Raw genomic sequence first — 69,447 nt, 5'->3', positions numbered from 1 at the left:
TATATATAGCAAATACTCCAATTGGAAAAATAAGAGTGTCACACTGGACAAAAACCAAAATCCAATTGTATTCTGCTTATAAGAGATGCAGCTTAAGTATAGGAACACATAAATAAACAAATGGAAACAAATACACTATACAAATTCTAACCAAAAGAAAGACAAGAGGAGTTACTTGGGATGGAGGAGATAATTTTATAGTGATAAAGAGGTCAATCAACCAAGGAGATACAACAGTTCTAAATTTTGATGTAACTATAACATAGATTCAAATACATGAAGCAAAATGGATAGACTTAAAGGTGAAATAGACCAATTCACAATCATAGAGGATTTAATATATTTAGCTCAGTAATTGATGGAGCAAGCAGATAAATTTATCCAAATATTTAAAGAAGAAATCATATTAATTTTATAGAAACTCTTCCAAAGAAAAGAAAAAGAAACAATCAGAATTCTCCACAGAACAAAATCAATAGGAGGTAGATATAGATATATAGATATGGATATGGATACATATATAGATGAAATAAAGATATACAGAGAAAAAGAGAGAAAGATTTTGTTCTAAGGAATTGGCTCACACAATTGTGGAAGGTGCCAAATCTAAAATCGTGCCAAATCTAAAATCTATAGTGTGGACCAGAAGGCTAGAAAGAGACTCAGGAAAGAGTTGATGTCCCAGCTTGAGTCTGAAGACAATCTGGAAACAGAATTCCCTCTTCCTCAAAAGACCTCAGTCATTTTCTCTCAAGGCCTGCAACTCATTGGACTAGGCCCACTCACATGATAGAGAATGATCTGCTTTATTCAAAGTCTACTGATTTAAACAATAATCTTAGCTAAAAAATAATTTCACAGCAACATCCAGACTAGTGTTTGGCCAAATATTTGGGTACTGTGGCCTAGCCAAGTTGACACATAAAATTACTTATCACACTACCCACCTTGTCTTATGATCCAAACACAAATATATGATACCAAACATGAAAAGAATATTATAAAAAATATGGGTGCCTGAGTGGCTCAGTCGGTTAAGCATCTATTTCTGGCTCGGGTCATGATCTCAGGGTCCTGGGATTGAGCCCCGCATTGAGCTCCCTGTCTGGCAGGGTGTCTGCTTCTCCCTCTCCCTTTGCCCTTTCCCCCACCCCCTCCACTCGTGTGCACACACACTCTCTCTCTCAAATAAATAAAATCTTTTTTAAAAAAAGAATATTACAAAAAATAAAATCACAGGTGAATCCCTCTTATGAGCATAGATGCAAACAATTCAAACCAAGTAAGAGCAAACCAAATTGAATGATATACAAAACAGATAATACATAATAATCAAGTTGAGTTTCTTCTCAAAATGCAAGCTTAAATTCACATTTAAAAATCAATCAATGTAGGGGCTCCCTGATGGTTCAGTCAGTTAAGCATCCAACTCTTGATTTTGGCTCAGGTCATGATCTTGGGGTTATGAGATGAAGCCCCACATGGGGCTCCGCTCTTGGCATGGAGCCTGCTTAAGATTCTCTCTTTCCGGGGTGCCTGGGTGGCACAGTGGTTGGGCGTCTGCCTTTGGCTCAGGGTGTGATCCCGGCGTTATGAGATCGAGCCCCACATCGGGCTCCTTCGCTATGAGCCTGCTTCTTCCTCTCCCACTCCCCCTGCTTGTGTTCCCTCTCTCGCTGGCTGTCTCTATCTCTGTCGAATAAATAAATAAAATCTTTAAAAAAAAAAAAAGATGCTCTCTTTCCCTCTGCCCCTCCATTTCCCCCACCAGCACAATCTCTCTCTTAAAAAAATAAAATAAAAATCCGTTTTAAAAAAAATCACTCTATGTAATTTGACACATTATTGTAATTAGAGGGAAAAACTTACCTAAACATTTCCATGGATGCAGAAGAGGCATTTGATAAAATTCAACCCCCATTCATTATTTGAAACTCTCAGAAAACCAGGAATAAAAGAGAATTCTATAATTTGATAAATATTATCTACAAAAACAAACATCATAGTTAATACTGAAATACTGAGAGCTTTCCACCTGAGATTAGTTAACAAGAAAAAGATGGCCACTATTACCACTTTCATTCATCATCATACTGGGGATGTTAGACAGTACAATAAGGGAAGAAAAAAATAAATAAAAGGAATAATAATTGAAAAAAAAGATAATCATAATTCACATACAAAATGATTGCATATGTAGAAAATCCAAAAGAATCTATAAACTACAAAAATTAATAAATGATTTCAACAAGTCCACTCAACACAATGTCAATGTACTTTAAAAAAATTTTTTTATTTAAATTCAATTAGCCAACGTATAGTACATCATTAGTTTTTGATATAATGTTCAATGATTCATTAATTGCGTATAACAATCAGTGCTCATCACATCACGTGCCCTCATTGCCCATCACTTAGTTACCCCATCCCCCCACCCACCTCCCTTTCCACTACCCTCAGTTTGTTTCCCAAAGTCAAAAGTCTCATATGATTTGTCTCCCTCTCTTCTTTCTTCCCCTTCAGTTTTCCCTCCCTTCCCCTATGATCCTCTGCACTATTCCTTATGTTCCACGTATGAGTGAAACTATATGATAATTGTCTTTCTCTGCTTGACTTATTTCACTTAGCATAACACCCTCCAGTTCCATCCATGTCAGTGTAAATGGTAGATATTCATCTTTTCTGATGGCTGAGTAATATTCCATTGTATATATGGACCACATCTTCTTTATCCATTCATCTGTTGAAGGGCATCTCAGCTCCTTCCACAATTTGGCTAATGTAGACATCGCTGCTATGAACATTGGTGTGCATGTGCTCCTTCAGATCACTACATCTGTATCTTCTGGGTAAATAACCAGTAGCAAATATACTTTTTAAAATCAGCTCTCCTCCTATATATCAACAGGGAACAGTTAGAAAATGAATATTTTAAAATGAAGCCATATAAAATAGCATGAAAGACCATCATATCTTAGGAGTCATTCTAATAAACTGTGTGCAAATCTGAACTAATATGAGTGTAAATTGGCAAGCTTATTTCAAAAGTCAATATGGAAAGGCAAAGCACCAAGAATAACCAAGACAATTCTGAAAAAGAACAATAAAGAGGATTCATACTACAAAATATTAAGATGTATTATAAATCTATAGTAATTATGACAGGATTCCAGGACATTGGTGCAAGAATAAACAAATAGACCAATAGACAGAATAGCAAGTACAGAGACAGACCCATAAATACATGGCAACAATTTATCACAAATGTGACACTGTAGTATAGTGAAGAAAGAGTGATCTTCTCAAGAAATGGGGAAAAAATGGAATCTTGACCCTTACTTCACACTATATACAAAAATAAATTCCAGGCGAACTGTTGATCTAAATGAGGCAATGCAAAACAACAAAACTTCTAGAAGATAATCTTCATGACCTTACAGTATGGGAGAATTTCTTTAAAAAGAAGAAAATAAAATGAAGGAAAATATTGATAATTTTTTCTTCATGAAGATACTATTTTGTAAATGAAAAATAAGCCACACAATTTTAATATCAAAATTTGATGATATATGAATGGACCTAGAAGGTAATTATGCTAAGTGAAGAAAAGTATTATGAAGTTATTATGCTAAGATAGAAAAAGACAAATACCATATGATTTCACTTATATGTGAAATCTGAAACAAAACAAATGAACCAGCAAAAAAGCAGAAACCATAAACACAGAGAACAAACTGGTGTTTGCCAGAGGGAGAGGTGGGGGATGGGCAAAATTGGTGAAGAGGAGTGGGAGGTACTAGCTTCCAGTTACAAAATGAAGAAGTCATGGGGATGAAATATACAACATCGGAATAATGGTCAATGGTATCGTAATAGCATTGTATGGTGACAAATGGTAGCTACACTTGTGATGAGCATAACATAACATATAGAGATATTGAATCACTATGTTGTACCCCTGAAACTAATGTAACATTGTGTGTCAATCATATTTCAACTTAAGAAAACTTGGTGATATAAAAATAAAACTATGGCTTAATCCCACCAATGATGCATATGCAAAAATTCTATATATAAAAATAATAAATACAATCCAGAAGTATGGCAAAGAAATACTGGAGAACGCCTGGGTGGCTCAGTCGGTTAAGCATCTGCCTTCAATTCAGGTCCTGATGGGATCCAGTGCCAGTCCCGCATTGCATCGGGCTCCTTGCTCAGCAGGGAGCATGCTTCTCTCTGCCTACCACTCTCTCTGCTTGTTCTCTCTCTGTCTCTCTCTCTCTCTCTCTCTCCTATCTGACAAATAAATAAATAAAATCTTAAAAAAAAAAGAAATACTACACCATGACAAATCAATCCTACAGTAAGAACTTAAAGAATTGTCTCAGTCCCAATGTCCTTCTTATACTTACTTCATTTTATCCTAATATTATTTTCTCTATTTGTACTGAAAACTTGTTTAAAGTTATATCTGCATTTTACCCACCTTGTCAAATGGGATGCCACTCCCCCCTTGCAGGTGTTGGCAAAGATATCTTGATCGGTACTGCTCATGTGTTTAAGATCTAATAGCATGTTTTGTCCTTGGTTGCAAGGCAAGATGACAATATGTAATAACTTCAACAACAGAATTAGGCAGCAGTTTGAAAATGTTTAAATGCACCGATTAAGTCATTCAGTGTCATATATTCTGAGACAGAAGACATTATGAGTACTTCACCTGCTGACTCAGAATTTTTGGTCCAGACCACTTTTTCAAATTGTAGAATTTGCATAGCCCAAAGTCTATTGTATCCTACCCCCATGGTGCTTTAGCATCCTTCATAATGGACTCATAACACAATTGTTAGTATCACATTTCCCAATTCAATGTATGTACCATCAAAGTACCACTTGGTCCATCTGCCTCCCCTCGCCATTCCTGGGCCCTGCCAACTGCCTTGCTTGAAATCCAGGGGAAATACAGCAATGACCCACAGCTGTTTCTGCCACTGCCATTGCCACTGTTGTTCAAGTCACAGTGTGAGGAATGACCTAACATAGCGTCACCTAACAAGAAGAGACTATTGCTGCGGCAAACTAGCCAAACTACACACAGGAAACACAGTGGAGCTAATGCTCCAAGGGCTCAACTTTGACAAACGGAGACTAGCTATCCTCCCTTGATAATGGCTTTTCTAAGAATGATTATGACTATTTTCAATGTTATCTTTGTACATTCGTTTTACATCACATCCCAGGCTGAAGGTTTTCTCTGGTTTCTGTATTTGAACTGTGGCTCTTCCTTGCCTTTAAACAAGAACTATCTTGCTGCCATCTTGGGGTGCAGAAAACTAGGATAATGGCCCCTGGTCTGCCCTGTCCTGAGGTGTGGTATTAAGCGGGATAACAGATATTTCTATTTCAGAATGCTGTACTTCCACACCTGCCCCTGCCCCTTGGGTCCCCCTGAGGCCTTGTGTTAAGGGTTTGGACAATGTGTGTGTTTGGGGATAGGCCTGGGGGAGAAGGGAGGGGGGAGAGCAGGAAGCCCTGTCGGAGGGGTAACTTTATCCTTACAGCTTCATGCACATGTAATTCAGTCCACCATTGAGACTGGGCTTAGTGCAACTCTCTGGCCCTGCTGACCATCGGAAGGGTAGGCGTAATAATACAAGATCTTTGTTTGGGCGTAGAGTCCCCTGTTTATTGAGTGTTTCTAAGTTTGCAGAGGAAAGAACGTTATCATCAAGTGGGGTAGAATTTCTTTTTGAAAATAAAAAAGAGTGGTAATTTCTGTTACTATGAGAAAAATAATTACCAAGTAGACCAGATTCTTAGTGTTTGCTACTCAGAACATTCTCTCCCTAACATCAATCTGTATCAGAAGCCAAATTATTATCAGACAATTATTTAGTGCACAGGGAGTCAGGCAAGCTGACTCAGCTAGATGTTGATGCTGTCAAAGCAGGTGGATATCTAATTCATTTAGTGTTGCTCATGTTTTTCCCCGTATACAGATGATCAACTATAGGTAATCTAATCTTTCATATTTTCCCTTTATGGCTTCTAGATATTTGATCATGCTGAGGAAGGTCTTTCCCACCTCTCTCTTGGTCCTAAAAACAGACTCTCTGTTCCCTTTACGCTTTTTATAAACACATTTTAATGTTTTCCTTTTAAATTTTTCTGTTATATACAGTTGTGTGTATTGCGAAGTAGGTGTCTACTCTTAAAGCTTACCTCTTTCTGACAGCATATGTTGTGGAAGGACTTTTCATATTCTGCTAGTTTTTGGTTACCTCCAAAATGTTAATTTTCTCCATAATTAGAAACATTATTTTTATGTTTGCTACTTTTGAGGCATGTGCACTGAGCTACTGTTGATAAAGTCTTATACTACGGAACTCATTTTCTTAAAAATAGAAGGAACAGTTTGGGTGGTTTCTTAGCTCAAGGTTAGAAAACAGGGCCTGGGGCAACAGTTTACCTTGATACGTATAAGGAAACAAGTGTGAGGGGAAAAGGGAAGCAAGGCAAGGAAAGAGGGAAAGCAGATGGGAGGGGGTGGTGGTAAGTTATCCATCTGGACAGAACTTTTCAACAAAAACACAGCTGATTACTTCTTCAGTAAGAACACATAAAATTACTGTTTCTAAACACAGTCTATGTAAGTGGAAAAGATGGAAAAGAATTTATCTGTCAGCTCTCCTGTGTATTCTCCATTGCTCAAAGCCCACCCCACAGGGTGAGCTTGGCAGAGAAATTAACCAAAAAAGAGGTATAAACACAAAATTTGCTGAACCACATCAATTTGCTAAACCTACACTTGCGATGTTTATTGAGACAAAGCAAGTGAAACACGAATTTCAAAAAAGAAAGCCGATTTTCCGAGCCTTGAAATATTATGCTTTGGGTGACAATTTATAAAAGAATTAAACTCCATTTTTGTAAAATTACCTCTGAACACATTTGACTGGGGTAGACCCACTTAAAGTCCTAAAACCTTCAGATGAGAACAAAACCAAAATATCCTCCCAGTTTCTAATTTCCTCGGTTTCCCGGGAGCTGCCATCATCTCTAAAGAGAGCACACTGCCTCCTCCCCACCCCTATGGTCTGCCACAATCATGGCCACAATCCTAGAGCTGTACCCTTCCCAAAATGATCGAGAGTGGCAACCTCCAATGTGAAAACATCAGGACATCAGCAAGTGGCTTGGCCAGCCATGGGGCCTGCCTGCACCAGGCTGTCACACATCTGTCTCACATGGTACTTCCCAAAGTCCAGGCGATTTGGTTCCAAGTAATACCAGGCACGGGACATCCCAAGTACATGCGGTGCACCCAGGGCTGTGCCACGCTCAGACTAGTTCCCTCTCGGTCTCTGTTCAACAAGACTTCCAGAAAACGTCTGGCAGCCAGTCACGCCCTGGGTCGCCACATTACCACAGCAATGACAATTATTATTCTGTATTAAATGCCCACTGGTGCGTGACCTGGTGTCATGGGGATTAAATGGTCACAGAAGCACAAAGAGACCACAGCCAGTGATCCCCCAGAAGGAGGAAATAAAGATAGAAGTGGGAGGCAGGGAGAGGGCAAAAGCGTGGGGAGGAAGGAGAGGAGGAGAAATCTGCCAAGAGCAGATGGATGCTGGTCAGGCCTGGGCCCCTGCCACATGGTGGCTTTTTACTACTTAACCTCATTTTTACCCACATTCAAAATGAGGTTAAGTAAAAAAAAGTCACTCAGCACCCCAAATTCAACATGGCTTGATGTGAATATTTTCTAAGGATTTTTAAAAATTCATTTGAGAGAGGGAGAGAGGGTGTGTACGAGCAGGGGGAGGGGCAGAGGGAGAGGGAGAAGCAGACTCCCCGCTGAGCAGGGAGCCCTACTGGGGCTGGATTCTAGGACCCTGGGATCATGACCTGAGCCGAAGGCAGATGCTTAAGGGACCGAGCCACCCAGGCGCCCTGTGAATATTTTTTTAGATGTCCAAGCTACACATCTGAGTTAGAAAACAAGTCTTATTGTCCCTATTTTCTCAAGTATCTCCAATGAATGTTTTTTAGAAGAAAATCAGAAAACTTTTAAATCAGCCTCCGAAAATCTAGTCACAGTATCATCTGATTTTACGTGTAGAATATATAGAAATACGGATAGGAAAAGTGTCTGAAAGGGTACACACTCAGTTTCAGTTCTGTGCTTCTCTCCCCAGCTGCCACAGTTCCTTACACTCTTACACTCCGTACCTCCTCTCCGGGAATCACATCCACTCCCATGTCCTCAATTACCATTCATCCTCTGGTGGCTCCCAAAGCTTTTTTTTTTTCCCCCTCTGAGTACCAGCTGAATACATTCAAATGACAATAGGCTGTCCCCATCTGGATATCACATAGATTCCTCAAATTCAATTTATTTTAAGTGGATTAGCCTTTCCCTCCCCAATCTTTTTCTTCGACCTAATAATAGAGCAAGAAAAACGTTAGCTGCCTTTTCCCGCACCCACCTGTAAAACTAGTGTCAAATGAGTCTCCACTTGTATGTGATTCGACAGGGTCACCATATGCAACAACTTGAAGCCAACCGGTTCCTGACCCTCTTATCTAATATAGACAACATTAAGGTAAGTATATGGAAGCCTGGGGCTGGAAGCAGATGGTAACTGAACAGAGGATTTTACCCTTTCCTGATCTCACTAGGAATATGTTGTGGAGGGTGGTGAGATCCTGTCTGAGGAAACAAAGTTATGGACTCGACATAAAGAATATCATCTTCATCTGTGTCTTCATCAAGCAGAGTTTTGTGTCGAGTATCTAATAGAGGCATTATACAGACATTTGGTTCCATACAAAGCGATTTTAAAGCAATCAATTTGCTCAAGTTTGGAAGGCTAGTGGCTCTACCTCTTACTAAGAGTGATCTTGGGAAACTTACCTAACTTCTCCAAGTCTCATTGCTTCTGCAATAAAAATATAATACTTACTTGACAGGATCATTGAGGAGACTCAGTGGAGGGGGTAGGAGTCATATAAAATGCCAGTAAGTGTCTGACAAGTATTAGGCACCACCCACTTTTTTCTTCTATAATATACGTCTTGTCCATAAATGTGTTGCTTATCAAATTTGAGTAACACTGTTCTTTAAAAACGAGAAAACTCAAGGGCTTCTAGTTTTGTCTGAAATTATCACTATAATCAAGAGAAAAGCATACAAATTTATTTAACGTAAGTTTTATGTGACATAGGAGCCCTCCTAGGGGAATGAAGATCGAAACGAGTGGCAAAATCTAAGCGCTTACACAGTAGGTTGAAGGCAGGCAGCCAATTGTGTAAAAGTAACTAAATATGGGGAGACTAAAGGACGACAAAATTTATTTAACAAGATCTGTTTGTACAGAATTCTCTCAGCCTCAACTCCCCATCTCTGGTGAGAAGAACGTGTCTTTCCTCCTGGTATAGGGAAGACAATGTTCACATGGGATTTGTATCTCCTGCCTTTAGGAAGAAAAGGGCAGGTCGGAGTGCCTTTCTGGTACCTGCTACTTGCCAAATGCTTTTAGCTCCTTATGCCAGAGGGGCATATTTTGGAGCGGCATAGTCTACCGACCTTTACTGTCATATAAAGTTTAAAACAAAAAAAAAACTCACAAGTTAAAAATAACTCAAGCCATAAAACTTAAAAATTAAATCAACATGAATCTAATGAGATTGATTAAATGTTGCTTTGTTGGTTCTAAATCACAATCTGCGATATGAGTAGAGTAGTGATACAACAGCAGGTCCCCTTGACTTAACATTCCTTCAGCAGGGGGAGCTTGATGACTCCCCCTCAGCCCTCTGCCAGTTTCCTTAGTTCAAACTACTGCAAAACCTCTATCGGTCCAAAACGACGTACTTATTACGGAGCAAATACACCTTTTAAGTATTAAATGCATTTTTACATTTTTCTCATTGACTAGAAACAGAATTTCACTGATCTAAGATGCCTTTGATTTTTAGATGCATCCTTACTTTACATACCGCTACGAAAGGAAAACTATACTTCTAATCCAAGTATGGGACAATGCTAAGGTGCCATCAACTGTAAGATGCGTCGTAACTTCAGAGATACCGAAGTATGGGGGAAAGAAGTCTATCTAATACCAGTAAACACAGTAGTGCTACTTTGTGCCATGACAGTATTTAACATAACACAGAATCTGTCTCCCAAGTCACCATCTGACCTCCAAACATCCCCATTTTTAGGCTATCCTTCAAGCCCAACTTACCTAAGTGTCCCCCTCCTCTGTACAACTTTGCCTGAGCACGACTGCCTGCAGAAGTTTCTACACAGATGGGAAGGGTTTGGCCATGATCAGAGCCTTGTTAGTATAGTTTTGTTCCCACACACCTTAACTTTCCAAATAGATCATAAACTCAAGGACGTGGTCAGGTTTTTTTGTTGTTGTTTTTTGCTGGTTAAAACATACGATTTTATTGATGAAACACAAGTCTAAGATTAACAAATGTAAACCAATACAAAAGTGTAGCTTATTTATGATTAGTCTGCTGTCAGTTTAGGTAGAGGAAAGAGTAAAAAATATCTCAATCTAGGTAGCAAGATGGAATCAATAAATGCTTTCTTTATACAAGCTCTAGTATTCATTAAATCATTAAAATGGTCCAGACTAAAACCAGCCACCACAAGTAACATCACTGTTGATGACCCTTGATTCATTATTCCAAAGTAGGAGCTGAAAGGATCTTTGCCATGTAAGCACAGTGGAAAACAAAGAATTTACAAAATGCATTGTTCCCAGTGCACACTAAAAATTATCTCGATATTGTTTCAGACATACTCCCAGTTAGAGTTTGGTCAATACTTTTAGGACTTTTACTTTCACCACCAGATCATTGTGATTTGCTAATGCCTTGATTTTCTTAACACACACTCCAGATTCTTTGAATAAGAAAAAAAGGGAACTTCTGCTGAATTCCTTCTTAGATGATGCAAGCCCTTCACTTTTTATGTTGTCATTTATATTCTCAAATAGAGTAAGGATATTGAGAAGAATCTCTCTGTCCCATTCTTTATTAAAGAGGGAAATCAATTCTGAGGGTACTTTACAACTGACCAGCTCTCTCGTCATGGCTGGATTTTCAGTAAAGTTTATAATCAGTTTCATAATCTGAATCTTGGTGAAGTAATTTCCCAGGAATAACAAAGCAAAAAAGTCTGGAAAAGAATAGGAAAGCAAATGTTGGTAATGATTAGTCACGGTCATGTTGGTTAACAGTCTTAGTCCAGCCATCTGCACAGCTGAGTCCAAGCGACAGATCATGGTATCATCACACACTTGACTGATATATGTCTTAATCTTTCCCTGATTTTCAGCATTCACACTCAAGTTATTAAGGGCATTGTAAGCTTTTTCCCTAATAATAGGATCTTTCGTTTTTATCAGTTTTGCAATAATTGGAAGACCGCCCAACTCACGAATGGCATTTTGGTTAAAAGAATATGCTGCATTGTTACCCAGAGTGACCAAGGCTATTTCTTGAATAAAAGGATCATTTGATCTTTCCAGGATGTTAAGAACCTTTTGAAGGTCAGAAGCACCCAGAATATCATCAATTTTATAGGGAAAGTTGAACTTGCCCCTGCGAACAGGCCATGCTGTGGCTGGAGTCCTGGTGCTTTTACCTCTGGTTTTTCCCTTGGTTTTTCCACTTGCCCTACCTCCAGCCCTAGCCCCACTCCTGGTGGGGTGGCAGCCTCCACCCCTGACTCCTGGGCAGGGTAAACTGGGTGCAAGGGTCCTGTTCCCAGAGATAGTGCCCAACCTGGCTCCTCTGCCCGCCTTTGCACTTGCCTGTTCCTTCAGAGTGCTGAAAAGGGCTTTGGCTTTGGCCTCTAGGCCACCTCCACTCTGGGCCCCCACATGGGCCTCTGCCTTTACATCTGAACCACTTTGGAGTTCCAGGCCCACCTCAGCTTTGACCTTTGATTCACCCTGAAGTCTAGCTCCAGCCCCCACCCCAGCATTAGTATTAGTCCCCTTCCCAGTCTCCGCCCCAGCCTCGACAATATCACTAGCTTCTTCCTCATCGTCTTCCTCATCGTCGTCCCAGATTTTCTCACTCTCATCTCTTCCCCAGGTCAGTCTGTACACGCAGTAGCAGGCGCCAGCCCCGATCACCACACCAGCGGCCACGCAGCCAGCTTCCCGAGTACGGCCCATGCTGGCCGGGCTGGATGTCTGAACCAAATTCTTAATCAGGGTAGAGTGGGATTGCTCTGGCCCAGAGGAGTGCTCCTGTGTTGGGGGCGGAGTCTTCAGCTACAGCCCACAGGCCCGGTTGCAGCTTGCAGATACACCAGAACCTAGGAATGAATTAAAGATTTAAGGCATCAGTCTCCCCATTTTGTGCCTTTGCATGCAGACAGAATGAACTGCGGACGAACAAATGGATGAGGACGTAAGAGGGACTCAGGGCTGGATCACTAATGCCTTTCCTCCACGGAGAAGGTAATTTTGAAATCTCTCCCCTTCCCCCCCACCCCGCCCCGATTCTCCAACCTCATGTTCAACCATCCCCCCCAGCACCTTACATGTAAGGTATCTAATCAGTTCCCTACCTCCCCTACCCCTCCAGATGTCCTGGGGGTAGTGGCACCCCCACATACACCCGCACAGGTCCAGGCAGTTTCTTCTCTTCCTTGCCTGGAAGTCCACTGCAGTCTTGCAAACCTGCATACAAAGGGGTGGGGAGGAGGATGCTGAACGCTCAAGGGACAGAAGGACCTCACCCTGGATGGGACACACTTCCCTCTCCGGAATCTCTGGCCCCAGTTCTGCGTAGCCCTACCCTCCACTCCTCTGTGACAGAGCTGCGGCTTTGAAATTCTTCATCTCCCTTCCCCATCTCCTTTATCTCTTTCAATCCTCCCCCCATCCCACCCCACTCCGGTCAGTCACTTCCTTCATAAGTGACGCCACAGCCCTTTCCCTGTAACAAAATGGATGGTGGTGGAGAGAGCGCTGAAGACAGACGGAAAAATGCACAAAGGTTTCGAACTCGCCCTTGCTTCCGCCACCCCCACCATCTCAGAGGTACAGGACACTCCTCCCTCCACCCATTATACCAACTTCCACTGCTCCGGAGCAATTTCCTTCCTCCCTTACCGCAGTTTCCGCCTCCTCCACTAAACCTAGGGACTGATAACTCTGGGACTGAATGCTTGACCCACGGAGCAAACCCTGGACGCTGTACTCCAAAGAGTAACTTGAAGCAAGATCCTCCCCACCCCCACTTCAGGATTCTCGTGACACTCCGCCCCCAGCCACTTCCTTCTTTGTGGGCTACCTGCACAGCACTTTGTTTTGAAAGCTCCGAAATGGAATAAAGAGGAGGAAAGGAGGGGGGTGCGGAGGAAGTCCATGGGTCCACTCTGGTTTGCCGTCTTCGCCATTCTCCACCCCAGGGGTCCCCAAATAGTGCCACCACCCTCACTCTGACCTACTTTTTCTGGGCAATTTTCCTCTTCTTCCTGCTTTCTAGGGTTGAATTGGCCCTAAAGTGCAAGATTCACAGGCACAAACAAGCGACAGGGCAGAGACAGTTGGGCGGACAGAACAGCCCTTCAGAGAGTCCCAAATACCAGCTTTTCCAAATTCAGGATCCTGGTTGTCAAGCGGCTTTCATCTTTTGGCCTCTCACCCCTGGTCTTTCACCCCTACTCCCACTTCTCAGGACTCCGCTGACATCAGCCCTCTTCCTGCCCGGCATCCATTCACCCACTCCCGCAGCCCCCACCCTCAGCAGCCGGCCATTTTCCCAGCGAAAACCACACCCCTTTCGAACAACTGGAAACGGAGGAGGCGGGGCGAGGGAGGAGGGAAAACCTGAGGAGCAAAAGAAGAGCCCCCTCCCCGAGGCATTTCCACCCCCAACGACTGCCATTTTCCCTGTAGGCACTGTCACATCCTTTTTAACAGGAAGACAGCTGGAGTCAGAAATGGGCCCAAGTTAAGTCAAGGACCTCAGCCACCCCCACCCCTCCGGGGACTGCGGGGCAAGCCCACCTTTACACAGACCTGCAGGGATTCGGAGCAGATTCGTTACTCTCTTGCTCTGAGTGTTACAGCGCCCTACTGAAAGACATGGGCAATGACAAACGCACAGCCCAAGATTCTGACTTGGTAGATGGGCCAGCACACAGGGCCAGAATCTTAGTATCTGCCCTTCCCGATTCAAGGCCCTGGGTGCCAAAGTTTTCAGATTTCCTCCCTCCTGGTCTGGGTTCTTCCCTGAAATCCGGACCCCAACGTCCACCATTTTTGTTCTTGGAAGGGCCAGGGCTAGTGCAAGGCTGTGGAGAAAGCAGGGCCTTGTCCCTCTTTGGTCTCCACCCTCCGCCACCCGCACCGCACGGATCCCCCAGGCAGCGCCCATCCACACACACAGACCTGCTGGGATGCGGGCAGTTACCTCCTCCTGCTTCCCTGGCTACAGGCCCGCCCGCCCTCGGGGCAATAAGGAGCTGGTAACCGGACCAAACCAGGACTAGGATTAGAAGGACGTCTGCAAACGCCGCTCCTGCTCACGTGAGGGCCACGTCACCGGTGAGTTCAAGACCCCAATTACCACTCCCACCAGCAGTGCGGCAGGAGCCGACCCACCCCTTTTCTTCCTGGCTACATCAGGCCCTGCCACTCATTTTCTTCTGCCAATCCCAGAGACTGAGGAGAGCTGCTCCTTGTGGCTGGAATTTGCCTTTCTCCGGTTAACAGGGGGAAACTGCATCTGTTCCCTTATCTGTTGCTCTTTGCTTCCTCTTTGAGGGATCGTTTTTTTCCCTTCTCTACTCCCTGTCCGATTGCTTCTCCCCTTCTCTTACTTTCCCCCACACCCAGCCATGAAGGGCTAGCATTTTCCCTGCACCCTTATATGAAATGGGAGGAAAGATCCCAGAAAAGAATGTACGTAGTGGGAGTGTCTTACTTAAACTTTCCAGTTCATTTTTTAAAATCAGTAATGCATTCCTTTTATATTGAGAAAATAAAATGATGCTATTTGCATTTGAGTGGAGGATTTAAGTGGGAAGGAAAACCGAAAAGGCCTCATTAATTACGTTATATGTATTTATAATACAAGAAAAATGTTTTACTGCTTATAACCCAGTGGCAGCTTTCAAAACATACTAACCGGTTTTAAAATTAAAAACAAATTTTTCATCCGATCTATGAATTAGTCCACAAAGAGATCTAATCTTTAGTCGTATAATTTTGGCCAGTTAATGTAAATGATCTACTAGTTTTTCTACTTAGAGATCAACTTACAATTTGATAAAAACAAAAGCAACACAATCCTGTCTTGTTTGATTAAAGAAAGACACGTATTTAAAGTCCCAAAGTCTTGGCGGAATGCTGCACGAACCTGTTGTGATTTGATGGCTGTTCTGAACACCTGCCCCTAGATTAGATTCCAGCCCACTACCGCGAGGCAGCTGAGGGTGTGAGGAATGTAGAAACGGTCTGATCTCTCAGCTTTGTCAAAAAGGGAGGGAGGAAGGTGCTGCCCTCCTGCCTCTCCTGTATTCCAAAGCCTCTCCTCCGTGCAGTCAGCCACTTGACTCTGTCGCTCGCTCTAGAAGTACACAAGGACAGGTGAGCAAGATGGTAAATGCCACCTTTACTCAGGGGACCAACTTGAGTAACTGTCTTTGGCTTCTTCGCTTTCTCCCTCCCTCCCCCGAATTCGCACAGATGTAACTCAGGGATACATAGAAGGGACTGCTGTTGCCACAGAGCCCTGCAGCTGTGGGTTTCCGCGAAGAAAAAGTGATTGCTGGCGGGGGAAGCGCCCAGGTCGGCCCGCTCTGCCCTCATTCCTCATTCATGGCGCCTGAGTTAACCTTGCTCAACGCTGTCTGCTGCTGCTACCACCTGACCTGGGCGGTGCAGCCAGCTGGGCCTCTTACCTCTGGCCTCCTTGCCACGGGGCACCCAGGGAGAACCTAGCCTTGCTGCAGGGTCGCTGCCTGCAGCCCACACCCGCTTTGCTGCCCCCTAAGCCAAATGTATGCCAGGGGCCCAGGGAGTCTCCCCACTGACCATACTGATGAACCTAGAGTAGGCTTTCTCAACCTGCCGCCTCTGTGCGGTACCTGAACTTGTGTCCAAGTTATGCACATACGTATGTTTATTTTACTGGGGAGAGGGGTCACAGCTTTCATCAGATTCTATGACTTAAAAAAAAATGAAGAACTACTTGCCTAGGAGAAAAGATATATCCCCTGAGTAGAAATCAGTCTCTTCCTTTCTCTCTCTGCCTCTCTCTTATTATATACATTTCTTATTTTTTTTAATGTGGAAACAATGCAGAAATGTATAAGGTAGAATGTGAAAGTGCCCTGCAATTCCTGTTCCACCACCAACCACTTTTGACAATTTCCACCTTTCTTTATGCAAATACAAAAAGTATATGTATGCATGTGTCAAGTTCCAAGTTGAACAATACACAGAACGAAATGGTTGACGTTTAGTGACATAAAGTGCAATGAATCTGCACTTTAATTTGAGAACTGACATCATCTTTAAAAACTGAGTCTATCTATGTTGACTTTTATGATCTTCAACAAATTTTATGTTTCTTCAGGTAGGTTATACTCATTACTTGCTAAGTTTATTCCTAGGTATTTTATTGTTTTGTTGTCTTGGGGGATGGCATTCCTTTTACGATTATGTTTTCTACCAGGTTATTGCCTATCTAAGGAAAAACGATTATGATATATTTATTTTTAGTGACCTTTCTTAGTATTTCTGATAGTTTTTCAGTTGATACATTTGGTTTTTCTGGGTATGCATACATAATCATCTGCTAATGATGGTTTTTTAATTTCCTCTTTTCCAATATTTATATCTCTTATTCTTTCATTTTCTGGATGTACTGCATTGACCAGAACCTCCAGAACTATGTTGAATAATGGTGATTGAGGACCTCCCAACCTTGTTCCTGAAGTAAATGGGAATGCCCCTAATATTTCACCATTTAGTGTGAGTTTGCTGTTTGTTTCTGATGTGTTCTCCTTCTGGTTTTGTGTGCGTGGGGGGTGAGGTCTAAAAGCCGCACTTTTAGGGCACTGGGGTGGCTTAGTCAGTTAAGCATTTGAGTTCAGCTCAGGTCATGATCTCAGGGTCCTGGGATCCAGCCCCCCAACCCCTGCCTGAATTGGGCTCCCTGCTCAGCGGGAAGTCTGCTTGTCCCTCTGCCCCTCCCCCTGCTCATGCCCTCTCCCTGCCCCCCTCAAATAAATAAAATCTTTAAAAATAAATAAAAGCTGCACTTACATAACCCTTTATATAAGACTGAGAAAAATTCAATTGTCCACATCATAATATTGGGAGGAAGAGGGGACCAGGGAGAATTGCCATAAATCCTGTGCTTATTGTGAATATGTTGGTGAGCAAACAGACTCTGATTCTGCTCTCATGGTGGAAACAAGACCTTAATGAAATAATCACACATGCATACAAACCAAAAAAAATATATCATGAATGAAAGGAACATTATTAATATAGTAAAAGAAGTGGGAAGTGGGAGGGTCTGGGGATCAAAGAAGACTTTCTTGTGGGGGAAAGGGAGTGAAAGTTTGATCTGAGATGAAGGAAAGCAAGAATAAACTAGGAAAGGATGGGAGCAGAAAATAAGAATGTTCAAATTCTCCACCTTTCTGATAACCACCATGAAAACCCATATACTTCAATCCTAGGATAAATCCTGTGAAAGTCACTGTTAACTTTTCATTTGACTCTCCAAGTTTTATTGATGATGATATATAGGTACATTATATGTATATATAGGTACATTATATGTATATACACATAGAGCTAATAATTTTGGGTCACAGAATACAAACTATTTGTTCACCTAATATATTGTGTACGTTATTTTATCAGATACAAAAATATTCTATAGTATGGATTTACCAAAAATTTACCAATCTATTATTGATTGATTGATTGATATTTAGCCTCTTCTCAATCTTGGTCTACTACAAAAATGCTAAAGTGGAAACCTTCATACACATATATTTTGACAATTGTGGCATTATTTTCTTATGATAAATTCCTAGAAGTGAAATCACTGGGTCAAAGTAGATACTCATTTTAAATTATATCCATGTTGCCAACTTTCACCTCTTAAGTTGTGATATATATATTCCACGTTCTGCTCCAAAAACGTTCAATTTCTTTAATTATAAGTGAAATTAAGCATCTTTTCCTCGGTTTGTTAACCATTTGTATCTTTCTTTCTATGAATTGCCTTTTCCCATTTTTCCATTAGGCTTTTTGTCTTTTTCTTATTAATGCGTAAGAACTTTCTGTATATCAAGGAAATGAGCTCTTTGACTGTCATAGGTGTTATAAATATATTCCCAGTTTATAATTTTCCTTGGACTTCTGCAGTATGAAATTTTTAAATCTTTAAGATACAAAATTTATCAATTATTTCTTTACATTTTTGGGGTTGTGTGTCCTGGTTGGGAAGGCCTGTATTTTCTTCTAATTTTTATGTACATTTTTTAGTATTTAAATTTTTGGCTCATATGGAATTTTTTTGGTGGCATTGCCTTTGTTACCAGTAAGGCACCAGCAATTTTCCCCACCATTACTTTTGAACCATTTGTGTAAATGTCAACATGGTGAATACAGCAAGTAACATCTCAATGTTATTGTGAATACATTTTCTCCAGCTTTATTGAACACATGGAATTATTTTTTTCCAAATAGTTAGGAAATTGTCCAATGCCAATTATCAAATAATCTTTCTCTAGCTCACTGATTTAAAATGTCACCTTTGGGGCGCCTGGGTAGCGCAGTCGTTAAAGCGTCTGCCTTCGGCTCAGGGCGTGATCCCGGCGTACCGGGATCGAGTCCCACATCGGGCTCCTCTGCTATGAGCCTGCTTCTTCCTCTCCCACTCCCCCTGCTGTGTTCCCTCTCTCGCTGGCTGTCTCTCTGTCACATAAATAAATAAAATCTTTAAATAAAAATAAAATGTCACCTTTATGAAAAAAAGAGAGAGAGAGGCAAACCATAAAACGGACTCTTAACTATAGAGAACAAACTGAAGATTGATAGAAGAAGGTGGGCAGGGAATGGGCTAAATGGGTGATAGGTATTAAGGAAGCATTTGCTGTGATAAGCACTGGATGTTACATGTAAGTGATGAATCACTAAATTCTACTCCCGAAACTAATACTACACTATATGTTAACTAGCTAGAATTTAAGTAAAAACTTGAAACAAACAAACAAATAAATAAATAAAATGTCACCTTTATCATAAGCTAAATATCCACATATATTTGGATATATTTCTTGATTCTCTATTATGTTCCTTGAATCTGTTATTTTTTTCTTTTTATGTACCAAACTGTTTTAATTATAGTATCTTCATAATATGTTTTAATATCTGGGAGGGTAAAGCCTCTCTAATCACTCTTTTTCATAATTTACCTGCCTATTCACATGTGTTTATTTAGACATAAAATGTATTATTTTGTTACATTCCCCTAAAATCCTGTCTTTATTTCAATTTAGGTTACACTTAATTTATAAGCTAATTGAGGGATAATTGGCATCTTTATAAGACTATCTTACCACTTCACACAGGTCAGAATGGCTATTATTAAGAAGACAAGAGAGAACAATTGCTGGTGAGGATGTAAAGACAAAGGGAACCCTTGTGCACTGTTGGTGGGAATGTAAATTGGTACAGCCACCATGGAAAGCGGTATGGAGGATCCTTAAAAAATTAAAAACAAAAATACTATATGATCCAGTAATTCCACTTCTGGGTATTTGTCTGAAGAAAATGAAATCACTATGTCAAAGAGATATCTGTACCCCCATGTACATTGCAGCATTATTCACAATAGCCAAGACATGAAAACAACCAAGATGTTCATCAATGGATGACTGAATTAAAATACATATATTATATTTATATATTATATATGTAAATATATCTATTTGTAGTAGTTCATTCATAAAAAGAAGGAAATCCTGCCATTTGCAACAACATGGATAAACTTGGAAGGCATTATGCTAAGTGAAATAAGTCAGGCAAAGAAAGGCAAGTGCTGTATGATATCACTTACATGTGGAATCTACAAGAGCCAAACTCATAGACACTGAGAGTAGATTGGTGGTTGCCAGAGGCTGGGGAAAGAGAGAAATGAGATGTTGGTACAAACTTCCAGTTATAAGATGAATAAGTTCTGGGGATCTAAATGAACGGCACGGTGACTATAGTTAACAGTACTGTATTGTATCCTTGGCAGTTGCTGAGAGAGTAGATATTAAATGTTCTCACCACAACAACTACAACAAATATGGTGGTAATTATATGGCATGATGATGTGTTAACTAACCATATTATGATAATCATTTTGCAATATATATGTGTATCAAATCACCACACTGTACACCTTAAACTTACATAGCATTATATGTCAATTATATCTCAATAAAACTGAGGAAAAAAGAATATCTTTCTACATAAGAACCCATATTTTCTAGTTGTCCTCATTCATTTTCCTCAGCAGCATTTCTAAATTTAAAAAAAATAATAACTCCTAGAGCATCACCTGGCACACTATAGGTTATCAATAAATATTTGAATTAATGAGTATGTCTTGCAGATTTTTTGTTAAGGGTATTCTTAAGTAGCTTACTTTTCTCCATGGCTACTGTAAGTTGAATCTTTTCTTTATCTTACATTTTCTGTTTATTGTTTTTATATATGAAAGTGGTTGGGTTTTGCAGTTGATTTTTTAGCCAGCCTCTTTATGGAATTCCTAAAGTTTCAAATAGATTTTAGTTGATTCTCTTAGACTTGTTTCATTTGCAGTAATGATCATCTTGTCTCCCCCTTTCCAAATTAATATCACATTCCCTTCTCAGATAATTGCATTAAGTAGTACTTCCAGAACAGTGTTAGATAATTGTGAAAAAACTTGCATCCTTGTCTTTTTCCTAATTTTTATGAGAACGCTTCTGGTGTTTGTCCCTCAAGCCTGAGGGACTTCTTGGTGAGAACTAGGGCCATGTCAGAGGGACCTTCTGCAGGAGCTGAAGTCTCGGCCCATCACTGCCAGTATACTTATTGGCAGTCACTGCCAATAAAACACAGCCCAAATCAGTGAGGGAACAGGGAAGAAAAAAAAATTGTCTTCTCTCTTCCTCCAAAATTCTTTAAGTGTATTCCATTGGCCAAATCCAAAGAGACTCCAACTACGAAAGGTGCCTAGAGAATACAATCCATAGAAGTCAGCCTCCCAGGGCATAGGACAGGACCAAGGGATGGGAAATTGATCAGCAGATGAGGTAAAATAAAGGATCACCAACACAGTCCACCCCTTTAGCCACTCAGCATCCATTCTTGCCCTTTACTCCAATAAAGAAACTCATCTCCAACAGGGAGGAAAGGACAAAAAGACCCATCAGCCTCTATACTGTCATAAAGTAATGTTAATTCATACTCTCCACCTGAAACCTAATTTATAACAACCATCTCCAGTATTTTTCATATATAAGAGAAAGGAAGGGAAAAAAATAATTACCAGCAAAAATACACCTAGCCGCCACAGCTCCTTTTGTAGCTGGTCATGAGGACAAAGTCAATAATCCATTTCATATGCCCCTTAGCTTTTCATAGTTCTTACCCTGATGTAGTGACTCTAACCTTCAATCCTATCTTTATTGGATTTCTGCATTTTCCCATTGACCAGAACTATTGGGCCACTGAGTACTAAGAGGTGCCCTAATGGTCTCCAAGCAAACTTCTCCTATTCTCATTGTATGGCAGCAACTCTATTCCCGCTTGGTAACTCAATCACTCCAGCCAGTACAGTAACCCCTTTCTCTGCCTGTCAGTTCAATTGCATAAGGAAACCAAAATGGCCAGGTTGCAGTTTCAGCTTTCAGTTTAATGGAACCATGGCCTTATTCCCTGGGGAAACATTCATCCCTTGGAAAATAGAACCTCCAAACCTGCTGAGCCCAAAGTTGTGGAGACAAAAATATATTTTTTTTCTATTGGGTTAGTTGGTGTGATAGTGAGAGGGGCCACTCCCTCCTCCACCCCTTCATTCCCAGACTTGTGTATCCTCACTATGAGGGAAATACCACCATATATTGGCCACTGGTTCTAAAGCAGCCATTGTATTCTTGTAGTATAGCACTTTCAACATGGAACATCTGATCCTATAACTAAGCTTTCAGTAATTCATTTACTTTTCTATCAGGCAAGCTGCTTCTGCACGATGAAGTAAGTAATAGACTAGTGAATCTTTGGATACAGCTCCATTATTGTACTTCATCTACCATGAAATGAGTTTCTTGGTCAGAGACAATACTGTTACCTAGGATAACCCGATGATGATTAAGGCATTCTGGTGGCACTTAGGAATCATCATGAGCAAAGCAGATAAATGTGTGTCCAGAATATTTATTTCCATGAAGAAAAATTTCTGTTCTCACCATGATGAAAGGTGTCCCATATAATAATCCTACCACCATGGGGCTGACTGGTACCCCCAGGAAATACTATCTTATTGTATTGAATGGTTCTTCATAATCTTATTTTCTTATCGGTTTGGGCACTTAGCAGTGTTAGTACAAGATCAACCTTAGTAAGTGGAAGTCCATGTTATTCAGCCCATGCATAGCCTCCATAATATTGGTGCTAATCTAATACAGCTAGCACAAAAAATAGGGACCATTATCACTATTCTATTTACTACAATGCTATATTGAATTTGATAATATTTTATTTTGGACTTTTGCATTATATTTATAATTTAGATTGACCGCTGGTTTACTTTTTTAGTTCTATTCCTCTTTGTTTGGGTATAAGTCTTATGAAGCCTTATAGAATTAACTGGGTAGATTTCCACCTTTTCCTATGCTCTGGAACACTTTAAATTATTTTTAAAAATTAGTGGATCCTTGGTGATGTTGTGGTAGGAAGAAGAATGTCTCCTCAAAGATGTCTACATATTGAAACCTGTGACTAAGTTACCTTATATGGCAAAAAGGACTTTGCAGATGTGATTAAGTTAAAAATATTGAGATAGGGAGATTATACTAGATTAGCTGGATGGGTCCAATGTAATCACAAGCGTTCTTTTTAAAATTTTTTTTTACAAGGGCCCTTATAAGGGGGCAGAAGAGTCCTATAAGATGTGATGACAGAATCACACATCAGAGTGACGTGGGGTGATGGGCAAAGGAATGAAAGCAGCCTCTAGAAGGTGGAAAAAGCAAGGAATGGATTCTCCACTAGAGCATCCAGAAGGAGCATAGCTCTGTCAACCCATTTTAGACTTCTGACCTCCAGAACTGTAAGATAATGTGTCTTGTTTTAAGCCATTGAATTTTCAATATTTTGTTACAGCAGCAGTAGGGAACTAATACAGTGTCGTTACTGTTTTCAAAAAACAGAAGTTTTTTGTTTTTGTTTTTGACCTGGATATTAACCCTATCTATTGCCTCTCCTTCATTCCTGAATTCCAGATTTCCCCCTGGTATCATTTCCCTTTCGGCTGGAGACCTTCCTTTAGCATTTTTTTTTTTTTTTACAACATGTCTGTGGGCAACAAATTCTTTTGGTTTTCCTTCATCTGAAACATCTTTATTACATCTCCATTCTTGATGTATAACTATGGTTTGGCAATTCTTTCCTTTAAACACTTTAAAAATGTTTTTATTCCACTATTTTCTGACCTTCATTGTTTGTGATAAGAAAACTACGGTCTTTCAAATTGTTGTTCTCCTATAAGTAATGTGTTATTTTCCTCTAGCTACTTTCAACATTTTTTCTTTACTTTTAGTTTTTAGTAGTTTCATAAGATGTGTCTAGGCATGGTTTTCTTTGAGTTCATCCTGCTCAGGATTTATTGACCTTCATGAATCTGTAAATTGATGATGTTTAAAACATCTGGGAAATGTTTAACAATTATATCCTCAAATAATTTTTCTATTCTAGGAGGGGCAAGCCAAAAAGATCAGGAAGTGCTGCTATCCCTTCCCAGCACCATCTCACAGAGCAGGAGTAGTGTCACTCAGGTAAAAGCAGGTGCCTGCTTTCAGCTCCGGTGCAGTGGTTCAAGGGTTCTTCCCAAGAAGAAAGGCAGGACACATGGATAAGGAATGCTGCAGCTCTGCCTGAAGGAATTGAAATAATTTGGAAAAGGTGCTAGAAAATTCCATGCATTTTGACAAGCATTGTCAAAAAACAACGGAGATCTTGGTGGAGAGGCTAGTACCACTAATATAAGAAAAATGTTAGAGCAGTCACAAGTTTCCTAGAGAGAATCAGGGAAAGAGACAACCAATAAAAGCCCTCTTGAGATCACATAAAATTGTGGGGATCGGGAAGACTGTGTGTATATGCTAGGCTGCATCCTTTTAGGAAAATTAGAGAAAGACATGGAACAGGCTTGAAGGGATTCCCCAAGCCACACAGAGACCCATAAACACAGGGCAAAAGCCTCACTGGCACAAAGAGCTTAAACACAACCTCTGACCAAGCGCTGACTAAATCATAAGCTACTCTGACCCAGGGACAAATCCTAGAAAGCCAAGATTAAAAATAAAGTCACAGTCATCCTTGGCAGTCTGAAAGAATGTGTGAATGTCCAAGGCTATATCCTTTCAGGAACAATTAGAGAAGAAAACTCCAAGCTACTAGTCTCTAGCTCAATGGGAGAGAGGCAAACTATGTGAACTCACTGAAACGTGAGAGCAGCTACACACATATCTAATGATAAAGGGTAAATATCTAACTGAGGGAACTTAAGCACAACCTTTGACCAATAAGTGACATGCTAACCCACAGGCAAAACCTAAGTAGCCAGGCTAAAAGATAAAAACAAGGGGAAAAGACCTGAGCCAGGACATCAGAGATGCACACTACGAGTATGTGGGGGGGAATAAACTTCACAGAATTAGTCCCACCAAGTCAACAAACAAACAAACAAATGACCACTGAGAGGAGCATCAGTATCCAGGGTTGCTATATTACCTAAATATCCAGCTCTCAACAAAGGGTTAAAATACATACAACTATATAGGAGACATAAAAGACAGTATAAATATATTTTGTAGTAACTCTATTTTTTCTATTTGATTTAAAAGAAAACTTCATAAAGCAATATGAATAAATCTATGTTGATGTGCATACAGTGTATAAAGATGCGATTTATATGATAATAACAATGCAAAGGAGTGGGTAGGGAATGAAGCTATTAGGAGCAAAGATTTGCAATTAAATTGGTATTGATCTGAACTCGATTTGTTAAGTCGTTCGTTGTAATTCCCAGGACAGCTACTAAGAGAATATATTTTAAAATATAATAAAAGAAATGACAAGCGAATGAAAATGGTAAACTAGCCAACATCTACTTGACATAAAAGAAGGCAAGAGTGGAGAAACAGGGGAACAAAAAGGACATAAGTCATATAGAAAACAAATAGCAAAGCGAAATAAGTCAATCAGAGAAAGAAAATTATCATATGATCTCACTCATATGTGGAATTTAAGAAACAAGGCAGAGGATCATAGGAGAAGGGAGGGAAAAATAAAACAAGATGAAATCAGAGAGGGAGACAAACCATAAGAGACTCTTAATCATAGGAAACCAAAGGGTTGCTGGCGGGGAGGGGGTGGGGGGATGAGGTAACTGGGTGATGGACATTAAGGAGGGCAAGTGATGTAATGAGCACTGGGTGTGATATAAGACTGATGCACCAATGTCCTCTACCTCTGAAACTAATAATACACTATATGTTAATTCATTCTATTTAAATTGATTGCTTAAATAAAAAATGAAATGTTACTGTGAAAGAAAAGAAAAGAAAGCAAATAGCAAAATGGCAGATATAAATTATAACTTATCAGGGGTTGCATTACATATAAATGTATTAAACACTCCTATTTATTTATTTATTTATTTAGATTTTATTTTTAAGTAATCTCTACACCGAATGTAGGGCTTGAATTTATAATCCCAAGATCAAGAGTCACATGCTCCACTGACTGAGCCAGCCAAGTACCCCTTAAACACTTCAATTTAAAACCAGAGATTGCAGAATGGATTTTTAAAATATGATCTATGCTACCTACAAAAGACATTTAGAATCAAAGACACAAACAGGTTGGCAATCAAAGGATAAAAAAGTTATACCATGCAACAGTAACCAAAAGGGACCTGGAATGGTTATATTAATACCAGAAAAATTAGGCCTTAAGACACACATTGTTATTAGAGACTAAGAAGGGCCATTTATAATGATGAAAATGTCAATCTATAAAGAAGATATGACAATTATAAATGTATATGGACCTAATGACAAAGCCCCAAAATACATGAAGCAAAAACAGAATTGAAGGGAAGTGAAAATATATACAAGGAATAACAATAATATATGCCAATTTCTAAGTACTACTGAGTGCTTAATCATTTAATTATCACAGCAATCCTATAAAATAGATATTGTTGGGGTGCCTGGGTTGCTCAGTCAGTTGGGCATCTGCCTTTGGCTCACATCATGATCCCAGGGTCCTGAGATCAAGTCTGCATTGGGTTCCCTGCTCAGCGGGGAGTCTGCTTCTCCCTCTGTCCCTCCCCCTCGCTCGTCCTCTCTCTCGCGCTCTCTCTCTTTCTCGCAAAAATAAATAAATAAATAAACAATCTTTTTAAAAAATAAATAAATAAAATAGATATTGTTATTTTCATTCTAAATATAGGGAAAGCGAGGGAGAGAGAGATTAAGAGATTTACCTAAGATCACACAGCTATTAAGTGACAAAACCAGGATTTGAAGCGAAGCTGTCTGGTGGCTTCTATGCTCTTAATTATTCCTTCTTATGGTTCAGCTTTGAATAATATTTACACAGACAAAATATAAACACTTAATATTGATTTAATAAATAACAACAATATATTAGGAGAATGTGGGAAAAGTGTGGTTATATATGGAGTGGGAGGTATAAGATAATTGAATCTTTCCATTGTAGGAAGTCATAACTGATGTATAAAAATTAAAAATCAAGAAATAAAAGTGTAAATCAGCTATTTAGAAATATGGAGGTGATGCCAGAAGAAACAGTTAAAAGATTTCAAAGTGATTGTCTCTGAGTAACAGAAATCTGGCCTGGGAAAGGATGAAGGAAATTTCTAGTGGATTTTTCTTGTTGCTGCTCTAAGCTTTACAGTACTCTGTAACTACAAAAATTACATTTTAAAAAACCATGTTCTGGAACTAAACATAGAATAGGACTCCAATTCCGTGTAAATAATGTACAGAAAACTTGAGGATTATTATGGACGATGGAATGTGTGCATCTCCCCAAAATTCGTAAGTTGAAGTGTTTACCCCCAGTGTAGTCTGTATATGGAGATGGGGCCTTTAAGGAAGTAACTAAGGTTAAATGAGGTCATAAGAGTGGGTCCCTGATCTGACAGGATTAGTGTCCTTATAAGAAGAAATACCAGTGTTCACTCACTCTCTCTCTAGGCACACACACGAAGGAAAGGCCATGTGAGGTCATAGCAAGAAGGTGGCTGTCTACAAGCCAGGAAGAGAGCTGTCAGAGAAACCAAATCTACCAGCACCTAATCTTGGACTTCTGAGCCTCCAGGACTGTTAGAAAGGAAGTGTCTGTTGTTTAAACCAGCCAGTCTGTGGTATTTTGTTCTAGCAGCCCAAGCAGACTAATATAAGGACATTATGCTAAATGAAATAAGCCAGTCACAAAAGGACATTGTATGATTCCACTTATATGAGGTAGTCAAATGCATAGAGTAGTCAAATTCATAAAGACAGAAAGTAGAACGGTGGTTGCCAGGGGCTGAGGGAGGAGATCATGGGGAGTTAGTGTTTTATGGGTACAGAATTTCAGTTTGGAAAGATGAAAGAGTTCTGGAAATGGATGGTGGTGACGGTTACACAACAATGTGAATGTACTTAATGTCAATGGACCATACACTTAAAAGTGGTGAAGATGGTAAATATTTTGTGTACTTTGCCGCAATTTTTTTAAAGGGAAGAAAAAGAATGTATAGAGATACGTGCTGTAATATTGATGGGAGGCCATATCCTCCATTTCAGTTCTGCACTCCTTTCTGTCCAAGTCCCACATGTATTGAGCTTTCTCAGAATTCTGTCCTTGGTTTTTCAATCTGTATCCCTTGCTGGGGCTACCTGACTCACTCTCTGGCTTCAGTTATCATCTAAAATACGTATTTTTTAAAAGATTTTATTTATTTATTTGAGATAGAGAGCACGCGAGTGCACAAGGAAGGGCAGAGGGAGAAGCAGACTCCCCGCTGAGAAGGGATTCCCGATGCGGGGTTTCGATCCCAGGATCCTGAGATCATGCCCTGAGCCAAAAGGCAGATGCTTAACAGACTGAGCCACCCAGGCACCCCTAAAATACATATTTTTAGTCAGACCTTTATCCTGAGCTCTAGATCCACACTTTTCAAATAAACACTGAACCTCTCCACTTGAAAATCCCATAGGCACCTCAAATTCAAATAGTTTAAACCAGATTCATTCCCTTTCCCTCTCAAATATGCTCCTTCATGTTTGAAAAATAAAAGGGAAAGAGAAATGTTAATAGCCTTGCTGCCTCATCCTCTACTCCAGATCGTACTCTCTCCCCTATACTACACTGCCTTAAGGGTCAATCAGTTTATGTGTTTCCCAGAAATGGGCCTTTTTCCCAAGAAAAACTGCATTTTCATTTTCAAAAAGTGGTGTTAAACTCTTCCATGACCCAGCAAGGCCTCTAAATCCAAAACCTTAAACCAACCCCTGAGCCCTGAGTCTGCTACAACACTAGAGTAAGAATCAGGTTGTGGGGCCACAGGGGAACCCAGAACTAGTTTATAAGACCACTTAACTCTCCAAATTATCTAGGAATGTCATCCACTGCTATCCTAGCCTCAGCCTTACCCTTAGAACTGGGCATGAGGGACCCTCTCTAAATCCCATGTTTTGAGGGGTCCTGCATCTCTCTCTCTCTCTCACACAGACACACACACACACACACACACACACACACACACACACATTAAATAACACATGGGTGCCTGTGTCACACAGGATCTGGTGCTCATTGTTGGCACAGTGCAACTTATAACTCTAAACATCTGCACTTTGACTAGTACTGTTCAGGCTCCAGGAACATACTTCTCCACATCTGTTTCCCTCTATCTTCTAAATAAAAGTCAACTGTGTCCAAATGCCATGACCATGCGTGGATTGTGTCACTACTGACCCAAGAAACAGACATTATTTCAGAAAGCAGGGAAGATTCAAGCGGTGGAAGCACTTAATGGAAGAGAAAAAACAAGCTAACTTGTCAAAGCCTCCTCAGATAACACAAATGCAATAGGTTTCTGTTGAACAAACTATCATTCCCCAATAGTGCCCATTTTCTTGCCTGTCTTTATTTTCCAGTCTGTGGCTCCAGAGGCAATAAAAAATTAGTGCAGTATTTGCACAGTTGCAGAGAGAGGCTAAAGAACATTTTACAATATTGAACAACTCATATTACTCTTGATTTTAGGGTGAACAGGATAGATAGATAGATAGATAGATAGATAGATAGATAGATAGATAGTTACAGATAGACAGATAGATGATAGACAGATAGCTTTAACATGCATAAAGCATTGTCACAGATTGGATGTTCCAGGAAGCAGATTCTGAGACAAAGATTAGAGTAAAGAAGGTTTATTGGGAAGTGCTCCTGGGATCAACATTTATGGAAAGAAAGGGAGGAAAGCAGCAGGAATGAAAAAAGGGATAAATCAAATTTTAGCATACCATCAGTGGAATGCCTCAGCATTTTTAGAGTGAATTATGAAGACAGAATGAAACTCCAAAACTACCATAGTTAGGGCCAAAAGGGCCAGGCCTTTATACACAGCATCAGTGAGTCACCGGACGTGAGCCACTCTGAGAAAGGGACATGAAGCAAGATAACTCTCAGCTAATGCAATCCCGAAAGTGGGCCAGCAGCCACACACTCTCTGATGGCAGCGTTCCTAACAACTGAAGTAATAAGGCCTCAACTGCTAAAGGGAGCTCTGGGCAAGGCATTGCTGTGTCCACTACAGTCCACCCCTTGTGCCTCCCAGATCCACTTCACTGAATTATGGGATCAGCTCTTCCAGGAGTCTGATGGGTCTCTCTTCCTAGGAGAAACTTAGGACACACTACACCCCTCAATACTGCAGCTGGTCTCAAAGCCTTCCAGTAACAATTATAGATCCCCATCAGTCTTAAGGTCTTGGTGCTTTGCCTGGTGGTATGACCCAGATCCTCATTCCTGGTCACCACGGCTTTCTCAGGCTGGAGTTGCTATACTTGCTGATACCCACATACCAAGCCCACCAATCTAAGAACAATGTTTGGGCTTTTCCTTCCTAGTCAGCTTGTCAAGAGATCTCCCAGGGCACCTGTGTGGTTCAGTAGGTTAAGCGTTGGCCTTCGGCTCAGGTCATGATCCTGGAGCCCCACATCAGGCTCCCTGCTTAGCGGGGAGTCTGCTTCTCCCTCTACACTTCACCCTGCTTGTGCGTTTTCTCTCTCTCTCTCTCTCTCTCTCTCTCTCAAATGAATAAATAAAAATCTTTAAAAAAAAGAGATCTCCCAAGGGGCCACAGGTGGATGGTGAGTGAATAATGCTAGTGCATCATCAGTGGAGGATCTGCTATCATGGAGGATCTGCTCTTGCTGATTGTGTAGGGGCTTGTGTTCTCTAGTCCTGCCTGTGCTTGATCCTGTGTGTCAAACTTCCATCTGGTTGCTGGGCCTGCCCACCCTTACACCTTGGTGGATCTGACAGCATTCAGTTCATGATGGGCAGTTCTAGTTGCCTGGCCACTTGATGTCCTATGGTCAAGCATTCTGTCTCTATCAGGATGCAGTAGCTTGTTAGGAGCTGTTTATAAAAGCTATATAATCCTCCACCATGTATGGCATGGTTTGCTCCAGAACCTAAATTCTGGACTAAGTTCTGACTTTCCCTCTAGGGCTTATCAAAAACCCCATGTGGCATCTTTTGCCCACACAGATACCTCTAATGCCATAGGGTCTGTCTATTGTATGGAGCAAGTGGCAGGACTACTTGAAACCACAGCCTGGACCTGCTATGGGACCTTCTCTTGCTCTAGGCTCCACTCAGAGCTGTCAGCTTTTTGTGTCATCCAGTATATGGGTAGAAAAAGTAATCCCAGGTGTGAAATGTGCTGTTTCCAGAACCCAAAGAAGCCTACCAGGCGTTGAGTTTCCTACTTTGTTGGGAAGGCGAAAAATGCAATAATTTGTCCTTTAATTTAGGAGGGGATCTCCTGGCGTGCCCCCCAGATCATTCAACCTCGAAAACCTGCACTTAATGTAGCCAGCCCATGGATCTTTGGAGGGTTTATCTCCCACCATGGAGAGTACATGTGTCTCACCAAGGCCTCCAATGTACTAACCACTTCTTACTCATTTTGGTCTAATTAGCATGATGTTGTTAACAGAGTGGACTAGTATTATATTCAGATGGTCCAGATATCTCCAGAGTGTAATATGACAGAGGACAGGAGAGTTAGTAGACCCTTGAGGAAAAACTATAAATGTATCCTGTTGTCTGTCCTATATGAATATGAACTTTTTCTGATGTTTTATTCTGTTGGGATGGAAAACTACATTTTCCAAATCAATAGCTAATTACTAGATATCTAAGGTCATGTTATTCTGCTTTAGCAAAGATATTATATCTGACACGGTGGCCGCACTTGTATCACTACTGGGTTGAGTTTGCAATGGTCTGTCATCTACCAGGCTCTGCCCACATTTCGCAGGGGCCCAAACTGGTGCATTAAATGTAGAAATGATGGGGACCACATCCCAGCATTCTTTAGGTCTTCAAAGGCAGCACTAACTTCTGCCATCCTCCCCAAGATGCTATATGTTTTCATTTATTATCTTGGCCGAGGAAGGTGAGGGCAGTTTCAGAAACTTCCACTTTTCATCTGCAAATAGCTCTGACTCCACAGGTCAAGAAACCAATGTAAGGTTTGTACCAACTACCAAAACGTCTATTCCAATTATACATTCAGAGAACAGGAATATAGCCATCAGGTAGGTTTGTGGACCCACTGGAGCCACTGTGAACCCAACACAGGCCAGGAGTCCACTTCATACCAGGCTCCCATCCGCCCTTATTCTAAGAAGGGGGACACGATGACATTTTAGGTCTCTGGGTGTATCAACTCATAACCAGTGTCCATTGGTCCTCAAAATGTTTGGGTATTCCTCTTTTCCCTGCATACAACTACACACATAAATAGAAGGACTAGAGAAATCATTACTACACATATGTTATAGGGTTCTTCTTCCTGGGCACCCCAGCCTCTCCTTCAGCCTCCCCTTCAAACAGCGCACCCTGGTTCAAACACTGACTTAGGATCAGAAGCTGAGCAAGGAATTGTGACTTTTTACTGTCCTTCAGACTCTTGACCATCTTTGATTTCTTTTGGTTGTTCATGTTAAGCACAGATTGTTGGCTGCTTATTTTCCCCAGGGCACTATGTTACATTGACCACATAATCTACTAACTACCTCTTAACCATCCATTCACCAGGAGCATTGTGTTCTATTAACCATCCCCACAGCTCTCTGCAGATCAGCATCCCCCCCATCACTCTGACCCGGCAGTGCAGTATGGTATTTGCGTCCACCTGACTTCTGATGGTCAGGCCATCACTGTTTCTATCAGTGATCCTCATCCTGTAACACCCTCTCCTACTCTGAGCCCTGGCCTGCAGAGCCGAGCCAGCACTGAACTTCTTAGCAAAGCTGCCATTGCTCTCACCAGTGCGTTCCTCATAGCTTTAGCAAATAGTGTGCCTTTTGGGTCCTCCTGCAGAACAAAGTCCTCCAGAGGGTTTTCTGGACACACATAATATATTTATTTTATCATTCCCACTTCCCTGAGCCTTTAATCCTTTCTCCCCCATCTGCTATAACAACTTTGGCATTTATACTTCACTTAATTCTCCCCCCCCCCCGCCCCCGCACTCTGAGAAGCCATTCTAGTATTGAGTTTACATGATCTCCTGGGGTCTTTCCCAGGATGTTAAATACTGTATTTTGGGAGAGAACTCTCAAAACAATTTTCCCTTATTCAATTTTATATTCCAGCTTCCCTGATCAAGGCCCTCAGAATTCAGTCCTGTGCTTCCCCCTCAGCACCTGTTAGTACATGCTGGCTAGGTCCTGTAGCTTCTTCTTGGGGTAGTCCCTTTCCTTCCTTCTTAGGCCCATCACATCCCCAATGAAGGTATGCTGTGACTTAACTTTATATATAGGCCCAGTGGCCAAGATGGGAAGTGGGGCAGATTCTGAGGGAAACACATACTATATTACAGGAGAAAGGGCTCTGCAGGATCGAGCAAGGTGAAGCACTAGCCCTTAACAGGAAGGAGTGGGACACTTCTGAATGCTCAAGGTGTCCAGGAAAATCTAAGGATACAAGATTTTTAGGGATGTCAATCCAGAAGTCCCCATCCCATGTGCCAGGGTCCCATTCCTTCCTAACCAGGGTCCTGATCTTGGCATAGCAGACTTGTCTCAGTTGGGATTTTAACTTTCTTTGAAGCTTGCTTTCCGTAAGTCCTAGGCCTGGTCCTCAGATTTCTCTACCGTCTACCTGGAAAAGACGAGGGCCTCTTTATACGCTATGAATGAAACCCTCTGGCTTTCACATATAGCACTTAATATAGCACATATAGCACTTAATTGTGGACTAATTTAATTTGGCTTTTCATTATTTTTTTTTTTCTAGAAGTCAATTGAGCATAGAAATAGCTACCCAATTTTCTGGCCTTCCTTATATTTAATATTTCCCACATAGTTCTTGAAATTCTGCTACATAGAACCAGCTAATGCATTCCCTTCCACCACTGCCATCCCAGTTCGCCATCAGCGAAAGCTCTAACAATTCCTTGTCACCTGTTCCAGGTTCTTATCTACTCCACCTACCATCAGTGATGGGGTCCTCATTGCCAGCTGGCCAGCAGGTGAGTCATCTCCAAAATTTCATCACAGTGTATGCTTTCCTGAACTATTCCTCATACCAACTGTTGTAGATTGGCTTCCTGGAGAGCAGACTCAGAGTTCAGCATGAAGGGCTTTTATTAGGGAATGCTCTTGAGATCAAAATCTGTGGAAGGGAAGAGAAGGAAGCAGGATTGGACAGAGGGAGAAGTTAAGCTGTCCCTTTTGGGGCAAGAAGGACATGTCAATCAGTCATTGGGTGGAAGTACCCCAGGAAGAGGGTATGACCTTGGGGGAGGTGACTTTCCAGTTGAGGCAATTCCTGAAAAGGGATGACAGCTGAGGGCAGTCTGTTGGCAGCACTCCTAGCAACTAAATAATAACCTCTTTATTCCTGAAGGAGGATTAGGGCAGCAGATTGCAGAATCTACCACAAGCGTGACATCATTTTTTCCACCAGAAATTTAGTGGCTATTGAATAATAGAATTGACAACAGTTTTACTTTTAAAATGGTGAAAAAGATTTAAATTTTCAAACATTTACATGGACATTTACAGCTTTATTAAAATATTTATTAAAATTTTAATTTATACCTTCCAAATATCTAGACATCAATATGTGAGCCTCTATTTACACTTTTACTCTAGTTCCCTGAAATACTACTGACAGGTCTGCTTAGCCCAAATCCATCCATTTCCTCTTGGTAAATTATGCAAAAGCTCCTATTGTGTATTATATAAAAATCAGAAAATATGGGGGCGCCTGGGTGGCTCAGATGGTTAAGCGTCTGCCTTTGGCTCAGGTCATGATCTCCAGGTCCTGGGATCAAGCCCCACGTCGGGCTCCCAGCTCAGCAGGGATTCTGCTTCTCCCTCCCCCTCAGCCTCTCCCCCTGCTTGTGCTCTCTCTCTCTCAAATGAATAAATAAAATCTTTTAAAAATCAGAAAATACAAATGAGTAAAAAACAGGTAAAATTACTCATTAACCTAACACCCATAGGACACTATTAACGTTCTCAGAGTATACACCAAAGCTCATATATGAGATGATTTAAATATATATTTTTTCTTTATAAAAAGTATAGCATGTGCTCTTGCAGCCTATTTTCCCTATTTAAGATTATATGCTGAACTTTTCCCAAGTAAATAAGCGTAGATGCCCATCACCATTTTCAATTGCCGCAAAATGTTTCAATGTGCAGACACACCCTAATTTGTTCAGCCAAGTGCCTATTTTGAGACACTTGGGTCATGCACGTTTTCACTCTTCGAAACAGTATGAAGATGCACAGCTTTGTACAAGCCAATTATTTGATAATTTTCTATAGATAAATTTCTACAAGTAGGATTACTGGCTCAAAGAGCATGCACATCTTAAAGGCTTCTGAAGCATGGATCCAAAGGGACCTTGTACCAATGTATGCTCCCACCAGCCCACTTTGAAAGCGCCCCTCCCACCACACCCTCACCACACTCTAGCGTGGGAGAGAGGTGGGTCTTCTACAGTATTGATGCCAACACCACTCTCAATGGTTCCATAAAGGCTCTGCCTCAATCAGCCTTCTAAAAGAAATCTGATAGAAGCACTAAACGTTGTTCTTTCTTCTATTATTCTTTCTTAGTATTTCAAAATAATAACTAATGTATTTACTTACATAGACACCAGAGTTGGCCAAGAAAGAGAATGCTTTCCAATTCAATGCCACCGGGACCCTAAAATAAAATTGTACCTCTCTGTATGCCCTCAAGATATGTTCCATCACTTCTTTGTTTAAAGTCTCTCACTTCCTTCCTTTTGCCATTCCCATGGCCAGTAGTGAAGTCTCACACTTTTATCATCTTGTGCCTGGACCACAGCAGTGACTTCCTAACTGGTGTTCCAATCTCCAATGGCCACGCCAGTGGCCACCCTAACTCTGACCCATCCTGCACACAAATCAGCTACATCCTTTTCCTTTCATTTTCATTCTTGTCACAGAAGGCTTTGGGGTCTAACAGGGGTGGATGGAGTAACATTCAGACACCTCAGTTTAGCAATCAGGGATCCTGCATGAAGGGGCTCCCAGACTGATGGATTCCATTTCCCATCATTCCCCTCCCTCCCCACACTTGAAACTCCAGGCAGGCCAGCCTCCTCTCTGGAGCGGAATTACCACCTCCACGCCTTTCTTCCCACCACTACTCCCTCCTCCAATGCTCTCCTGCCCTTTTTATCCTATCCTTCAAGCCCAGTTTACCTAAATGTCCCCCTCCTCTCTACAACTTTGCCTCAGCACGGCTGCCTGCAGAAGTTTCTGCACAGATGGGAAGGGTTTGGCCACGATCAGGGGCTTGTGGTTTTATTAGTATATTTTTGTTTCCATACATCTTGCCTTTCCAAATAGATCATAAACTCAAGGACAAAGATGTGTCTCTTTTTTCTGCTTAAAACACACAACTTTATTGATAACATAAAAATAAAGTCTCAAATGTATAAACATAAGTCCACACAAAGGACCAAAAATTACCTTACTTACGAAGAATCAGGTCAGTTTCTGCTCATGAAGCATACTAAAAATATCTCAATCCAGACAAGGTAATAATCAACACACGTATTTTCAGTACAAGTTTGAATTCATTTGGTGTTCATAAAGTGATCCAGCTACAGACCATCACAAGTAACATCAGTTTCAAAGTTGTAATGCAATTTACAGCGTGCATTACACCAAGACTGCAAACCCAAAATATTACTCAAATTTGTTTGGGAACATACAACTAATCAGAGTTTACTTAATAATAGCTCAACTCTTTCTTTCACCTCAGGGTCACTGTACTCCGCTGCCAAGACTCGGAGTTTCTTGGCACATGCTTTAGGTCGGTGGAATATGAAATAAAGGGAATTTTTACTGAACTTGTCCTGGGTAAATACTTTTGCCCTTCTTTTAAAATGATAATTTATATTTTCAAATAGTGAAAGAGCATTAAGAATATTCTCTTTTGTCTCTTTCTTGCTAAAGATATTAATCAGTGATGTTGGTGCATTGGCGATGAGTAAGTCTTTTGTCATAGATGGATTTTTAGAGAAATTCAAAAGCATTCCCAAAATATGGTCTTTCGTTTCTCCACTTCCCACAGTTAACAAACGAAGAAATTCTGAAATGTAATTTGTAACCATATGCTGATATTCACTAATAATAGTCAAATGCTTTATCAATCTTAGTCCAGCCAGCTGTACGTTTGAATTCAAGGGATAGGTGACCGTGTCTTCACATACTTGGTTTAAGTATGTTTTCACCTTCCTATGATTTTCAGCAGCCACTGAGATGTTATTCAGTGCATTTAAAGCCTTCTGCCTAACACTGGGATAGGGATTATTGAGCAAACTTTCAATAATTGAGATTCTACCTGCATTACGAATGACTTCATGGGAAAACGGATATTCGGGACTGTTATAAAGAGCATTGTTGGCTATTTCATGAATAGAAGGATCTTCAGTCATCTCAATCATGCAAATGAGTTTTTCAAGCTCTCGTGGATCCATATTAGCTTCGCGTTTACAGCGACAGGTCCAGGGCTGAGTTTTCTCCTCATACCTGATCTGCTTTCTGAGCTCATCTTCAGGTGGGAAGCAGGACTCATTTTGGTATGGAAGTTTCATTTCAGTCCAGATCATGGCTCCTGCCCAGGACCCCATTCCTGCCCCAGGGACCATGGATGGATATGTGCCTCTTGACTCAGCTGACTTTTTGGCTTTAGTCTTAAGTGCAGGTTTGTCCTCACTTCTGTTTTCATTACCATCCCAGAACCAAGGCCTCTCATCAGCTCCCCCGCCAGTTGGTGCCTCGAGCTTATCCTTGGTGCTGGCATTATCTCCAGCTCCGTGCTCAAAATTGACACTTCTCTCCCTCTTGGATCTGAACTCATTACTCTTCTCGCTGTCGGCCCAAAACAAGGACCTTAAACTGATCTCCTCAATATCAGGGCTGGATGCTCTACTTAGCTCATCCTCCTCTACATCCTCAGCCAAAGTCCACGGCCCCATGCAAGCCTCTTCTTCAGCCCCAAGCCTAGACCCTGTAGTGGCCGCATCTCCGTCCCAGAGCCAAGACTCCTTCCCGACCTCTGTCCCAGCGCCAGCCTCAGCCCCAGCCCCCAAACAGGAATCCATACAGGCTGCCTCTTCAGAGCTGATCCAGGACCCAATACTGGCCTTATCCTCAGCCCCAAACCTGGAACTAATTTTAGCCTCTTCTTTAGCCCCTGATCTGAATTCAATACTGGCCTCGTTTTTACCTCCAGGTTTGGATATAATACCAGCCTCTTCCCCTCTCCTGAAGCAGGACCCTGGACTAGTCTCAGCCCCAGCTCCAAACCAGGATCTTTCATTGGCCTCCATCTCAGCACTGATTTGGGGTCTTCCACTGGCCTGGTCACCAGCCCTAGCCCAGGGCCCTCCACTTGCCTGGTCCTCAGGCTCCAGCCTAGACCCTCTGCTGGCTTCATTACCAGGCCTAGACGCAGCCCAAGATTTTCCACTAGCCTGATCCCCAATGCCAGCCTGGGAGCCTTCTCTACCTGCTGGGTCCTCAAATCCAGGTTTGGAACAGCTATCAACCTCATCCCTAGCCCCAGCCCAGGACCTTCCACTGGCCTGACTCCCAGTGCCAGTCCAGGACCCACCACTAGACTGGTTTGCAGGCCCTGGATTAGATCCTCCAACAGACTGGTCTTCAGCACCAGACCAGAACCCCCCTCCACTGGCTTGATCCTCAAATCCAGGTTTGGGACAGCTACTAGCCTCATCTCCAGTCCCAGCCCAAGACCTTCCACTGACCCGACTTCCAGTATCAGCCCAGGACCCACCACTGGGTGGGGTCGTGGGCCCTAGTCTAGACCCGCCAATAGCCTGGCCACCAGCCCCACCCCAGGACCCACTTGCATTAGCCTGACTCCCACTGCAAGCACAGAACCATCCCTTGGACTGATCCTCGGGCCCCAGCCTACATTCTTCACTGGCCTGGTCCCCAGTGCCAACCCAGGAATCTCCAACGGACTGGTCTCTGGGACCCAGCCTAGACCCTCCACCAGCCTGGCCCCCATTGTCAGCCCAAGACGCTCTTCCACTTGCCTGCTCTTCAAATCTAGGCTTAGTCCCACCACCAGCCTGATCCCTAGGTACAGCCCAGGTCCCTCCACTGGCCTTGTCCACAGCCCCAACCAAGAACCCTCCACTGGCTTGGTGCCCAGAGTCAGCCCAGGACCTTCCACTGGACTGGTCCTCAGGTCCCAACCTAGGCCCTCCACCAGCCTGGCCACCAACCCTAGCCAAAGACGCTTCTGCATTTGCCAGATCCTCAAACCTAGGCTTGGACTCACCACCAGACTGATCACTAGTCCCAGCCCAGGACCCCCCACTGGCCTGGTCCACAGTCCCAACCAAGAATCCTCCACTGGCCTGATTCCCAGTGCTAGCCCAGGACCCAACACTGGACTGGTTCACAAACCCTGGCCTAGAACCTTTGTTGGCCTGCTCCCTAGCCCTAGCCCAGGACTCACCAGACTGGTCCACAGGCCTCAGCCTGGACGCTCCACTGGCTTGGTCTGCAGTGTCAGCCCAGGATACATTTTCACTGGCCTGATCCTCAAATCTAGGCTTGGATCCACCAGACAGATCACCAGTCCCAACCCAGTACCCTCCACTAGTCTGCTCCATATCCCCAGGCCAGTACCCAATACTAGCCACATTCCCAGCTCTAGCTTCAGCCCAGGACCCTCCATTAGCCTGCATCCCAGCCCCATCCTGGGACATTCCACTGGCCTGTTCCTCAGCTCCAGTCCAAGACCCTCCAATGGCATCTTCCCCAGCCCAGGACACCCCACTGGCCTGACCTCCAGCCCAGGGCTCCCCAACAGCCTGGTTCCCAGGGCTAGCCCAAGACCCCCCACTGGCCTGGTTCTCAGCCCCAATCCAGGATGCTCCAATGGCCACATCCCCAGCCTCTGACAAAGAACTCCCACTGGCCTTGCTCCCAACCCAGAGCCCCCCACAGGCCTGGTCCCCAGCTGCAGCCCAGGATGGAAAACCAACTTCATTTTCAGCCTTAACCCCAGCCCAGGACCTAACTGACTTATCACTAGCCCCACTCCAGGACTCAATACTGGCTTCATTCTCATCATCAGCCCAGGACATGCTATTCTCCCAGTATCCATCCCTGGCCTGAAACCTAAATTTGATCCATCGCTCAGAAGCAATCCAATCCTCAATACCAATCCCATTCCAGTAATAGTCATGGACCCTAGGCCGAGTCTTTCTACAGGCCTGAGTGCCTATCCCACCCCCACTCTCAGAAGTGGGCATGGCCTCAGCCTTGGGCTTTGCAGAGCCCTCATCTCCTGTGGCTTCTGCCTCAGCCTCAGACTTGGGTACAGCCTTGTCCTTTGTCCCAGGTAAGATCTTACTCTGGGAATGGGCCACAGACTGAGGCTGGCCAGAGCCCATCATATGTGCCCCAGCCTCTACCTTAGACTCAGCGTTGGTATTTGCCCTGACCTTACTTCTGGCACCAAGGAGGGCCTCATCCTGAGAAATGGCCACAGCCTGGGGTGAAAGACAGCCTATTGTATTTTGCCCAGCCCCTGCCTTAAATACCACATTGAGATTGTCCCTGACCTTATTTCTGGCACCAAGCAAGGTTTCACCTTGGGAATTAGACATGGCTTGGGGTTGGGCAGTGCCTGTTATAACTGTTTGAGGCAGAGCTGAACACATTATATCTGGCCTAGTGCCTACCTTAGACATCGCATTAGGATTGCCCCGGACCTTACTCCTGGCACCAGACAAGGTTTCCCCTTGGGAATTAGACACAGCCTGAGGCTGGGCAAAGCTTGTTGTATCTGCTCCGGCCTCTACCTTATACACAGCATTGGGATTGCCTCTGACCTTTTTCTTGACACTAGGCAAGGCTTCATCCTGGGAATTGGCCACAGCCAGGGGCTGAATAGAGCCTGTTGTATCTGTTTGAGGCTGGGCACAGCCCATTGTATCTGCCCTGGCCTCTGCCTTTGACACAGCACTGGGATTGCCCCTGACATTCTTAGTACCAAGCAAAACTTCATCCTGGGAAGTGGCCACAGCCAGGGGCTGAATAGAGCCTGTTGTATCTGTTCGAGGCTGGGCAGAGCCCATTGCATCTGCCTTGGCCTCTACCTTACACACAGCACTGGGATTGCCCTTGACCTTATTCTTAGTACCAGATGAGGCTTCACCCTGGGCATTGGTCATAGCTTGTGGCTGGACAGAGCCCACTGTCTCTGGCCCAGTGTCTGCTTTAGACACAGCACTAAGATTACATCGGACCTTACTCCTGGCACCAGGCAAGGCTTCACCCTGGGAATTAGACACAGCCTGAAGCTGGGCAAAGCTTGTTGTATCTGCTCTGGCCTCTACCTTAGACATAGCATTGGGATTGCTGCTGACCTTATTCTTCACACCAGGCAAAGCTTCACATTGGGAATTGGCCACAGCCTGGGGCTGAGCAGAGCCCACTGTATCTGGCCCAACCCCTGTCTTAGACACAGCATTGGAATTGCCCCTGACCTTGTTCTTAGTCCCAGGCAAGACTTCACCCTGGGAATTGGGCACAACCTGAGGCTGGGCAGAACCTGCTGTATCTGGCCCAGTCCCTGCTTTAGACACAGCATTGGGATTGCCCTTGACCTTATTCTTGACACGAGGCAAGGCTTCACCCTGGGAATTCGCCACAGCCAGGGGTTGGGCAGAGCCTGTTGTGTCTGTTTGAGGCTGGGCAGAACCCATTTTATCTGCTCTGGCCTCTGCCTTAGACACAACACTGGGATTGCCCCTGATCTTATTCTTAGTACCAGACAAGACTTCACCCTGGGCACTGGCCACAGCCTGGGGCTGGGCAGAGCCCACTGTATCCGGCCCAGTCCCTGCTTTAGACAAAGCACTGGGGTTGCCCTTGACCTTATTCTTGACACCAGGCAAGGCCTTACCCTGGGAATTGGCCACAGCCTGGTGCTGGGCAGAGCCCACTGTATCTGGCCCATTCCCTGTCTTAGACAAAGCATTGGAATTTCCCCTGACCTTGTTCTTAGTCCCAGGCAAGACTTCACCTTGGAAACTGGCCACAGCCTGAGGCTGGGCAGCGTTCACTGTATCTAGCCCAGCCCCTGTTTTAGACACAGGATTGGACTTGCCCCTAACCTTATTCTTGATACTAGGCAAGGCCTCACCCTGGGAACTGGCCACAGCCAGGGGCTGGGCACAGCCTGTTGTATCTGTTTGAGGCTGGGCACAGCCCATTGCATCTGCCCTGGCCTCTGCCTTAGACACAACACTGGGATTGCCCCTGATCTTATTCTTAGTACCAGACGAGGCTTCACCCTGGGCACTGGCCACAGCCTGGAGCTGGGCAGAGCCCAATGTATCTGGCCCAGCCCCTGTCTTAGACATGGCATTGGACTTGCCTCTGACCTTATTCTTAGTACCAGGCAAGGCTTCACCTTGGGAATTAGACACAGCCTCAGGCTGACCAGAGCCTATTGTATCTGGCCCAGCCCCTGTCTTAGACACAGCATTGGAATTGCCCCTGACCTTGTTCTTAGTACCAGGCAAGGCTTCACCCTGGGAACAGGCCACAGCCAGGGGCTGCGCAGAGCCTGTTGTATCTGTTTCACCCTGGGCAGAACACACAGTATCTGGCCCAGTCCCTGCCTTAGACACAACACTGGGCTTGCCCCTGACCTTGCTCTTGTTACCAGACAAGGCTTCACCCTGGGAACTGGCCACAGCCTGGAGCTGGGCAGAGCCCAATGTATCTGGCCCAGTCCCTGCCTTAGACACACCACTGGGATTGCCCTTGACCTTGTTCTTAGTACCAGGCAAGGCCTCACCCTGGGAACTTGCCTCAGTCTGGGGCTGAGCAGAGCTTGTTGTATCTGTTTCAGGCTGGACAGAACACATTGAATCTGGGCCAGTCCCTACCTTAGACATAGCACTGGGATTGCCCCTGACTTTATTCTTAGTATTAGGTGAGGCTTCATCCTGGAAAGTGGCCACAGCATGAAGCTGGGCAGAGCCCATTGTATCTGGCCCAGCCCCTGACTTGGACATAGCATTGGAATTGCCCCTGACCTTGTTCTTGGCACCAGGCAAGGCCTCACCCTGGGAACTGACCATAGTCTGAGGCTGTCCACAGGCCCTGAGCTCTGCCTTAGCCCCTGACCTAGAAACAGCATTAGGATCACCCCCGCCATCAGCCCTGGAATCGGGTAAAGCATCAGCTTGCGTCTTGGCCCCAACCTGAGGCTGCACGCAGGTTTTCATTTCTATCCCGACTCCTGCTTTACACTTGCTTTTGCCTTTTCCCTTAGTCTTAGGTCTAGTACCAGGTAAGGTCTCAACCTGGCTCTTGGTGGAAGCCTGAGACTGTGCCTTTGTGTCTGTCCCAGCCCCTTCCTTAGACATCGTGTTGGCATTGCCTTTAGACTTAATCCTGCCATCAGGAAAAGCATCAACCTGGACATTGGCCACAGGCTGAGGCTGTGCATAGAGCTCCATGTCTGTCCCAGCCCCCATCTTGGACATGGCATTGGGATTGTCTCTGGTCTTAACCCTGGCATCAGGCAAGGTCTCAGACTGGGAATTGGCCCTCAAGTTTGCCCTGGCCCCAGTTTTAGACATGGCATTGGAGTTGCCTCTACCTTTAACCCGGGCGTCAGGGATAGCCTCAGCCTGAGCACTGACTACAGCCTGAGGTTGAGTAGCAGCCCACGTGTCGGCTCCAGCCATTGCCTTAGATGTGACATCAGTGCTTCCCCTGTCATCAGCCCTGGCACCAAACATTGTCTCGCCCTGTTTCTTGGCCGCAGTCTGAGGTTGTGTAGAAACTCTCAGATCTGCCCCTGCCCCTGCCTTACACATGGCATTGGTATTAACCCCAGCATCAACCTTTGCCCCAAGCATAGCCTCAGCCTGGGTCTTGGCTATAATCTGAGGCTGGGCAGAAGCCCTCATGTCTGCCCTAGACTCTGCCTGAAACCTGGTTTTGTGATTCCCCTTGACCTCAACCCCAGCACCAGGCATGTTGTCGACCTGGATCTTGGTCACAGCCTGAGATGGTGCACACGACCTCATGTCCACTCCAACTTCAGCCCTGGACATGGTATTAGGATTTCCCTTAGCATCAACTGTGTTAGCAGGCCTGGCCTCAGACTGAGTCTCAGCCACACTCACAGTCTCTTCCAGGGCTCCTGCCTTGGTCTCAGCCACAATTCCAGTCTTATTTATGGCACCCATCTTGGACACTTCCCTGATCACTCCTAGGACCTCGCTCCGTGTCACCATTACTCTGTTCATCCCTTTTTCAGCCAGTATACGAGCTTCCACTTTGGTCTGGGTCATTACTTCTTTCTTAGTCTCTGCCCTGGCAGCCAGTACCCAAGCTTTAGCCTTGGTCTGGGTCACAGCCTCTTTCTTGACTACTCTCCCAGCCTCAGAGTCCGTTTGAGTCACGGCCTCTTTCATAGCCACTTCCCCGGCTTTGACCTGGGCCTCAGTCAGAGTCACTGCCTCTGTCATGCCCACTGTTCTGGCCACTGTTTTGGCCTCTGATTGTATCTCTGCCTCTGCCTCAGCCATTGTCATGGCCTGAGAGTTGGCTTTGGGTCTGGCTTTAGCAGGGGTGGTAATCACTACTTCAGCCCCAGCCCTACCTCCTGCTTCAGTTTCTGCTCCAGTGGTGGCCTTGGGTCTAGTCTCAGTCTCTGTCCCAGCCATGGCTTCACCCATGGCCAAGGTCTGGTTCTGTACCCCAACCACAGTCTCCATCTTGACTCTGGACCCATTTTTGGCAAGTGTCCTCACACTCCGGGCTCTTCCCTTGGTTAATTTGTAAAGGTAGTAGCAGGTACCAGCCCAAACCACCAGTCCTGCAGTCACCCAGCCCACTTCCTGAACGCGACCCATGTAATCACCCCCACTGAAGGCATGAACAAGGTACAGGGGACTCAATCAGGATGGGGAAAGAGGGTAGTAGGTCTGGGTGTAGGCCTGTGAAGGCGCTGGTCTTCAGCCACTTAAAGGCCACTACAGCTGCCACTGGAGGTGGACCTAGAAGTGGAGGAAGGAAATGGACTAAAATTTCTCTTCTAATTTTGTGCCTCATACAGATAGATACACAGAAGGACAGGAAGGTGTAGAAATGATGTGCGTGGTGGGAGAAGAGGATGATGAGCAAACTCTCTCTCCATCCCTTCTATTTTCTCCCCTCCCATTTTTCCCAGTGCCCAACAATGTTCCCCTAAGGTACATCCATATACATTTCCTTACACCAAATGAATAATGGAAAAGATGGTGAGGGGGACTGACTATGAATGGGAGAGACTGAGAAGCACTCAGACCTTGATTTTTACTGGACCTACTCTTGTCACCACTCCCAAAGGTCCCCACCCTCATACCAACCTGTAATGATCAAGGCAGTTCCCTCCTCTTTCCTTCTCTTGATTGGTGATATACCCTAAAGTAGATCTATTAACTCATGAGATCTGTGGACCTAGAGACAGACAGACAGACGGAGGGACAGATGGGGCTGGAGATTTTGTTCTTGATGTGACAGGCATATTATCAAACTACCTTTCTATCTCCCTCAGCTCACGCCACTCTCCATACCAAAATAAAGGTGAGAATGTGGAGTAAGTGATGGGGATGGTAGGAAAGGTGGCTGGGAAAGGGACAGGCTGAGGACACTCCAGACTGACATTGACCACACTGGATGCACGCTGATCTCCACCAACCCACCCTGGAGGTCTACCCAGGCAGTTCCCATCCTCTTACCAGTCTATACTGATCAGGGGCAATTTCCTCCTTGTTTCTTTGCTTCCAGTAATCTCAAGCCCTACAGCAGACCTGCAGGCAGATCTATGGACAAGCAAACAAACAGGAGGTAATAGACACCAAGTCCTCACAGAACAGACAAGCACCCTGATCCCTGATCCCGGTACCTGCCTTGCCAGAGCCCATGTCCAGTTTGCTAATGTGTCCCATCTTGTGATCTCTCCAGTCTTCTCTCAGTCACACTCCAGCCCACCCTTACCCCACTATTCCTCCTGTTTCCTGCCCTGAAATCAGCAGGGGATGTAGCAACACTGTGGAAATCGGGCAGAGTGTAGAAGAGGCAAAAGTACCGTCCACTGCCTCTCAAGTCTCAGCCACCTTCTGTGCTCACCCTCTTGTTATTCCCAGGTGCTGCCCACTTTCACACCAACCTTCAACGGTTCCAGGCCAGTCTCCCCCTTTCCCTGGCTTCCAGTGGTAAACAGCCCTAGTGTAGGCCTATGGGAAGACCTAGGAACAAACAAAGAAAAAGGGGGGGGGGAGGTAACTGTTGAGTGCTTGTGACATCCCAGCATCTAAAACAGGGGTCCCAGTACCTGACTTACTGGATCTAGAGACCCACTCTCTAGCAAGCAGAACCTGGGGCTTCCCCAGCACTGAAATGGGCAGTGTGTAAAAGGGAGGCAGGAGAAATAAAAGGGAAGAGACAGGGGCAAATTACTTTAAAACCACCTGTAGGATTCTAAGGTTTCTCCCAAAAGTCCATCATTTCCTTCACCAAGGTGCTCAGACAGGCGAGCGAATCTGGAAAACTGGAAAACGGAGAGAGAGAGATGGAGGCCCCCATCCCCTACTCTAGAATCAAACATAGCCTACTGCCTGCCATCTACCTCCCCTTAAACCCATCTCTAGGAGACTCCAGCAAAAGAAGTGAGGAGTGTGGGAAGGCTTTTTCTTCCACAAAATCGCTATCCCTCCCGGCAGAGGCTATCTCAAAAAATAAGTAAAGTTCTTTGATACGACCATTGGTATTTTCTTAATAGTATCTGCAGTGCGAACAAAAGCATCCATGGAAAAGTTTGCTGTCTTTACTGGTCATCAACGTACAATTTCAGTTAAAACCCCTAGGCTTAGTAAGTACATGCAGTTTAGGGAAAGTCCCCTAGTTAGCCCCACCCCACATCCCAACAGGACAGCGGCGCCTAAGTTCCTGTCGTAGAGAATTCCTACAGGACTTCAACCGTTCAAAGGCCGGGCCGTGCTCACACTAACCTCCACAGATCCCGTGCAGTTTTCTTCTCGCCTTCTTCCCTTGCCTCGCCACAAATTGTGCCACACGGAACTACTGTCCATCAGACAGGAGAGAGTAAAGGCACTGAGTGCTTGGACCAGCACCCAGGACACAGATCCCAGTACTCACCTTTCGGGATTCAGGATCCCGGTTATCAAACGTCCGTCCCCGCACTCCCAGACGCCACCCCCACCAACGCCACCGTCCAGTCACCAAGGCCCACCATTTTCTCTGTAAACGCCACGGTGGCATGTCCCTTCCACTGACAGGAGCAGGAAGCTGGGCGGACGTGTGCGGTCAACGATTAGAGTCAGAGAGGATGGGAAATCTCAATCTCCGCATTTTCCTCTAGAGACACTCCCCCCCGCCACCCCCAGCCAACCATCCGCCCGGTCAGAGCCCAAGGTTCCCGGCACAGACGGAGACAGGGGGAGGGGACTCGGGAGAATCACAGCGAAGTCCCCTGGAACTTAAGCCCGCTTTGTCCCCCATCCCCGAACCGGCCACCGGGGGGAGGGGGCCGCTGCCGCCCTGGCCTCGAGCGCGGGCCCCGGAGCCCTTACCTGTTCTGCTTGCCTCGGGTCCGACGCCAGCCCGCCAGGCGCAGGGCAGCGGGGAGCCGGTACCCAGACGGGAGTGACGACTGCACCGAAGGCTGCGTCGCTCTGCAGCTCCGGGTCACGTGAGGGCGCGCGTCACCAATGCTCTCTCTCCCCCTCTCTCTCCCCTCCCACCCCACCCCCTCCCTGCGGGGAGTTCTACGGGACCCTGCCCCCCACCTCCGCCCTACCTAGCTCCCCCTCCACCGGTCTGTGAGCCGAGCCCCAAAGCGCACCGCCTGGTCGCCCAGCTCTGTCCCCTCCAATGTGGGGGCCGCCTAGTGTGGCCTCACCGCTTTGCGGTGGGGGTTTGCCCTTCTCTGGTTACTGGGGAGGGTCTGCATATCTCCCTCCCCCAAGCCTCGGCTCTGGCCTTTTCTCTTGGAGAAATCCTTTTCTCTCTTTGGCTATAAGACTAACACTCCCCATCGGGTGCGTTGCTGCACCAAAATGGGCTTGGGAAGGGGCGTCAGAAAAGGAAGCAGAGAGTGCAAGTAGATGCTTAACTTTGTTTTTATAATGTTCTTCCCCGCCCCCACCTAACATCGCATTCATTGTTTTTGCAATTGGGAAATGCAGGCAAGCCATTTTCATTCGACATTTAAAAATGAGTTCGTAAAAATAACAAGACTCATCTGTTCACGTTATTTTTTGCCACGTTAATTGCTGTAAACGATTTCAGTTTTCAAAACATACTAGTAATTATTGACATTTTATGGACAAAATTTTCCTAAACAAAACCAGCACGTTTTCAATGTGATCTATAAATTAATCTGCGGGAAGACATTCAGTTTTCTAAAACTGGCAATTTCCCACAAGTGATTTGAAGACCTTTTCAAGTTCTGGCTGAACTTACTATGATCTTGTGTCAAGTGTCTGAGAACTTCTTCAGATGACTCCTGGATGATTGAATGAAGACCCAACTCCTGATGAACCCAGTGCCTGAAAACTGATGACTTCCCAGATTAACCCGCTTTCCATTCAAGGGACTTTATTTGGATTTTACATAAGCATGTGATCAAATCGGTCTCATCACAGGCTGAACAGGACCAACGGCTCTCCCAGTGATGGAAATGAGGCTTAGCAGGTGGAATTTTCATTTAATCCTGCCACGGGTGAGCTGTCTCCAGGATCTGTGCTCACGTCCTGTATGTCTGTCACCCTAGCAGCAGCTAGTGCTCACCATCTTCCAGGGGCGACAGCGCTGAGGGTCTGTGGGTGACTGTGAATCACTGCACCACCCCTGAAATCTGTGTCATTCTTCCCTCACAGCAAGCGTAGTTTGCAGGATGCCAAGCAGTCAGCACCAGCTGAGAAAGGCCTTTTCACTCCCTGCCTTGTGTTACAATTTCACTGCAGCACCCATACAAGCCCCTCAGAATAATCCCAGAACTCAGGGACAAAGTATGCAGGAGTTAGTCCCCAGACATTCAGCTGTCCCTGCTGGGGAGTCATACTCTAAATATAGACCCTTCAGGCAGTCTCTTTCTTTGAATGCTGAAATCTGACTCTCCAGCAGGAAGCTCCCCCTGTGAGGGGCCCCTGTGTGGGGGAGGCCCCTCTAGGAAGTGAGCCAGGGAGCCCAGAGTGCCAAAGAACCTTACTAATAACTCTTCAGAACTCAATTGCCTGTGACCAATTTATATTCTCCATCGAAGGGAAAGATTCAGAAATTGATTATATAAACATTTAGAACTTCAGGAAAGTAAAATACAAAACCCATAAGCATAGGATGACAAGTGGCTAATTCGTAATAATCTAAAAACTTACAAATCACTAGTAAAATCATAACCCAACAGAAAAATGTGCCAAAGACCTGAATGGATTTGTTCGCAGAAATGAAATACAGGTGACTGATAAACATATGAAAAGATGCTCAACTTCTGCCAAAGCAACCTTTTTCATGACACATCTCCAAAGGCAAGAGAAACAAAAGATAAAATGAACTTGTGGGACTTCATCAAGATAAAAAGCTTCTGCACAGCCAAGGAAACAGTCAAGAAAACTAAGAGGCAGCCCACGGAATGGGAGAATATATTTGCAAATGATTCTAAATCTTTTGTGTGGACTACCTACTTCCTCGAATAGCTCATTCTCAAGACTACATCCAGGACAAGGTAGGAGTTCAGTGCTTCGAATCAGTTGACAGGAGGAAAATATGTACTTGTTAATTCTCTGTAACTAATGTACATCCTAATAAAAGATGAGGATTATTGTACCATGCCATTTTTTTCTCCTGAAATGATGCATCAGCATAAGTTAAAAATAAGGATGAATGAAACCAAAGCAGTTCATACTGATTAGGTATAGGTAGACCTTAATTTAATTAGATTCTCTGAATATTTTCTAAAACATCTTCAACTTTTTAAACTCTAGCCATCATAGTACTTAATGTGGCCACATTATTCATTTTGACCATTATTGGTATCATATTCCTCCTGAATTTGAAAATGTTGCTTCTAGTCCCACTATAATAAAGAAGGTGTGCAAAATGATGTATAAAAGCTATAATTCATTCTTTAAAACAACATTTTCAGGCTTCATAAATTTCAAAAAATACACGTATTTCAGTTAGAGCAAAATATTTTCCTAAATACTTTTTATTTCTTCAGATTCATTCATCCCTGGTAATAGCTTAAGCAAAAGACACATGTAAAGAATGTACTTCCCTGAAAAGTAAAGTGCCCTTACATTTTACAATATCAATAAATGGATGGTCAAGTTAGGATTTATTGTGATATTTTTGAAAATTTACTAAGTATCATGGAAAACCACAATTTCGCTAGGAGAAATACATCTTTTCTTGATCATATTTTACTCTTGGTAATTCTTGGGGGAATGGGATAGGCTGGTGATGGGTAGTAAGGAGGGCACGTATTGCATGGTGCACTGGGTGTTATACGCAAGTAATGAATCATCGAACTTTACATCAGAAACCAGGGATGTACTGTATGGTGACTAACATGATGTAATAAAAAAAACATTTAAAAAAAGATGCTCAACTTCAAAGAAAGGCAAATCCAAACAACTGAATCTTACCTTGTTTCAGCTAGGAGTTTGTCAGAATACAGAAATGTGAAGGATGCCTGGGTGACTCAGCTGACTGAGCTGACTCTTGGTTTAGGCTCAGGTCATGATGTCAGGATGTTTACTTGAGATTCTCTCCCTCCTTCCCTCCCCCCTCAAATAAATAATTAAGTCTTTAAATACACACACACACACACACACACACACACACACACACAGAATTTTGATAATATTGTTGATTGGTCTGTGGGGAAATGGGGGGCACTCCCACACTCTGTTGGAGGCAGATACTCTGATGCAACCTTTTTTCAGTTGGCAAAAATCTATTAAGTTACAAATATAATATCATACAAATTCTTTGACCCAGCAATGCTATTACTAGGAATTTAACCAGTGTATATACCTACACAGTTTCTCAGAGATATGTGCATATTTCACAAAGGGTATCTATTGCAGTCCCTATAAAGGTTTAAAAAAAATGTGAAGAAACATAAAGGGAAAGGTTAAATATATTATGTTAAATATACAATATGGCTGATAAAAAGAAAGATTTAGTTTTATGTATCCTGATGGAAATATACTTAGGGTATTTTATTATTTGCTGTTTATTTTCTGTAATTACATGCAAATTTCACAAGAATACATTCTAGTATAAGAGTCAAACCCAGAAAAACACTAGTATCACTTTAACTCCACTATCCTCATCCAACGCACACTTACCTCCCCATTGTTATAAATTTGCTGTGTTAAATGATTTTCTATACATTATATATACATGCATATCTTACTAAATATATAAATGGGATTATATTTTACATACTGTTTTGCAACTCATTTTTTTCCATTTAAAATTACATCTCAAACAAGGGGAAACCAGAAAGGGAGACATCCATAAAAGACTCTTAATCTCAGGAAACAAACTGAGGGTTGCTGGAGGGGGATGGGGTAGCTGAGGGATGGATCTTGAGGAGGGTATGTGCTATGGTGAGCGCTGTGAATTGTGTAAGACTGATGAATCACAGACCTGTACCCCTGAAACAAATAATATGTTATATGTTAATAAAAATAACTAAATTTTAAAAATTACATCTCAGAGAGCTCTACGTGCCAGTACATTTATTTTTTAAAGATTTCCATTAATTTATTTGAGAGAGAGAGACTGAGAGAGAGTGCACGAGCATGCATGAGGGGAAGGGACAGAGGGAGAGGGAGGGAGAGTCTTAAGCGGACTATACCCCAGTGCAGAGCACAACACAGGGCTCGATCTCACAACCCTGAGAGCAGGACCTGAGCCAAAATCAAGAGTCGGTCGCTTAACCGCCTATGCCACCAAGGCGCACCCACATACCAGTACATTTAAATATGTTTTATTATTTTTTTAAAGATTTTATTCATTTATTTGACAGAGAGAGACAGCGAGAGAAGAAACATAAGCAGGGGGAGTAGGAGAGAGAGAAGCAGGCTTCCCGCCAAGCAGGGAGCCCGATGCAGGGCTTGATCCCAGGACCCTGGGATCACGACCTGAGCCAAAGGCAGACGCTTAACAGCTAAACCACCCAGGTGCCCCATAAATATGTTTTATTATTTTTAACTGCTACGTACTATTCCATAGCTTGATTATGCTATTGTTTATCTAATTTCTTTTCCCAACACCCCACTGATTAACATAAAATTATTCTGGGTCTGGGTCTAATAAGATCAAGGCTACAATGAAAAATCTGGTACCCACAGATAGAAGGATTTCTTTAGGATATTCTGATATAAATAAAATTGTTCATTTAAGGGTATGAGATTTTATATATTCAATACTGCACAAAGAAGGATATGAGATATATTTAACGGGTATACAGCCAAACTACCCTCCAAAGACACCGGGTAATTTATACTCCTGTCAAGCACATGACAGCACCCTTCCACATGCTCTCGTGAACACTGTAAATTAGTAATTAGTGTCAATATAAGAGGCAAAAAAAAGTATGAGCTTGTCCTTTTAATTCACATTTTCCTAAATATCTGTATGCTTTAGCATCATTGCGTATGCTTATTGGTCATTTGCATTTCTTCACTGAGAATTAGTTGTTAATATCCTTTGAGTATTTTTTTTATTCAGCAGTGTTTTTCTCACTATTTGTAGTCCCTTGTGCATACCTATACAGTAGTTATTTTTCTGTTATATAAGTTGCACATATATTCTCCCAAACTGTCACTGACATCTTACTTTTATGGTATTTTTTGATATCAGAATTTTTATATTTTAATGTAGTTAAATATATTAACTTTTTCCTATATGGCTTCTGGGTTATGTAAGCCATGTATATTTGAATATATACATACACAGATACATATATATATGTGTGTGTGTGTGTGTGTGTGTATATATATATTATATACATGTGTTGATATGTATATATATGCTATATATGTATGTGTATATATATTCAAATATATGGCCAAATTCCAGTGCAACTCACATAATAGTCCATTACTCCTCAACTAATTTAAAATGACTTATGCTAGGGGTGCCTAGATGGCTCAGTCGGTTGAGTGCCCAGCTCTTGATTTTGGCTTGTCATGATCTCAGAGTTCTGGGTGCAAGCCTCTTCCCCTCCCCCCACTCACTAGCTCTCTCTCAAATAAATAAATCTTTTAAAAATAAAAAATGACTTATACTTAATTCTCATTTATAGTCAGACATGTTTCATGGATTGACTTTTCTGTTCTGCTGATAAATATATATATATGTGTGTGTGTGTATACATATATATGTGTGTGTGTATACACACACACACACAACTGCCTCAATAGCACACTTTGAATTGGTACAGTTCTGTAGCAAGTTTAGGTGTCCAGGAGGACAAATCTTTCATTGCTCTGCTTTTTCAAACTGTTTTTGGATATGCTTGGGCATTTCAAGTAAAGTTCCAAGTTTCAATTTTTAAAAAAATTGGGCTTCTATTAAAATTGCATTGAATTTATAGAATAACCTGGGGAATAATTAAAATCATATTAATAAATTATTATTTTCATCCAGGGTCATGTAGTATTTTATTTATTTATTTTTATTATTTTTAAAACTTTTTTAAAAAGAGAGAGAGAGTGCATGTGAGCACAGGGGGTGGTGTGCAGAGGGAGCGGGAGAGAGAGAATCTCAAGCAGGCTCCACACTCAGCAAGGAGCCTGATGTGGCGCTGGATCTCAAGACCCTCAGATCATGACCTGAGCCAAAGTCAAGAGTCGAACACTTAACTGACTAAGCCATCCAGGCACCCCGGTATTTTTAAAAATTTATTTATATCTTGTGTGCCTTTCAGTAAAATTGTATAGTTTTCTTCATGTAAATGTTACATATTTCTTAATTGCTGTATTCCCAAATATTGCATAGTTTTGGTTAACATTGTGAATTGTGGCTTTTTTCGCATGATATTCTTTTTTGTTTTTTGGAAAACAATTTCTGTTTTTTTTTAATTATGTTATGTTAGTCACCGTACAGTACTTCATTAGTTTTTGATGTAGTGTTCCATGATTCATTATTTGCATATAACACCCAGTGCTTATTGCAATACATGCCCTCCTTAATACCCATCACCATGCTAACCCATCCCGCTGCCCCCCTCCCCTCTGAAACCCTCAGTTTGTTTCCCAGAGTCCATAGTCTCTCATGGTTCATCTCCCCCTCTGACTCCCCCCTTCATTTTTCCCTTCCTTCTCCTAATGCCCTCTGTGCTATTCCTTATGTTCCACATATGAGTGAAACCATATGATAATTGTCTTTCTCTGCTTGACTTATTTCACTTAGCATAATCCCCTTCAGTTCCATCCATGTCAATGCAAATGGTGGGTAATCGTTCTTTCTGATAGCTGAGTAATATTCCGTTGTATATATGGACCACATCTTCTTTATCCATTCGTCTGTTGAAGGGCATCTCGGCTCCTTCCACCGTTTGGCTATTGTGGACATTGCTGCTATAAACATTGGGGTGCATGTGCCCCTTCTTTTCACTACCTCTGTACGTATGAAAATCGTGCATGCTAATTTAACTAAGTGATTCAATGCAGTAAAGTACAAAGAAGAAAGGTAAACAATCACTCAGATTCCAACACCATGAAATAACCTTCAAACTTTCAAAGCACAATTAAACTTCCTGGAAGATTATATGTTCTTTACATCTGAGCATTTCATTCTTTAAGAATATATTCTTGGGTGGCACCTGGGTGGCTCAGTTGGTTAAGCATCTGCCTTCTGCTCAGGTCATGATCCCAGGGTCCTGGGATCGAGCTCCGCATTGGGCTCCTTGCTCAGCAGGGAGCCTTCTTCTCCCTCTGCCTGCCGCTCACCATGCTTCTGCTCTCTCTCTCTGTCAAATAAATAAGTTTTTTAAAAAATATTTAACAACAGGGGCGCCTGAGTGGCTCAGTCGTTGGGCGTCTGCCTTCGGCTCAGGGCGTGATCCCGGCGTTATGGGATCGAGCCCCACATCAGGCTCCTCCGCTGTGAGCCTGCTTCTTCCTCTCCCACTCCCCCTGCTTGTGTTCCCTCTCTCGCTGGCTGTCTCTATCTCTGTCGGATAAATAAATAAAATCTTAAAAAAATATATTTAACAACAACAACAACAAAAAAGGAATATATTCTTGGCGCACCTGGGTGGCTCAGTGGTTAAGCATCTGACTCTTGATTTTCGGCTGGGGTCACTATCTCAGGGTCCTGGGATGGAGCCATGCCTCGGGCTCTGCACTCAGCACGGAGTCTGCTTCACATTCTCTCCCTCTCCCTCTGCCCCTCCTCCCGCTCACGCTCACTCTCTCTCTTTCTCTCTCTCTCTCTCAAATAAAATAAATAAATCTAAAAAATATGTAAATAGATAAAAATAAGAAGAATGTATTCTTAATATCTGTGTACATATATTACATCTCCTTATTCCCTTCAATTTGCTTTTTTTTTTGGTCTTTCTCATCTCTGATTGGTGTAATTATCTCAAGCTTTTCTTCTGTCTGTAATTCAATTTTTAGCCACGTTTTTCCAGTTCAGCTGTTTATAATTTATTACTTCTGTGGTAATGTTTTTGGGGCCTAATTGGTTCCTTAGTTTGCAATCTTCCTTTTTATCTAATTCTGCTCTCTTATCATCTCAACTTTGAGCTTTTGGGTTTTTTTTAATTAAGTCTATATTCTTATTAAGTTGATTTATAGCTTGAAGTGCTTGTTGGAAATTTCCTTCTGTACTTTGGGGTATGTTTTTTCTCCTTTAGGTTCTTTGCTTTTCACATGCCATATCTTATATGGCACCCAAGGGGCAAGGGCAAGGTTAAGGACCTGGCTGCACAGCACCACTGGGCTCAGCTCTGCAATCTTCTGTTTCTTTTTTTTTAATAATTTTTATTTTGTTATATTAATCACCATACAGTACATCCCCAGTTGTTGGTGCAATATTCCATGATTCATTATTTGCATATAACACCCAGTGCACCATGCAATATGTGCCCTCCTTAATACCCATCACCAGCCTATCCCAATCCCCCACCCCCCTCCCCTCTGAAGCCCTCAGTTTGTTTCCCAGAACCCACAGTCTCTCATGGTTCATTCCTCCTTCTGTTTACCCCCCCTTCAAATCTTCTGTTTCCTTACTTGCCTGTAACTGTTGGAAGTTTATGTAATTAGGATGTCCCCCTTTCTTTATTTGGTTGCTGATGATGACTCCCACTCCACCCCTGCTGGTTTTTTACTCCTTTTGTTTTGCTTTTTTTTTTTTTTAAGTATTGGGAGAGATTCTGTGAATCAGCGTCTTTCCTCTATTCTAACACAGAAGCTTCTTTGAATCGAATAGTCTGGTTGTTCATCCCTGATGCAAGATGAGGCTACGATTTTTGTATGTTGCTCTTGTATCTGGCCACCCTAATGAATCTCTATTATTAGTTCCAAAAGTTTGTCAGTTGATTCTCTCTGATTTTTTAAAGAGACAACTATATTGTCTGTGAATGACAATTTAGTATTTTTCCTTTCTAAGATTTTATATTGTTCATTTCTTTTTTTTAGTTTATGCACAGAACAAGAACTTCAGAATAATGTTGAATAGTAAATGTGATAACAGACATCCTTATAGTCAGAGTCTAGCTCCTGGCTATAATGGGAATACTTCATCTTTTACCATTAAGTACAATGTTTCTGTACATCTCTGGCGCAAACCCTTTGCCAAATTAAGGAAACCTCCTCTATTCCTAGAATGCTAAGAGTTATCAGGAATGGATGCTTAATTTCAACAAATGATCTTATGGTATCTATTGGGATAATCATATTTTAATATTTTCATATCACTTTACTATTTAATATTATTTTACATGATTTTAAAATTATTTTACTAGAGTGGATTATAATAAAACTGTTCAAATAAAAAATTGCACTTGAATTCTTGGGATAAATCCCACATGGTAGCAACTGTTTTTTAATACACTGCTCTATTTCAATTTGCTAATACTCGATTTCCTATTTTTTGTACATGTTTGTTGATGAGCCAGTTTATAGTTTCCTTTTTTGTGCATCATTTTTTTCCAGTTCTTGCTGCTAAGATTATACTAGCCTTGTAAAATGATTTGGAAAGTTGTCTATGTTCTGGAAATAGTTTATATACCAGAAAATTTTCTACTCCTTGAAGGTTGGAAGAACTTTGCTAGAAAAGAGTCTGAGTATGATAATTGTACTTTTTCCTTTTTGTTGGTTTTGAAGTCATAGGTGTTTAATTATTTTTTGACATCTTCATTGGTTATTGATCTATTCAAATTTTCTATTTCTTGAACCAATGTTGGTAACTTATACTTTCTTAAAATATCCATTTTGTCTGAAATTTTAAATTTAGTGGTAAAAATTGTGACATTTTCTTAATTTTTTCCCAAATGTCTTCTATATTTGCAACTACCATTCCTAATGTTTCTTTTCTTTTCTTGATCAGATTTGCCAAATTCATTTCTCTTAGAACAAGGTCAGGTTTTATCAATCAGTTGTACTGTGCTTTTTGTTTTATTTCTTATCTTGTTTTCAATTTTTATTTTTTTCCTTCCATTTCCTTCGCTTCAGTTTATTGTCCCTCTTCTACATTCTTGAGTTGAGCACTTAGTTCATTTGTCTTAAACCTTTCTTGTTTTCAAATGTGTATCTGAGTCTATAAATTACCCTCTTGATACTGCTCTAACCACATCCCACAGATATTATAACTGGTGTTCTCATTTTCATTCTTCTCTACATAATATGAAGTGTTGACTTTTATTTCTTCTTGAACCCAAGAGCCATTTAGAAAAGTTGTTTTTCGTTTTGGGTTGGGTGAGAATTTTTTGTATTAATGTCCAATTTTATCATTATATCATGTCATGTCACCTCCTCTTCTAGGCTTTCCCTAAACATGCAATTTAAAATATCCCCCCCCCCGCTTCAATAACGTCATCCAGTTGGATTTCCAGTAAAGGATTTATCACACCTGTTTATATGTTTAGGTATTACTTGATTCCTTTCTTTAAGATGTAAACTCTTTGGGAACAGGAACATTGTCTTTTATTCACTACCACATTTTCAGTACCTAAAACAGATCCTGGAATACAATAGGCATTCAATAAATATTTGCTGAATAAATAAATTATGGTCAGTAAATATGAACCCTATGATTATTATTTCTATTTCTTTTTAATGAAATTGGTGGGTTTAACTGCTGAATGAGCATGTTCTAATACATGAACAAATTTTGTGGATCATGTGCACCTAAAAAGAATGTTATTTTCTTTTGTGTGCAAAGTTGTTTATATTCGGGAGGTTAGTTAAAGCTTATTGATTGTGTAATCCAAATCCTCTATATGCTTGCTAATCTGTGGATTACCAAAGGAGGTATGGTAAGCTTTTCATTACAGCTGTAGATGTAACAATTTTTCCTTCTATTTAAATTATGTTTTGCATTATGTATCTTGAAGCTACATGGCTAATTACACAAAAGATTGTAACTGCTATGTTTTCTAGGTGATATAACCATGCTTGTTAATATTAAATATCCCTCTTTGATCCTTTTAGTCCTTTCTGTCTGAAGTTTTACTCTACCTGAGATTGTTACATTTGCTTTCTTTTTATTTGTTTTTTCTTCATTTATCTTTTTATTTAATACAACATAGAAGTGGATTTTTACTTTTAGGTTCAACACAATCTGTGAGACTCTTTCTCTTTTTATGTGAGTTTAATTGATTAATTGTGGTATGCTTGGATTTATTTCTGTTACCTGTTTTTACATTCTCAGTTTACCATGCTCTTCGTTGCTCTTCCCTACCCTGCTTTATGTTGAATCAGTTTACTTTACCTAGAGTGGTCTGGATTTTTATTCCATTCGATTTTTATTCCACCCTTTTTGTCAGCCATGAAAATCTTTTCTTTCGCAGATAATTTTATTAGACATATTTTTAACTTTTATTTTCAATTTTTATTTATTTTATTTATTATTTCCAATTTTATAGCAATAGGAAATCTAGCATGTATCAGTGTTAGATCAGGGTTTCTTTTTTGTTATATAAAATTAGCTTCATTATATTTTTGGAAAAGCAACGTGTTTACTGTGGAAAATTAGAACATATAGATACACAGAGGAAAAGAATAAAAATCACCCTTGAGGGGGCGCCTGGGTGGCACAGCGGTTAAGCATCTGCCTTCGGCTCAGGGCGTGATCCTGGCATTATGGGATCGAGCCCCACATCAGGCTCCTCTGCTATGAGCCTGCTTCTTCCTCTCCCACTCCCCCTGCTTGTGTTCCCTCTCTCACTGGCTGTCTCTATCTCTGTCGAATAAATAAATAAAATCTTTAAAAAAAAATCACCCTTGAGGCCATCTTTGTTAACATCTTTATACTAGCCTCTCAGAGCTTTCTTTTTTTTTTTAATGTATTTTGGCTTATTTTTTTAGTAATAGGAAATCCAGCACATATCAGTTTTTAGATCAGTGTTTCTTAAACAAGGACAATTTGAACATTTGGCAATGTCAGGAGGCATGGCCAATGCCGTAAGGTTTCTAGAATAAAACATAGGGGAATATCTTCATGACGTTGGGGTAGGCAAAGATGCCTTCAACAGGATACAAAAATATTAATCATAAAAGAGAAAATCAGACTTTATCAAAATTTAATTTTTCTGTTCATCTACAGACATTATTAACAAAATGAATAGGCATGCCATAGACTTAGAAAATATATATTTGCAGTACATATATCTGACAAAGGACTTGTATCCAGCATATATATAAAGACATACAAATCAACAATCAAAAGAAAATCCAATGTAAAACGAGGCCAAACTTGAATGGACATTTCTCAAAGGAAGATATCCAATCCTCAACATCTTTAGTAATCAGAGAAATGCACATTGAAACCACACTGAGATCACCACACACTCACTAGAATGGCTAAAACCAAAGACTAACAACACCAAGTTGGTGAGAATGGAAAAACCAGAACTCTAACACATTGCCATTAAGGATGGAAAATGGTACAACTGCTCTGGAGAACTTTTTCGCAGTCTTTTATGAAGTTTAACATTTACTTACCATATGACCCAGTGAAATACCTGGTTTATTTCTGGATATTTCATCAAGAAAAAATGAAAACATATGTCCACACAAAGACTTATACATGAATATTTATATCAGCTTAATTCATAATCGCCCCAAACAAGAAAACAACAGGAAAAAGGATAAACAAATTGTTATACATACATATAATAAAATACTACTCAGCAACAACAAGTAATAAAATACGGATACATGCAAAACATGAATAAATCTCAAAAGCAGTGTGCTGAATGAAAGAAGTCAGATACAAATGAGTATTATAGGATTCTATTTAAATGAAACATAAGAACAAAAACAATCCGTGGTGATAAAAATCAGCAAGTGGTTGTCTGGGGCATAGAGGAGAATTACCTGGAAAGACATATAAGGGACCTTTCTGAAATGAAGGAAATGCTCTATATCTTATTTTGTATGGTGTTTGCATGGTTATATGCAATTATTAAAACTCTTCAAACTGAACATTTAAGATATGTGTGATATATTGCATGTAAATTATATTTCAATACATCCCAATTTCCTCCCCAGAAAGAGTCGTTTTATTAGTTTGGGTGTAATATACCAAACCTTTTTCTGTGAATTCCATATGTATATATGTACCTATGGAAATATTGTTAAGGGGCATCATATTGTACATACATTTCACAACTTGATAGTTTTCACTCATCAACATATCTTGGAGCTCTTTCCATGTCAGTAAACGTGGATCTTCTTAACTCTTATATTGTATTCCATAGGGTGGCTATAGTATGGTTTATCTAGCCATTCCTTTACTGATAGACATTTAGGTTTTCTTTAACTTTTAACGGTAACAAACAATGTTACAAAAATTATCTTTGAAAATGTTGCCAATCAGACAACTGAGAAGTGGTATACCAATGTTATAGATTACATTTTTCTATTAAGTAGTGAGATCATACATCTATTCACATGTTTAGTGGTCATCTATAGCTCCATAAATTACCTGCTCATATCTTTTTCATATTTTCCTGTTGTATTATCTTTATCTTACTGTTTTTGCAGAAGAGCTGCATTTAGTGTGGATAGCACTTGTTTCTCTGTTTTGAACATTGCAAATATTTTCTTCCAGTCCATAGCTTCTTTTGATATTATCTTGTCTTTCCGTATACTGAAATTTCTCAATTTCGATGTAATCAAATGCATCTTTTCATTTATGGAGTTTTTTCTTACCCAACTGAAGCTTATGAAAAATACTCTCATATGTTGTTATGATACTATTATAAATTTTAAAAATCAATTTAGAATTTAATAAGTGACGTGAGATAGTCTCTGATATCATTTTTTTCCAAATAGATATCCAGCTTCCCCAAAGTATGTATTGAAGAGTTTTTCCTTTCTCTCACTGATATTTTTATTGAAGCATAGTAGTCACACAGTGTTACATTAGTTTCAGGTGTAAAACATAGTGATTCAACAGTCTGTATATTATGCTATGCTCAACACATGTGTAGCTACCATCTGTTGCCATCCAACACTATTACAGTATCAATGACTGTGTTCCCTATGCTGTACCTTTCATCTCTGTGACTTACTCATTCCATAACTGGAAGCCTGTATATTCTACACCCTTCACCCTCTTTGCCCATCCCCCCACCCCCTCCCATCTGGCAACACAGCAGTTTGTTCTCTGTATTTATGGGTCTGTTTCTCCTTTGCCTTTGTTTGTTTATTCATTTGTTCTGTTTTTTAGATTCCACATATAAGTGAAATCATATGGTATTTGTCGTCTTCCATCTGGTTTGAAGTACAACTTTTACCATATATTTAATTCCCATATGTATTTGGATCCATATGAAAATATGTAGGTTAAACACAAAAGCCTTCTTATACATATTTTCTGTACTATGTTTTCTTCAAATTAATTTATAAATTTAGCACTATGGAATCAAACTTATTCTTTTTTAAATGACACTCAAAGCAAGAGTTTGAAATGGAACAGAATTTCTTATATTTTCTAAAACTATTAGAACAGAACTAAGACTGAGCAAAACCAAGGCAGAGGAGCCTTGGGAACAATCTGTTTCACTAAGGAAAAGAATTGGACATTTGCCTAGCTCTCTAGCAGGAACCATATTTCAAATAACAAAATAGTCCAGTTAATGAGAGAAAACACTTCCTTATTGATTAGAAGAATGTTAGCTAATAAGCAGAGAATGATAGAATTCAAAAATTATCACTTTGTGATCCCCAATGAAATCATTGATGCATGCAAGGATCATCTATAGATGTTTAAATCATCAGATGCTAGTCATGAGGGGAAAAGTATAACTTTACAAAAGAGGAATTATGTCATCACCAGCTTAACCCAGTTTAATTTGTTTGATTGCGTTTTTTCCTTAGCTTCTTGAAGTAGATGCTTTGGTGGTTTATTTCCAAACTTTCTTAATTTCACAGGTTTGTTTGTTTGTTTGTTTGTTTTGGTCAGGTTTATTGCAGTAAAATTTACACATAATAAAATTCACCTTTTTGTATGTAAAGTTTTGTGAGTTTTGACAAATGTATGCATTCATGTAACTATCACCACAATCAAGTTATGGAATATTTTATCATGCCCAAAAAGTTCCTTTGCGCCCTTTATAATCAATCCTCTATCCCCAACTTCAGCCTCTAGAAACCTCTTACCTCATTTCTGTCCCTCTGGTTTTGCTTTTTTCAGAATGCCATATAAATGGAATCAGACTTTTAGTGTCTGAGTTTCATTTAACATAGTGCTTTTGTGCTTGTCCGTGTTGTTACTTGTATTAATAACCCGGTCCTTTCTGCTGCTGAACAGTATTCCACTGTATGTATGAAGCACGGTTTCTTTATCCATTTGCCAATTTTTTGGACATTTGTGTTGTTTCCAGGTTAAGCCACCTGCCAATGAAGCTGTTATAAATATTTTCATACACATCTTTGTGTGGAGTTGTTTTACTTCTTGGGTAAATACTTAGGAGTGGGATTGTTGGGTCATATGGTAAGGATATGTTTAATTCTATAAAAAAACTATTTTCCAAAATGGCTGCACTATTTTACATTCCCACCAGAATTATATGAAAGTTCCAGTTACTTCAATCCTCACCTGCCCTTGGTTTTGTCATGTTTTTAAAAGCCACTTTCAATAAGTATAGCTATTCTAATCTTTTGCCCAGATTTTCAATTGAATTTTTTATTATCTTATTATTGAACTGTGAGAGTTTTTTTATATATTCTGGATTCAAGTCCAGAATTATATTAGCTATGCTGATTTGCAAATATTTTATCCCTACCTTATGTTTCATTTTCTTAACAGCATCTTATAGACAGCAGTAGTTTTAATTTTGATAAATCCAATTTACCTATTTATTGGCTATGGTTTGTACTTTTTGTGTCCTGTCAAAGATTTTTGCTTTGGGACACCTGGGTGGCTCAGTTTGTTAAGCAGCCTTTGGTTCAGGTCATGATCCCAGTCCCACATCAGGCTACTTGGTCTGCAGTGAGCCTGCTTCTCCTTCTGCCTGCCGCTCCCCCTGCTTGTGCTCGCTCGCTCGCTCTCTGTCAAATAAGTAAATCTTTAAAAAAAATTTTTGCTTCAATAAATGGTGTTGGGAAAATTGGACAGCTACATGCCAAAGAATGAAACTGGACCACTTTCTTATACCATACACCGAAAACAAAAACCCACCTCAAAATGGAATAAAGACCTAAATGTAAGATCTAAAACCCATAAAATTTCTGAAAGAAAACACAAGTAGTAATCTCTTGGACATCACCCTTAGCAACATATGTATGGATATGTCTCCTGAGGCAAGGGAAACAAAAGCGAAATTAAACTATTGGGACTACATCAAAACAAAAAGCTTTTGCACAACAAAGGAAACCATCATCAAAACAAAAAGGCAACCTACTGAAAGGGAAAAGATATTTGCAAATGATATATCCAGAGTTAATATCCAAAAATATATACAGAACTTATAGAACTCAGGATGCCTGGCTGGCTCAGTTGGTAGAGCCTGCAACTTTCAGTCTCAGGGTCATGGGTTCAAGCCCCATGTTGGACATGGAGCCTACTTTATTTTTTTTATTTATATTATTTATTTTTTATTTTTTTATAATTTTTTATTATGCTATGTTAGTCACCATACAGTACATCCTTAGTTTTTGATGTAGTGTTCTATGATTCATTATTTGCGTATAACACCCAGTGCTCCATGCAATACGTGCCCTCCTTAATACCCACCACAGGCCTATCCCAATGCCCCACCCCCATCCGCTCTGAAACCCTCAGTCATTGCCTGATTTCAAGCTATACTACAAAGCTGGGATCACAAAGACAGCATGGTACTGGCACAAAAACAGACACATAGACCAATGGAACAGAAGAGAGAACCCAGAAATGGACCCTCGGCTCTATGGGCAACTAATCTTTGACAAAGCAGGAAAAAACATCCAGTGGAAAAAAGAGAGTCTCTGCAATAAATGGTGCTGGGAAAATTGGACAGCTATATGCAAAAGAATGAAACTTGACCGCTCTCTCACACCATACACAAAGATAAACTCCAAATGGATGAAAGACCTTGATGTGAGACAGGAATCCATCAAAATCCTAGAGGAGAACATAGGCAGCAACCTATACGACATCAACCAAAGCAACCTTTTTCATGACACATCTCCAAAGGCAAGAGAAACAAAAGATAAAATGAACTTGTGGGACTTCATCAAGATAAAAAGCTTCTGCACAGCCAAGGAAACAGTCAAAAAAACGAAGAGGCAGCCCACGGAATGGGAGAAGATATTTGCACATGACACTACAGATAAAAGACTGGTATCCAAGATCTACAAAGAACTTCTGAAACTCAATACACAAGAAACAAATAATCAAATCAAAAAATGGGCAGAAGATATGAACAGACACTTTTCCAATGAAGACATACAAATGGCTAACAGACACATGAAAAAATGTTCAAAATCATTAGCCATCAGGGAAATTCAAATCAAAACCACACTGAGATACCACCTTACGCCAGTTAGAATGGCAAAAATTGACAAAGCAAGAAACAACAAATGTTGGAGAGGATGTGGAGAAAGGGGATCCCTCTTACACTGTTGGTGGGAATGTAAGTTGGTACAACCACTTTGGAAAACAGTGTGGAGGTCCCTTAAAAAGTTAAAAATAGAGCTACCCTAGGATCCAGCAATTGCACTACTGGGTATTTACCCCACGATACAGACATAGTGAAGAGAAGGGCCATATGCACCCCAATGTTCATAGCAGCAATGTCCACAATAGCTAAATTGTGGAAGGAGCAGAGATGCCCTTCAACAGATGACTGGATTAAGAAGATGTGGTCCATATACACAATGGAATATTACTCAGCCATCAGAAAGAACGATTATCCAACATTTGCAGCAACATGGAGCCTACTTTAAAAGAAAAAGAACTTCTATAATTCAACAGCAAAAAAATGCAATTTAAAAATGAACAGACAACCTGAATAGACATTTTCCAAAGAAGACATACAGATGGCCAACAGACACATGGAAAAATGCTTAAAATTACTAATCAGCACAGAAATGCAAACAAACCCACAGTGAGATATCACCTCACACCAGTCAGAATGGTTAGAATCAAAGACGAACAATAACACAGACATCCTTCTTGGCAAGAATGTAGAAAAAAGGTTACCCCATGCACTGTTGGTGGGAACATAAATTGGTGCAATCACTGTGGAAAACGGTATGGAGGTTCCTTCAAAAGATTAAAAAAATAAAAAATAAAAATACCATATGATCCAGTAATTCCACTACTGGGTATTTACCCAAAGATAATGAAAACACTAATTTGAAAAGATATAAACACCATTATGTTTATTGCAGCATTATTTACAATAGCCAAGGTATGGAAGCAAGCCAAGTGTCCATTGATAGACGAATGAATAAAGAAAATGTGGTGTGTATATATACAATGGAATATTACTCAGCCATTAAAAAAGCATGAAATCTTGCCATTTGGGACATGGATAGACCTAGAGGGTTTTATGCTAAGTGAAATAAATCCGACAGAGTAATACAAATACATATGATTTCACTAACATGTGGAATCTAAAAAGCAAAGCAAGTGAAGAAACAAAGAAAATAGACTCTTAAATACGGAGAACAACTGGTGGTGGCCAGAGGGAAAGTGGGGTAGGCAAGGAATGGGTGAAATAGATGAGGGGAGTTAAGAGGTACAAATTTCCAGCTATAAAATAAATAAGTCATGGAAATGAAACGTACAGCATATGAAATATAGTTAATAATATTGTAGTAACATCGAATGGTGACTACACTTACCGTGGTGAGCATTGAGTAATATATAGAATTGTCCAATCAGTATATTGTACACCTCTAACTACTATACCACTGTATGTCAATTATACTTGAAGAATTTTAGAAAACCACAATGAGGTGATAATACCATGATTTCAAAGAAAAAGACACAAAATACTAAGTGTAGGTAAGCATGTGGAGCAGCCAGAACTGTTATTGGTTAAATTGAAGAAAATACCAGTACAACCACATTGGAAACATTTTGGCAGTATCTGCTGAATTTGAACATACACATACCCTATGATCCAACAGGGGCTATGTCTGTGTGCTAAAAGACATGCACAAGAATTATCCATGAAAACCTCAGCCTGGGAGCAACCCAACTGTCCATCAACAGGAGAATGGATAAATAAACAGTAGTCCATTCATACAAGAGACTACTCTACAGCAGTGAAAACAAATTGCATCCCTTTGCAATAACAAGGATGAATCTCAAGATTCACGAGTAGGTCAAAGCTAGACCTGAAAGGATACACATCATAAAATTCCATTCACATAAAATTTATATATGAAGTCTTCCTTTATAAGGAGGGAAACTTACTCTTTGGTGTTAGGCAGTGATTGTCTTCGGGAAGGAGACACAGGGTGAGATTACGAAGGGCACAGGAGAGGTGCTGGGATCCTGCTCTTCTGTGTCTTGACCTACTTATTATATGAGTATTTGCAAATTGAGAAAATTAATTGAGTTGTGTGCTTTAGAGTTTCACACTTCTATGCATTTGTTATACTTTAATAAAAAAGTATTTTAAAGGTAAAAAAAATTGCTTGACCCAGATTACAGAGATTTTCTATTTTATTTTCTAAACATTTTATAGTTTTAGCCCTCACGTTTAGGTAGATGATACATTTTAGGTTGATTTTTGTGTGGACAGTGAGATTTATTTTTTTCCATGTGGCTGCCCAATTGTGCCAGCATTCTTTGCTGAAATAACTATTCTTTTTCCACTGAATTACCTTGACACCTTCTCTGAAAATCAATTGGCCATTTGTGTGGGTATGTTTTTGGACTCTTTATTCTGTTTCACTGTCTATCCTTTCACCAAAACCATACTCTTTTGATGACTGTATTTTATATAGTCTCAAAATCAGGTAGTGTGAGTCCCCCACTTTTGTTCTTTTCCAAAGTTGTTTTGACTATTCTAGGTTCTTAGTTTTCCATAGAAATTCTTGTAAAGATTTGATTTCTTTATTAGAGAGAGAGTGCATACACAAGCTTGTGGGGGGGGGAGGGGCAGAGGGAGAGGGAGCAGCAGACTCCCACTAAGCAGGGAGCCCCACGGAAGCGATGGGGTGGGGGGGTGGGGGGAGTCCATCCCAGGACCCCAAGATCATGACCTGAGCCAAAGGCAGATGCTTAACCTGACTAAGCCACCCAGGCTCCCCTCCATGTAAATTTTAAAATCAGCTTGTCAACTTCTAATCCAAGAAAAGACCTGCTGGGATTTTGCACCCCACAAATTCTAATATGTTATCAATTCATTAACACTTAGTTCAAAATATTTTCTAATCTCCATTTTGATTTTCTTTGACCTCTAGGTTATTTAAAAATGTACTTCTTAATTTCAAAGCACATAGCAATTCCCAATTTATTCTTTGTTAGTTTCCTCCTTAAATTCACAATGGCCAGAGAACATTTTCTGTATTATTTTGATCTTCACCATTTGTCAAGACTTGCTTTCTGCCCTCCATATAGTCAAATCTTGTAGATGTTCCATGTGTACCTAAAAAGAAAGTGTATTCTGCAATTTTAGAGTGCAGGAGTCTACATTTGTCGATTATGCTAAGATTATTAATTGTGCTATTCAAGTACATATTCTTACTGATTTTTGTCTTTGTTATAATTTTACCAATACTGAGAGGGATCTGCTGAAACTCTCCCATTATATTGTTACAATGAAACACTATACAACAATAATATGAACAAACTGCCACTGCATGCAGCCACGTGGATGAATCTCACAAACATAATAGTGAATGAAAGAAGGCAGACACAAAATAGCACATAGTGGCTGATTCCATTTTTTTGTCTGAATTAATTTTATTTTTTAATTTAAATCAGTCAGCCAACATGCAGTACATCATTAGTTTTTGGTGTAGTGTTCAATGATTCCTTCGCTGCCTATAACACCGGTGCTCATCACATCATGTGTCCTCCTTAATGCCCGTCACCCAGTTACCCCATCCGCCACCCACCTCCATTTCCACAACCCTCAGTTTGTTTCCCGGACTCAAGAGTCTCTCATGGTTTGTCTCCCTCTCTGATTTCTTCCTATGCACTTTTCCCTCCCTTCCCCTATGGTCCTCTGCACAGATAAAGTTCAAAAACGGGCAAAACTAATCTGTTTTTAGAATTCCAAACAATGGTTACTCTCGGTAGGGGGAGAGAGCTTTGTGACTGGAGGGGGACACCAGTGGGGCTTCTGGGGTGCTGTTAATGTTCTCTTTCCTGATCTGGGTTCTGGCCACACAGATATGTCCATTTTGTAAAAATTTATCAAGGTGTGCATTTATGATTTGTGCCCCTTTCTGTCTGTTATATTTCAAAAGGCTCTCTCTCTCTTCTAGGATTTTATTTATTTATTTATTTATTTGACAGAGAAAGAGAGAGCACAAGCAGGGGGAGCAGCAGGCAGAGGGAGAGCGAGAAGCAGGCTCCCCGCAGAGCAGGGG

At 41.6% G+C, this 69,447-nt stretch overlaps 2 protein-coding genes across 19 annotated transcripts; both read right to left on the bottom strand.

Moving 5' to 3' along the window:
• Positions 1 to 10,413: 10,413 nt before the first annotated feature.
• ARMCX1 (armadillo repeat containing X-linked 1) lies at positions 10,414 to 47,902 on the bottom strand. 18 transcript variants are annotated; one of them, XM_040621112.1, is made up of 8 exons: positions 47,791 to 47,902; positions 47,209 to 47,281; positions 46,368 to 46,446; positions 45,937 to 46,020; positions 45,565 to 45,655; positions 34,085 to 34,265; positions 12,605 to 12,716; positions 10,414 to 12,349 (listed from the first exon to the last, which is right to left on the bottom strand). In XM_040621112.1, exon 8 carries the CDS (start codon positions 12,204 to 12,206, stop codon positions 10,830 to 10,832), a length of 1,377 nt encoding a protein of 458 aa, XP_040477046.1. In that variant the 5' UTR covers positions 12,207 to 12,349; positions 12,605 to 12,716; positions 34,085 to 34,265; positions 45,565 to 45,655; positions 45,937 to 46,020; positions 46,368 to 46,446; positions 47,209 to 47,281; positions 47,791 to 47,902; the 3' UTR covers positions 10,414 to 10,829. The 18 variants fall into 18 exon arrangements, with proteins under 18 accessions (XP_040477046.1, XP_040477045.1, XP_040477044.1 ...); XM_040621111.1 differs by lacking the exon at positions 45,565 to 45,655 and adding an exon at positions 20,134 to 20,194; XM_040621110.1 differs by lacking the exon at positions 45,565 to 45,655.
• ARMCX4 (armadillo repeat containing X-linked 4) lies at positions 36,515 to 45,100 on the bottom strand. Its single transcript, XM_040621121.1, has 5 exons — positions 43,159 to 45,100; positions 42,847 to 43,008; positions 42,481 to 42,696; positions 41,581 to 42,330; positions 36,515 to 40,653 (listed from the first exon to the last, which is right to left on the bottom strand). The coding sequence occupies exons 1-5, from the start codon at positions 45,067 to 45,069 to the stop codon at positions 36,859 to 36,861; spliced, it is 6,834 nt and encodes a 2,277-aa protein (XP_040477055.1). The 5' UTR covers positions 45,070 to 45,100; the 3' UTR covers positions 36,515 to 36,858.
• Positions 47,903 to 69,447: the final 21,545 nt, after the last annotated feature.

This window comes from Ursus maritimus, unplaced genomic scaffold (assembly GCF_017311325.1).
Source record: "Ursus maritimus isolate PB19 unplaced genomic scaffold, ASM1731132v1 scaffold_4, whole genome shotgun sequence".
Lineage (NCBI taxonomy): Eukaryota > Metazoa > Chordata > Mammalia > Carnivora > Ursidae > Ursus > Ursus maritimus.
Note: the sequence above shows the minus strand (reverse complement) of the source record. Positions and strands in the feature narration are given on the sequence as shown.

Coding starts and splice junctions, on each gene's coding strand:
- ARMCX1 (XM_040621112.1), bottom strand. CDS start 12,206: ATGGGCCGTACTCGGGAAGCTGGCTGCGTGGCCGCTGGTGTGGTGATC.
- ARMCX4 (XM_040621121.1), bottom strand. CDS start 45,069: ATGGGTCGCGTTCAGGAAGTGGGCTGGGTGACTGCAGGACTGGTGGTT. Junction 42,331..42,480: donor TGGCCAGTGCCCAGGGTGAA/GCCTCGTCTGGT, acceptor TCCCAGGGTGAG/GCCTTGCCTAGTATCAAGAA. Junction 40,654..41,580: donor TGGCCAATTCCCAATGTGAA/GCTTTGCCTGGT, acceptor TCTCAGGATGAG/GCCCTCCTTGGTGCCAGAAG.